Source organism: Aquarana catesbeiana, linkage group LG05 (genome assembly GCF_042186555.1).
Source record: "Aquarana catesbeiana isolate 2022-GZ linkage group LG05, ASM4218655v1, whole genome shotgun sequence".
NCBI lineage: Eukaryota > Metazoa > Chordata > Amphibia > Anura > Ranidae > Aquarana > Aquarana catesbeiana.
The window spans coordinates 164,743,342-164,815,430 of NC_133328.1; the positions used below are offsets into that span (position 1 = coordinate 164,743,342).

The 72,089-nt window shown below is 43.4% G+C and overlaps 1 pseudogene; it reads right to left on the reverse strand.

The window, feature by feature from the left end:
- Positions 1 to 36,984: 36,984 nt before the first annotated feature.
- Positions 36,985 to 37,116, reverse strand: LOC141146468 (U2 spliceosomal RNA; annotated as a pseudogene).
- Positions 37,117 to 72,089: the final 34,973 nt, after the last annotated feature.

The following is a 72,089-nucleotide window of genomic DNA, read 5'->3' on the forward strand; positions in this document are numbered from 1 at the left end:
GGTGAGTGGGAGAAAAACTTCAAAATCTGATCCATGCAATTGTTTTATGGCCAATGCCTCAGTGTGTTGATGCTAGCAGGACAGTAGACAAGCCTAGCAAAAAAACATTTTTGGAAGCAGAGATTTGCAGTGGCAATCTACATTTTTCTCTCAGTATAAGTTTCCTTTAAAACTGAATGCACTATAATCAGAAGAAGAAAAAGAAAGCAATAGCTAAATCCACTCATTTATTTTACTGAATGTTAGCATTACGCAAATATATCTTTAATACTTACCTACTGTATACATACAGTAAAAATCACTCTTGGAGAAATTTTCTTCCACACACAGGTATAGAATTTAGAACAAAATGAACTATAATCTAAGAAAATACTATATTAGGAGAAAAAAGGAAATAATTCTACTGTAAAAATTGAAAATAACTCCAGGGATTGTTTATGCTGTGTGGGTAATGAAGCTGCACAGTGCACTTAGCAAATAACAACAAATGGCAAAAAAATCTGTTTCAGGATGCAAGAAAAGTGCCACCATGCAGTGTGTATGCAGACTTAGTCATTGGTACAGAGAAGTACACCATACATACAAAATAATAGTAGTGCTACAGAACAACATTCATACGTTCAGAATAAGAACAGATACTCAGAATTACACTCAGCATAAAGAAAATGTGAAGCTACGCTTTGTCTTGTTTACATCCAAAGAACAAAAAACAGAGCATAGTATGCAGCGTCATGACAAGTAGTACTATGCGATATCCATTATTAAATGCTTTGGTTATTAGCGAGACGTGCCCAATGTCCAAAAGAAGAAGGTCTCACTTGATGAATTTTATAGTTATTTATTGGAGATAAAAGTAAACAAGTAGAGCCAACAACACGTTTCGGGGGAATAGCCCCCCCCCCCCCCTTCAGGGATAGTATATAGAGAAAAAGATACATAGTAAAAACCCATAGCTAGGCCATAGGATATGTACAAAGTAAAAGAAGAAAAACATTTGTGTAGTTAAATATAATTTCAAGATAAATTAGAATCCACAGTTAGTCTTTAGAATCATATTGTGAATGGTATAGAGAAAGAAAGCATATCCACATTAAATCAAGTGAGACCTTCTTCTTTTTGAACATCGGGCTCTCCTCTCCAACCACCCAAGTGTTCACTGCGGTAACTCTTCTATTGTCGTTATCAGAAAGGTAGCAACCCTATACCCCAACGGGGTCTATCACTTACCACCTACAATTGGGATACAACCCATTGGAAGCAATTCCTTCTATACCTTCCACACAGTAACTTTCCACGAGGCAGCCTCGAGTAACACCAGTCCAGCGCTGTCTTCCACTCAAACATAATTATTAAATGCTGTCCAATTTTCAAAAACCTTAACCGAAACAGCCTTTTTACATATGTGAACCCATCATGACTGTCTTCCCAAATACAAGTCACATGGCAGCTGTGAAAGGAAGCCGGCTGTGTCAAACTTCAGATGAATAAGAGGAATCAAGGAAGATTTGCATATCATGCAGGGTAACAAAAGTAAAAAATCGGGTATCTCTCTAGAGTTGACGGTGGAATTCTTAGAAATATAAAATTCTGATCTGACACGGAAAATTCATTGTCCTAAGAGAATCCACTGTAACAACCTTCAGGCTCAGGATTAGGTTGGGTTTGCTGCTACCATGGGTTTTTTTGGCAAATCCTGTGTTAGGAGTTTGAGGACCTGGCAAAATAATGCAGGAATTAGTAAGCATAACTTTCTGCCTTGTGGATAAGTCAGCCCTTTTACTATAAAGGGATAAGTCATAGCAGCCATATTAACAACACGTTTTAACTGTGATACAGAAAGTGTAGGGAGTGCATACAGAGAAATTACTGGAGAATTTGTAGGCACTGGTAGGTCTTTTAAAGCAGATGTGAACCCTTGGTAGCAAAATGATGTGTATCTTAGAAAATTCAATGGGTGGGGGATTTGTTAAATCATATTACTGCCGATTTCCTGCAGCATTTTTACAGCCTGCCTCTGTCCACACTACAGTCATAACAGGTTGCATGTGTTTTTTTTCCACAAGGCATATTTTCTAATTGTTGTTGATTTTAATATTATTTTTCACAGGCCTTTTTTTATTGAAAGCATGACAAAAGTAGAATATGCCTAGGCAATTATGGATCAGCACAGATCCTTTGTGAGAGCATGTGACAGGGTGATTTACAGGCTGAAGATTGTGGGAAACAGAGGAAGAGCATTGTTGCCCCATAATACACAGTTCCCAAACAAGGACCCTAAAATGATTATCACCAGCTGTTATTTTCATATAAATAGGCTTTCCAATTAATATTATCAAGTTAAAACGTATGAGATTTTAGTGGTTGGGTTTACATCTACGTTAACAAACTGTGCTTGAGTTCTTTCACTTGCAGTTCTGAGGTATACTTCCTATGTGCCCTGCCTACGTGCATAGATCTGTGCACCTAAAAAATACTATTAAGGACCAATAACTGTCCAAAATATACTGATAGATACTTTAGCTAGTTTTTCTATTAATTAGGGTCTTTACTTTTTACATTATAACTTTTAGCTTGAGGTGATCAGCATGCATCAGGCAGTTGTTGCCGACAATCCATTCAGGAGCTGGCTTTTTTTCGCAATACCTTCCTGCATCCTTGCAAAAAAAGAAGGAAAATCACTGTGCACCAAAACCACTCACTCCAGGTGCAATGCAACCCCCTGCCATATCCCAATTTCCCAAAAAGAGATTTGCCTTTTCTTATGGTATATTAAATAAATGTATTGATTTTATCTGAAAAGGACCAAGGGGGTTGAAATATGTCTCCCACCAAACGTGGCCCCTCAAATTCCAACTGAGTCCCTCTTCCCAGCTTTTCCGGGGAGTTTTTCCCAACATAGCAATTATGTAATTTGCACATCCCCATATATTTACCCCAAAATATAATCAAGAAAGTCTGCTGAGTAAAGTGATCTCACATTAGTGCTAGTTTAAAGCAGAGTTACACCCAAAAATGGAACTTCCGCTTTTCGGAATCCCCCCCCCCCCCTCCAGTGTCACATTTGGCACCTTTCAGGGGGGAGGGGAGAGCAGATACCTGTATAATCCAGGTATTTGCTCCTACTTCCGGGCATAGATATCTGCCATATCCGATGCCTCCTCCACCCCCCCCCCAGGTCCCAGAAGACAGCAAGGACCTGTGGGATCACGCAGCGCGACTCGCGAATGCGCAGTAGGGAACCAGGCTGTGAAGCCACAAGGCTTCACTTCCTGATTCCCTTACTGAAGATGGCGGCGCCTCCACTCAAGAGCCGAGGGACAGATCAGCTTTGGGTGCCAACATCGCGGGCGCCCTGGACAGGAAATTGTCCATATTTTAAAAGTCAGCAGCTGCAGTATTTGTAGCTGCTGACTTAAAAAAAAAAAAAAATTGGCAGGACCTCTGCTTTAATGTAACACAGTGGAAAGATAAGGCTCAAGGTAAACATATGCAATTTACTTTAGGAGACTTTAGGAGACCTTTTTTTTCCTATTTTATGCTACATTGTGACATGCACAGCAGAAAAATTGTCTGTATAAATTGTTAACGTAGCATAAGAGCAACTTTATCACAGGTTTGGCAATCCAAAAAAAAAATGACACTGTATATATACTGTATACAATTTTTATTTTAGCTTTTCTTTTTTTTACTTTTTTTAAATACTTTTTTCATGGGGGGGGTGTCTGGATCTGGAGTCACTGCGGACCAGATCCAGATCCCACCATGCAGTGATTTATTGTGATCACAGTAGTGATCTGTTGCCTGCTGCAATCAGCAAGCAATTGATCATCATTACAGCAATCTGTTACAGCAGGGAAAGGGAGAACAATGCTGGTACAGCTCTGCCTGCGCCTTCGTACTCAATGTAAACACCATGTTGAAGTGTTGTGTTTACATCTCCTACAAACTCTTCAATGGAGCACTGTGTATCAAATTCAAACGATCAGCTCCTGACAGCAGTGTCAGCACCACAGCTGCAGGGACCTGAAAAAAACCACAGGGACATGTTGGATTTTAAAACAGTGCTGGGACAGCTCTAAAACCAATTGCTGCTATGCCTGCACCATTTTGGTACAGCATTGGGAACTCAAATGGCTAATAAAAAATGTCTTCATCAATTTAGGCCAATATGTATTCTGCTACATGTTTTTGGTAAAACGGTGGTGATCAGCGACTTATAGGTGGACTGCGACATTGTGGGGGACAAATTGGACACTAAGTGACACTTTTTGGGGACCAGTGACACTAATACAGTGATCAGTGCTAAAAATATGCACTGTCACTGTACTAATGACACTGGCAGGGAAGGGGTTAACATCAGGGGCGACCAAAGGGTTAAATGTGTGCCTAGGGAGTGCTTTCTAACTGTGTGTGGGGGGGGGGTGCTTGTACTAGGGGAAGGCAGAGATCCGTGTTCCTGCTTTGTAGGAACACAGGATCACAACCTTCCCTTCTCACAGCAGCAGGAAATGATAAAAAGTAATAATGTTCTTATTGTGATTTTACTGTCCTAGATCCACTGATATTATATTGTCACTGTCCCTGATGCTATTACAGTGCTTGTTTTGAACTAAGATACTGCTTAATTGATTGAATAAAACTAATTTATCAGATTTACGCTATGAGTGTCAATCTTTCCCATCCATCCATATGTGAAACAGATCTTGGGGTTGATTTACAGAAGACAAATACACTGTGCACTTTGCAAAGTGCAGTTGCCCTCTGCAAGAGTAGTTGCTCCAGAGCTTAGTAAATGAGCAGAAGCTCTACTCACTTCCATCATCCAATCACGTGCAAGTAAAAATGCAGTTTTTTTATTTTCCTTGCTCGTGATTGGGTATTCTTTGCAAAGTGAAGCCTTACCTCATTTACTAAGCTCTTGAGCAACTGCACTCGCAGAGTGCAACTGTACTTTGCAAAGTTCACAATCAATTTGCCTTTAGTAAATCAACGCCCTTATGATCTAACACGCTGCGGAGGATGCTATCCCATTTGACATCAAGACCTGAGGCTACTTTGCATACATGTGTTTTACCCCTGCAGGGGTACTGCTTTCTGGTAAGTGTGGAACTGAGAGGGGAGCACGAGTGGAACTCACTTTTTTGCACAGAAGCTGTGATGAATTTTTGCACAAGTCACTTTGGAAAATCACAATAAGAACATTATTACATAGTTACATAGTAGGTGAGGTTGGAAAAAGACACAAATCCATCAAGTCCAACCTATGTGTTTGATTATATGTCAGTATTACATTGTATATCCCTGTAGATTGCGGTCGTTCAGGTGCTTATCTAAACTATCGATGCCCCCCGCTGAAACCACCACCTGTGGAAGGGAATTCCACATCCTTGCCGCTCTTGCAGTAAAGAACCCTCTACGTAGTTTAGGGTTCAACCTCTTTTCTTCTAATTTTAATGAGTGGCCATGAGTTTTGTTAAACTCCATTCTGCGAAAAAGTTTTATCCCTATTGTGGGGTCACCAGAATGGTATTTATAAATTGAAATCATATCCCCTCTCAAGCGTCTCTTCTCCAGAGAGAATAAGTTCAGTGCTTGCAACCTTTCCTCATAACTAAGATCCTCCAGACCCTTTATTAGCTTTGTTGCCCTTCTTTGTACTCGCTCCATTTCCAGTACATCCTTCCTGAGGACTGGTGCCCAGAACTGGACAACATACTCTTGGTGCGGCCGGAACAGAGTCTTGTAGAGCGGGAGAATTATCGTTTTATCTCTGGAGTTGATCCCCTTTTTAATGCATGCCAATATTCTCTTTGCTTTGTTAGCAGCGGCTTGGCATTGCATGCCATTGCTGAGTCTATCATCTACTAGGACCCCCAGGTCCTTTTTGTAATTTCCTGCTGCGATGATTTGTACTATGATTATTTGCACTAGCACTTTATTTATATTTTTTTTACTTTATTAATTCATTTGTTGGTATCAACTGATGATCATTTTTGTATTTTTTTGCACAAATCAAGCATATTACATTTTATATTAGCACCTTATATGGATCAGATTTGATGAATTTCGTATGAAGGTTCACATTAATGAATAGTCATTAGGATTTTGTTTTGACACTACTGGTGTCACATACACATTTTAGATTATTGGCAGCGCATTTACCCTCCCCCAATTCTACTCTATACTAACGCTTCAGATTGTGGAATTTTTCGGGGGTAGGCAGCAGCCACATTTACATTACCTAAGCGTGGAATCAAACTAAATTATAAAGACTAAATAGGGTATACTTCAGCAAGAAAAAGTTGGTCCCAATATTGTATTCACGATTAACAACGATTAATTTAAATAACTGTTTATCATTATGGGGATGTGGTGGTAAAAGCTTGTATGCCCCCAGCTTTGTGGTACTTCTACATTACACACGTTTTATTTTTTATATAGGCTCTTTGAGGTTCAGTAATATTTCTGGCCAGGGTACATCTCTCTTTGAAAGGCAGAAGACAGAAGAAGTAGGATACACTGCCAACAGATATGTTTAGCAGTATGATACACAGGTGTCACATCAACAGACTGCAAGCAGAAACTTGGAATAATCAATGCATTCAGGAGGATGGAGAGATAATAAATGTAAATGTAAATCATAAATCAGTATAAAAATGTGTTGCAGCATAGTGTCCTTACAAGACATCTGAAACTAGTAGCTTACATAATCTCTAACATAAATCTAAAACAAACTGACAGCTGCACAGCTGAAAAGCCAACAGCATGAATGTAGGGCAAAGGAGAGAGCAAAGTTGAAATGCGCTGCCAATTTAAAATCTGGATGACATTTTAATGGTTCTAATAAGATCTCTTGTGTGTCATTAGAAGGCACTAAACCAAATAAAGGAAACTTTAAACTGCTCCAACAAAACAAACACATTTGCAATTTTCAAGTTAGAGGTATATTGGTAATTTGGATAATAAGGGCCATCCTCTTATTACTCAAATAAGAACATTTCGTATTTGTAAAAGTTTGTACCAGTTGCAATGCACAATCTGTTTATGTCCAGATGTTGTTCATTGACATGGGGAAGGGGCGGGGGGTGCAGATATAGCTGAGTCTATGGAATTATAGAATGCCTTTCTAATGTATGTTGGAGAACATTAGATCATTGCACAGACACACTGTTGTGTCTGCAGGTTCCCAGGTTCCCCTGGGCAAAAACCACTGTAAACACTGACAGGTCAAGTCATGTCATCTCCCCCTGGTGGCTGCAGGGAAATAGAGAGAGTGCTCGACATTGGCTGGTAATGCCTGTGCAGTGATGTCACCTATAGGCTTACTATGGCCCATCCGTTGGTGCTCCCTCCTCTGCCTGTAGCCAGGCTACTGGTGTATCCCTGCATCCTTAAGGAGGAATGGGCTACTGCCAGGCATACTTTCTTTCAATTTATCTATTGGTATATCTGCATCAAGATGGAGGCCCTCATAAATTAGAGGTAAGGGACCACACTGCGCAGTGGAGCCTGGAAGCAGTGCATCTTTCACAAACTGTATATTTGCAAATGTTGTGCGACTAAAATGTATTTTTTCTCAAATGTTAAACAATGTCATTTGTGTTTTATTGCTGGCTAGCTGGTAGATGTGCTGGAAAATTTTTTGTATTGTGTTTGTTCTGTCCAAAGCCCTTCCGATGTACCTTATGTAGCAAAGTCTTTAGCCTTTTCCAGTCTAATGAGGACCTCTAAGGCCAAAGATAGCTGACATCCTTCCATATGTAGTGGGTTGTGAGGCATAGTGGGTGCAAAGATGGTGAAAGTCATTGGGCGCCAGACACTTCTTGGATGTAAAAGAGGTTTTATTTCTTTTAACAGTCCTTTTTTGTATTTTTGGGAGAAGGAGGGTTAAGGCCAGGACACCCTTCCTTGAGTAGTTGTAGATTCAATTGCCAGACTACGAAACTTCAATAGGAGGACAGCCGTCCAGGGAAAGGCCGCGGCAAGGCACCACATCCGCATGTGCAGGAATGCTGTCTCCTATGGCAACAGTCTTTAACAGTTCCTAACTCAAACTTAACAGTTCCTTCAGCTTCACTATAACTGCCTCTTGTAGTTCTTCAACACTGAGCTCCCGGTCTCTCACTAGACCCTCTGATTCACTGACTCTGAATCCCTTGAGCTCCTCCAATCTTTGTGGTAGTATCTCCCTCAAACGCCACCCATGCTTCCGTGCTGGGTCCCTAGCTTGGCACTCCAGATACTTCTCAAGCTTCACCCCTGCTGACCAACTCGGTCCCTGGCTTGACACACAAGGCTGCTCTGCAAGCGTCACCTCCGCTGGTTGGGTGCCTGACTTGATCACTGCCTGAAGTTTCCAGATTCTCCACCGTGCCCGTTCGGTGAGAATACTTGCTTCAGTTACTCACTGTGGTCCCTGGGAAAGGTGGTTGGTCCCTTAGTGGCGACAGCTCCCCTTTTACCGTCGACCACGACAGGTTCTCCGGCTGGCAGAACTGTTACTTTTGGTTGGACTGCAAGCCACAATCCCAACCCTGCACTGCCCTCTTGCTTCTGGTTAGATCCTCACACAGCCTGGCAGCCAGATACCCCTGGGATAGGCCAATCTCAGGCCTAGCAGCCTGGGGCGTATGACACACATCCACCTAGACAGCTGTCCAGGTGGCACAAAACATAGATCACTGGACTCCACCCAAATATATAGGTGCTTCCAGTAGGCCAAGGGATTCAAGAAAACCCCTGCCCACTGGCTGAGATACCCCATATACTCATAATCTGATCTTGGGTTGTCCTTCTCATATCTAGTACCACCAAGTACCCGGCCACCTAGTGGTAGAAAAGAAAAGTGCAACAAGACCAAACTTAGGGAGAAATTAATGGATCTTTATCAATCAACCAGGATAACAACTACTCATGGCAAGTAAATCTGTGAGGAGCTCCCTGCCTAAGCTACAGGGTGCTACATGCTCCCCCTGCCCAAACAACTACGTCTTGGAGTTGCAGAACAAGTAATTTTATAGCCCTAAAGCCTGAGAGCAGATGTCCTGGCAGAAACTGGGATAGGTAGGGAAACAGGGAAAGAATTAACAAATAACAGTGTGTGGGGAAATAAACATGGTATTAGACACATGAGATAATAGATCACATATGTCAAGGAAATATCAAAAATAGTTATCTACAGCTTTAAAAGTAAACAATAGCAATGATATTGCTTCCTGACTATCTATCTAATATATACAGTAATAACACGATATAGAAAGGATTAGGGTTGTCGTCCGGTTAGATTCCTGTATCTCCAAGGAAGACGTGCAGACTCAGCAGACTTTCAACACCTGAAAGAGAGTAAACAGCAATGCAAATGCATCCTATTCTATGGTAACCTGGTGCAGTATATACATATGTGATTAAGCAAGTTTCAATTGTCTTCAGCTGAAGACAGCAAAGCAGTGTAAATACACTCTATAGAACATTGCATTATTTACATTTTTGGAAGCAGATCCCATCCTCCATAGAGAATACCACTTTCTTCTCATTGATCAACAAATTTACATCAGCACTTAATGTGAATAAAGTTCACTCAGGTCAGCACCGCTTACGCCATCTGGTGACCACACTAGAAACAGTCAAGACATATGGTTCAGTCCATTATTCACAGGCAAAGTGAGAATTGACCCTTCTATTATAGCCTAATCTACCTAACTAACACATAGGGGGTTATTTACTAAAGGAAAATCCACTTTGCCCTGCAAGTGCACTTGAAAGTGCACTGAAAGTGCACTTGGAAATAAAGTCGCTGTAGATCCGAGGGGAACATGCAAGAAGGATAAAAAAAACAGCATTTTGGCTTGCACATGTTTGGATGATAAAATTATCAGAGCTTCCACTCATTTCAGATCTACCCCTTAGATTTAGAGTGACTGCACTGCCAAGTGCACTTTCAGTGCACTTTCAAGTGCACTTGCAGTGCAAAGTGGATTTGCCTTTCGTAAATAACCCCCATAGAGTCCAGGGCAGGTTACAGTTCATCGATTTCCTTCTGGATAAACTACATTTCCAAGCAGTTTTCCTTCTTTTCCAGGGACAACTCCAGGCACAAATGCACAAATGCACAGCTGCGTACCACCAAGTACCCAGCCACCTAGTGGTAGAAAAGAAAAGTGCAACCAAACTTAGGGAGAAGTCAATGGATCTCTATCAATCAAGCAGGATAACTACTCCTGGCAAGTAAATTTGTGAGGAGCTCCCTGCCTAAGCTACAGGGTGCTACACTTACTTTAAAAATCTAGCTATAAATTGATTGGAGTGGTTGCCATTTTTGTTTAGCCTGCTGGGTTTAAGTAAGCCTATTGAAATTATCAATGAAAAAGTGAACTGTTCAGAAACCTGCATCGTTTTTTCGTTTTTAGTAACAGAGCAGAGTGGACAAAAAAACACAGATGTCCTAAAGGATAAGTTCACCTTTTTTAAAAAAAATAAATAAATGCACATTTTTTTGCAGGTAAAAAAATGTGCATTTATTTTATTTTTCTACTAAACCTGTAAAGCATTGCACTCGCGATCAGTTGATGGAGGGTGCAATGCAGTACTCCTGCAGACTTCTCAGTGTATCTGTCTGCTCGTACATCGTACAGGCAGACAGATACACACTGATGGGAAGAATGAATGAACTACCAGAGCGCTCAACAGCACCATGGTAGTTCATTGAAACTACAAGCCAACAGCCACAAAGGCTGTTGGGACTTGTAGTTTCCCATTTACAGTGGACTGTGAATGAATGGCATGGCCGGGCAGGCAGAGCCCCACACAGCCACTTTAAAGTGATTGTAAAGGCTCGTTTTTTTCCTATAAAAATAACAAACATGTTATACTTACCTGCTCTGTTGCAGTGGATTTGTGCAGAGCAGCCCGGATCCTCCTCTTCTCAGGTCCCTCTTCTGTGATCCTGGCCCTTCCCTCCTGTGCAGTGACCCCACAGAAAAAAGCTTGCTATGGGGGCACCCGAGATGAGTTACAGCTCCCTGTGTCCATCCAGACACGGAGCCCCGACCCGACCCCGCCCCTCTCTCCCCTGATTATCTAGCTGACTTTGATTGACAGCAGCAGGAGCCAATGGTGCTGCTGCTGTGTCTCAACCAATCAGGAAGGAGAATCTCGGATGGCTGAAACATTCATGGACATCGCTGGACAGAGAGGGGGCTCAGGTAAGTGTTGGGGGGGCTACTGAATGCATAGAATGCATTAAGATAAAAAACCTTCTGCATTTGCAACCTCTTTAATTTCAAACAGTGACAGCGGGCCCCCGGAGAATATGCCCGCCCGCTGTCACTGGGGAGGGGAAGAAGGGAGAATGGCTGCAGCTGCTGGAACATGTTAAATTGTTCCACCCAACTTATCCTTTAACCACGGAAGATTTGGCTGCTCAATAACTAGGCCATTTTTTGCAATACGGCACTGCGTCGCTTTAACTGACAATTGCGCGGTCGTGCGACACTGTACCCAAACAGAATTGACGTCCTTTTTTTCCTACAAATACAGCTTTCTTTTGGTGGTATTTGATCATCTCTGTGGTTTTTATTTTTGCGCTATAAACAAACAAGGAGCGACAATTTTTTAAAATTACACAATAGTTTGTACTTTTTGCTATACTAAATATACCCAATTTTTTTTTTTTAAAAAAAGCTTTTTTTCTCAGTTTAGGCCGATATGTATTGTTCTACATATTTTTGGTAATAAAAATCGCAATAAGCATATATTAATTGGTAGGGTTGTCCTGATACCGATACTAGTATCGGTATCAGCACCGATACCAAGCATTTGCCCGAGTACTTGTACTCGAGCAAATGCTCCCGATACTTCACCCGATACCTGTACAGTCAGCGATGATCGGTGAGTGGGGGAGTTACAAGCCCCCCCCTTTCAGCTGCTTTAGTGAAATGATCTATACAGCGGTGATCGGTGCTTGTAACTCCCCCACACACGATCACCGCTGACTGTCACCGCATCCTCCTCCAGTCCCCCTCCATGCCCCCTCCGTTCTGCTGTCCCCCTCTTTTCTTCCTCCGTGTCCCCCGCCGTTCTGCTGTCCCCCTCCTTTCTTCCTCCATATCCCCCGCCGCTCTGCTGTCCCCCTCTTTTCTTCCTCCATGTCCCCCGCCGGTCTGCTGTCCCCCTTCTTTCTTCCTCCGTGTCCCCCACCGTTCTGCTGCTGTCCGCCACCGTTCTGCTGCTGTCCCCCTCCTTTCTGCTGCTGTCCCCCTCCAGTTTTCCTCCATGTCGCCCTCCCTTCTGCTGTCCCTCTCCATGTCATCCTCCTCCCTTTGATGTATGAACAGAGTCAGTGATCACTGACTCTGTCCATTCACATAACTGAAACATTGTAATCTCCTGTGATTACGATGTCTCAGTTTATGAATGGAGAGGAGCCGCTGTCTTCTCTCCATTCATTTTCAATGCAGCTGAGGCTGCAGAGAAAGGAACTGGGGAATCGCTATCCTCGGTCTCTTTCTCTGTCTCAATGGGGATATTTCAGGGGTCTATTAAGACCCCTGATATCTCACTAAGCCCCCCAACAGGGCTGATTAAAAAAAAAAGTATTGCAATAAATAATAAAAAAAAAAAATTATTGTAAAAAATAATAAAAATTAAAATAAAAAACACACAGACACCATCCACCCCCTCCCTCCCTAAAAAAAAGAAAAAAAAAGAAAGCATTGTAAAAAAACAAAAAAAAAACAAAAAATAGTAAAAAAAAAAACAAAAAAACACTGTCACGTGACATTAAAAAAAAGTATCAGTAATCGGTATCGATGAGTACTTGAAAAAAGTATCGGTACTTGTACTCGGTCTTTAAAAAGTGGTATCGGAACAACCCTATTAATTGGTTTGCGCAAAAGTTATAGCATCTACAAAATAGGGGAAAGATTTATGGCATTTTTATCAGTATTATATTTTTTACTAGTAATGGTGGTGATCAGCAATTTTTATCGGGACTGAGACATTATGGCGGACAGATCAGACACTTTTGACACATTTTTGGGTCCATTGACAATTATACAGCGATCCATGCTATAAAAATGCACTGATTACTGTGTAAATGTCACTGGCAGGGAAGGGGTTAACACTAAGCGGCGATCAAGGGGTTAACTGTGTTCCCTCATGTGTGTTCTAACTGTAGGGGGATGGGACTGACCAGAGGAGATGACAGATCGTTGTTCCTAGCTAGTAGGAACACACGATCTGTCTCTCCTCTCCTCACAGAACAGGGATTTTGTTTACACACACTTGTCCCTGTTCTGGCTCTCGTGCCCACGATCGCGTGTGGCCAGTGCTCATCGGCACCCCCACAGTGCAGCACCTGCGCGCCTGCTATCCCCGCTTAAAATGCTGACGTACAGCTACGACGGTTCACGGGTACGTGCCGACCTGCCACGGTATAATAACGGCGGCTGGTCGGCAAGCGGTTAAAGAAAATGTATAATGGTTTTGTATATGCAGTAAGGTCCATATATACAGTATTTGGACAGAGGCACAATTTGCATACTTTTAGCTCTGTATGCCACCAGAATAAAATTAAAACTAAACAATCCAAATTAATTTGGAAAGTGCAGGCTTTCAGCTTTAATTCAAGGGGTTGAACATAAATATCAAGTACAAATTTTAGGAACTGGAACCATTTTTATACACAGTCCCCCCATTTTCAGGGGCTCAAATGTAATTGGACAAATGAATATAATCATAAGTAAAATGTTAATTTTTAATATTTTGTTGAGAATTCTTTACTGGCAATGACTGCCTGAAGTCTGGAACCCATGGACATTACCAAAGACTGGGTTTCCTCCTCTCTGATGCTTTGCCAGGCTCTAACTGCAGCTGTCTTCAGTTGTTCTTTGTTTGTGAGTCTTTCTGCCTTTAGTTTTGCCTTCAGCAAGTGAAATGCATGCTCAATTGGGTTGAGATCAGGTGATTGACTCGGCCATTGCAGAATATTTCACTTCTTTTCCTTCAAAAGCTCCTGGGTTGCTTTTGCAGTGTGTTTTGGATCGTACATCGTACTGTGAATCACCTTTCAATTAACTTTGCTGCATTTGGCTTAATCTGGGCTGACAGTATATCTCTAAACACTGCAGAATTAATCCGTTCTGTCTTCTGTCACATCATCAATAAACACCAATGACCCAGTGCCACTAGAAGGCATGCATGCCCATGCCATCACACTGTCTCCACAATGTTTGACAGATGATGTTGTGTGCTTTGGATCATGAGCTGTTCCAAGCCTTCTCCACACTTTTTTCTTCCCGTCATTCTGGTACAAGTTAATCTTAGTTTCATCCGTCCAAAGAATGCTTTTCCAGAACTGGTCTGGCTTTTTTAGATGTTTTTTGGCAAAGTCTAATCTGGCTTTTCTATTCTTCAGGTTTATGAATGGTTTGCACTTTGTGGTCAACCCTCTGTATATGCTCTTGTGAATTCTTCTCTTGATTGTAGACTTAACAATTTGACAATAAAACGCCCACCTCCTGGAGAGTATTCTTCACATGTCTGGATGTTGTGAATGGATTTTTCTTTACCATAGAGAGGATCCTGCAATCATCCACCACTGTTGTCTTCCATAGACATCCAGGCCTTTTTATGTTGCTGAGCTCACCAGTGCGTTCTTCTTTACTTCTTCTTCTTTACTCAGACTGTTGTACCAAACTGTTTATTTTGCCTCTCCTAATGTTTCTGCTATCTTTTTGATGGATTTTTTCATTTTTGAAGCCTTATGCCGCGTACACACGAGCAATGTTGAAGGTCATTGGACCGAAACGCGTAGGTCGGCTTTTTACAGACCCTATACACTGCTTTTTATTTCATTTTGTGATCACTTTTTATATGTATTGTGGTTTTTTTATGAATAAAAATACCCAGAGTTACACTATGTGGGAGCATTCCTTCTTTTTTCCACATATACTGGGGAACTGAGGAACCACTTCGTTTTTTTGGAACCCATCTTTGGCTCTGCTTCGGTGGATAAAGAGGGGACGTCCCGGTCTTGCAGAGGCTCTACCCTTGCCTCCAACACTTCACTACTTCGCCCTGGGTAGCACTAAGCTCCATTGATTCTATGCTCATGGCAGTAGAATCCAACATCTCCGGTAAGCGTATTCCATCTATTCGCTTAAGTTGATAATGTTGTGCACTCACTCTGGAAAGCCCATATTGATCTGTAAATCCGCATAACACTGTTTTTTTAAATTGAAATATAGTTTAAAATTTTAAAAAGTAAAAGAATTGTGTCCCCAAACCCTTATAGTTTCTCTTCATTTATGAACATGGGATGGAACTTACAAAACATTATATTTTAAAACACATATACAGTACATAAGGATTGACTGATAGAATATCTACACTAGACGTAAGAAGTTTGGTAATACCAACATAATCACAGTGAAAGTGCCAGTAGAATATTGGGAAGCCAGGGTCAAGGATAACTTTTCGGAGAAATTGAATATGAAAAAGCTTTGAAAAATGATGTAAAATAATGGTTGGTAATAGGAATGCAATGATTGGACAGGAATCAAAATAATTCTGACCCTAAAAAATAGTCACAAAAAGTTTACATGATGGAAATAACAATAATGGACAAACAGATAGCAAAGTAAGGGTAAACCCAATCACTAAAATTTCATATAAACATTTTAAAACAGCTTCAAATGTAATTTTCAATATTTTTGAATCTGCAGGCTGCTTTCATTACCATGTCACCCCGTCACCCTGTCACATGTATTTTATTTTTAAAGTAGCAATTATTTTTAATACACAGTGCTTTAGCAAACTAAATGTCATTCAGAAGGATGGAAAGCAAAATAAGCAGTGCTTATTTTGAAATAAAGAACATATGCAAAGATACAGAGATTACTCTGGAAAAAAGGAATGTAAACCACGTAGCTGATGTGATGATAGATTCAAGACAAGTGAAAAGACTTTAAAAGGATGGAGTGTGAAGCTAATCATTTTATGGATTTTAGGATAAGATATAAACAGAAGATAAGTATAAATAAATAAATGGATATTCTATCACAACCATGTTTCCTAAGAATTTATAAATGTATTTATAATAAATGATATATAGTTTACATTTTTATTTTGTTTACTAATGACGCATTTAAATAAAACACATCATTTACAAATAATCACTAAAGGGAAATGTCTATTCATAATTTCTCATTTCCAGAGCTTGACCTTTTTTTGCATTAGGCACGTCTTGCAGCTTTTTTTTTTTCTTAATGCATAAATATGTTTGTTTGAGGCAGTTTCTGGTCAGTCATGCATTCCACTCACATCACACATCTTTCCCAGCAGCTCATCAGTCTTCTGATCTCCTTCCCCTCAATCCAAATTACTCTGCTGTTGATCTTGAATGTTTCTTTAACCTCTCCCTTGGTGTTCAATTACTTTTTACTTTGCTTTTATTGTGCCACTTAGCTAATCTACATGCAGTGAAACCAGTTTCTATAAATGTGATATAAAAATATTTAACTACGCCGTCCCTTATCAAGTACTTTTGAAAAGGGGCTAAGTATTAAAGCAGCTTTAGGAATTTTAAATGACCTGGCCTATAAGAGAACCCATGCATATGCTTTATACATGGTATTCTTAGTAGATGTCTTAATATATAGGGAAAAAAGTTTGCTAATTTCATTGTCTAGATTTTGTCATCTTTGGATAATATGTACGGTAAAGCTGAACTTAAATATTGGAAAGAATGGTGGTACCAGCCCATCTATTGCACCTTTCTGTTATTGCTCCGGAGGAAGAAGAAAACAGCTGCTGTGTTCTTTAAAGGGGAATTCGGGGAACAATCTATGTAGAGGGTGGTCAATGACCTAATTCATATTTTTATTAATTAATTAATTAATATAATTAATATTATGTCAATGCCGCTAATAATGCCTAAACACACAGCTACAGCAACTGCCATATACCCTTCTGGCTTCTGTTCCCAAGTCCCACCTCAGGCATGCAATAAGATCATTTATTGCACACTATGCTGCTGGGTGTGGGTTGGGGCATTTGTGCTTTGTAGGCGCCAGGTGCTTGCAGACACAGTGACATAGGCTGCTGTGTACTTGCTGGCTTCCTGCATACAGCTCTGCCTGGGTTGCTGGATCTGAGTAAAATGTGTATGCATTTATTTACATTTGTTAAATAAACTGTAACATAACATAGACAGTTATTGCAGCATACTCAGTGCTGCAACCAGTGGCGGCTGGTGCTCAAAATATTTGGGGGGGGGCTCAAACAAACTGAAAAATTCTGAAAAATACTGAAAAAATCCCATCAATTGCAACCTCACTGTGTCATCAAATGCAGCCACTGTGCCATCAATTGCAGCCACTGTGCCCATCAAATGCAGCCACTGTGCCAATTGCAGCACAAATACTATTCAGAACGTGCAGTGCAACTCACGCAGTACGCACCGCGCTGTGAAGCCGCAAGTTGTCACAGCCCGGTGCCCACACTTGCAATGCTAGCGCCGCGGAGAAGAGAAAGAGGGAAGCGAGGCTTCGAGCGGCCGCATCGCTGGACTGCGGGACAGGTGATTGTCTGTTTATTAAAAGTCAGCAGCTACACTTTTTGTAGCTGCTGACTTTTAATAAACATGGAAATGGGTGGAATGACGCTTTAAGAAGAACCTACAGAGCCTTTTTGTTTGTAACCCGGGGACTGCCTGTAATATAAACATTTGTAAGTTTAGCCTATCTAAAGATGCGTGTTTGTGCACAAAAGGGCGTATCCGTACGTCCTTTCTTATTCTCCGCTTAGTGGGTGCATGTCCGCCTGCTGCATGCCTCGGGAGCGTGCCAAAGGGCCCCACGGACTAGACGTTCACCGGCGGCCCGCGATTGCAAGGAGAAGAGGCAGAACGGGGAGATGCCTATGTAAACAAGGCAATTACCTTTTCTGCCTAGCAACATGACAGGGATCTACTGCTCCCAGTGATCGGGAGCAGTGATACAGTAATTTATACAGTAATCAATGGCTATTTTTACCTCTGATCGCTGTATAAATGTCAATGGTCCCAAAATAGTGTTAAAAGTGTCCGATGTGTCCGCCGCAATGTCGCAGTCATGATAAAATCACAGATTGCTGCCATTACTAGTAAAAAAATAATAATACAAATGCCATAAATCTATCTCCTATTTTGTAGATGCTATAACATTTGCGCAAACCAATCAATATACACTTATTGTGATTTTTTTAACCAAAAATATGTAGAATAATACACATCGGCCTAAACTGTGGAAGAAATTAGTTCTTTTTATATATTTTTTGGGGATATTTAATATAGCAAAAAGTAAAAAATATTGCTTTTTTTTCAAAATTGTCGCTCTTTTTCTGTTTATAGCGCAAAAAATAAAAACCGCAGAGGTGATCAAATACCAGCAAAAGAAAGCTCTATTTGTGGGAAAAAAGGACGTCAATTTTGTTTGGGTACAACGTCGCACAACCGCACAATTGTGAGCTAAAGCAACACAGTGCCGAATCGCAAAAAAATGCTCTGGTCAGGAAATGGGTAAATCCTTCCTGGGCTAAAGTGGTTAAAGAATGTTTTACATTAGTTTTATACAGTATACGTCATCTTTTGACTTGCAATTAGATTCATAGGCAATGCTTTCATGCCCTAACTTTTGTAGCATGTTATCATCTTTTGTCAGAAAAAGTAATATTTGAAAATGCTCACATTAAAGGGCAAGCCTACAGAAAACTGAGACTTCATTTTAAGATAGAAGCTGGAAAGTTATGTAGCACCCTCTTAGGTAGGTGCTAAAGAGAGAAGATAGTTTTCAGTTTCCCTGCATACAGGCTATTAGGTGAATTTAGGTGATCTCTGCCTACCAGGGAGCAGTGATCCATTGATAGGGTTGCTCATTGTGCTCAGATGCTGCTCATGTTGTCTGCCTGTTTCACACTGGTCCAATAGGATGAGGCATTTTGGACAGCTGGAGGAAATCTGACAAATGGGAGCATAGGCGTAGGTACAGCACTGGCCATTGGCAGAAGCGGGTGCCTTAAGGCATGCTGGTTGACTGTATATATGCCTGGGGGAACATGTGCTCAGGGTCTTCAGCTGGAGAGCAGAGGGCCTGGAGAGAGGGGCCTGCTGCCCCTCCCCAGAGCAGGCTGCCATGTGGCCCCAGGTGGTCGACCTGAGGGTTGGGATTGAGGAAGCTGCAACCCAGATATACTGTCGAGTTGACTAGGAGGGAGACGCATCTAGTTTCTGGCTACAGTGAGTGCAGACCTGTTCTGTGAAGGCCATGCCTTCAGGCTAGTGAAGTCAGTGGACGGGTGTCAGCTAATGGGAATACCAATGAGTGTCCTGAAGGAAAGTGGTGCATTGAGCCTGCTGCCAGAGCAAGCAAAGGACATATCTTCCCATACAGCTATAGTGTGGTCCAGCAGTGAATCTGCTATCCAGATCAATTTAATGGGTCAAGTAAGAGTTGTCCTCATCTGTGCATAGTTCAAGTTGGAGTATCAAACTAATCCCTTCTCCTATCCAAGTTCTACCAATAAATACCAAAAAAAAAAACAAATACCCTAGACTGATCATTGGATAAGGAGCGGAAGAGTGTGCGGGTGATAGTGTGAAAATACCCAAGTATTTTAGCACTATCAGAGGGAGGCCCAGGAAACACCATACTCAGCAACCCCTACGGAGGGCAGTGCTACAGTTAAACTGCCTAATCATTTTTTAAATAACTCTTGGGGACTGTCCACACGCTGTGGCCATTATGATGAACAGGAAAATGTGGACACACAAAAGTGGGTAGGAATACCCAAAACTCCTAGAAGGACAGGAACACAGTCAGGTACTATGGCAGGGGGGTAGACTCTGGACACAAGGGAAAATCTATACCTTAAAGTGTTACTAAACCCACAACAGTTAAATCTGTCTGTATATGCAGAATAGAATGATTGTTATACTCACGGGGTAATCCTCTGCATTGTGTAAAAAGACTGTTTTATTCTGTATGCACAGATCCTTCCTTCCTGCACTGTCTAGCCGATCTGCACATGCTCAGTTTAGTCTCACATGCTGGAGGGAACATTTCCTTGTTTTCAGAGCTAGCCAGGTCACGTGATATTGGCTTCACACATGTGGGTGTCTATGCAGGCTATAGTGGAACTCTCCTCCTACCTGAACACACAGCTCTGGACAAACTCTGCAGGTTATCATGTGACTGTGGTATACAGATCAGGCAAAAAGTTATATAGTGCCAGTATTTTAATGTAAAAAGAAGATTTATAAGCTGTGGGCACTGTGGGTGGGCGGATTAACTATTTTCATATTACTGGGTTTAGTAACACTTTAAATTCCCTGGACTAACTGTTTACAGCTAGCCAGGCACCTGGTGAACTTGCCAAGTATAGATACTAAGGGGGTTGCCATACTATCCATGCTCAATGGTGATCCCAGTGTAGGAAAAAAACTATTCAGTCTTGAGAATTGTAAGAGGGTACGGGGCCATACAGTGAGATTAGAGGAGAATTGGTTTAACCTTAAGCTGTGTAGGGGGTATTTCACTGTCAGGGCGATAAGGATGTGGAACTCTCTTCCACAATTGGTGGTGTCAGCGGGGAGTATTGATATTTTTAAAAGACTCTTGGACACGCATCTTAGTGAACACAACATACAGGGAAATGATTTTTGACACTGACACACATACACCTACACAGGTTTACTTGGATGGACTATTGTCTTTAATCCACCTTACCTACTTTGTAACTATGGAAATATGGATTGTCCTTTTATCATTCATTTTTATAATGACGAATTCAGCAGGAAAAGACATTTAAAAGTTAAATGTGTGTCGATTGTACATGGTACCACTGTGAATGTCTTACACGAATATATATAAATAAGGGATATAACTATATGTTCTGTATAAACAATACTGTCTATTGATCTTGCTATATGTTATATTTATATACTGTATGTAATTTCCCTTATTTGTTCAATAAAAAAGATTTTATAAGGAAAAAAAAGTTAAATGTGTATAGCTTGCATTAAAAAGGGAATTTACTCCAGAGATAAAACGATAATTCTGCCACTTTATAAAACTCTGGTTCGAACACATCTGGAATATTCTGTGCAGTTTTGGTCACCAATCCTCAGGAAGAATGTGCTGGAACTGGAGAGAGCCCAGAGAAGGGCAACAACATTAATAAGGGGACTGGAGGACCTTAATTACGAGGAGAAGAGACGTTTGAGAGGAGATATGATAGCGATATACAAATATCTCAATTTTGATCCCATCTTAGGTAGGAAACTATTCAGTCTCAGGGAGTGTAAGAAGACATGGGGTCACTCAATGAGAGCAGTTTAACCTTAAGCTGCGTAGCAGGTTTTTCACTGTCAGAGCAGTAAGGATGTGGAACTCTCTTCCACAATTGGTGGTGTCAGAGGAAAGTAATGATTGTTTTAAATTCAAAAATTACCAAGAAAAGATTGAAGTGCAAGAAGGTGCAAACAATCAACAAAAATTGATATTACAAAAATAAAAATTTTATTAAACAGATATATTTAAAAAGAGAACAATTTTACATATAAAAAAGAGCATAATAAAGCTCAGTGGTCACAACACAAAAGAATGGTTGCCTCTACATGTTTAACTACAATCATGGCTTCTTCTGGAGCTTTTGTAGGACCTTAATACATTACCACTAAAACAGAGAACAATGAAATAAATATTAATGAAATAAAACGAAAAATGAAAAATAACAATATAAAAAACAATAATACACATAAAGACCTCGAAGAGGTCCCTATCAGGTTAAAAAAATCATACATTTACATAATTAACATGACATATAAATCATCTGATGGAAGCACTCTTACCCTTTTAAATGATCGCGGTTCCAAAGAATCATCAGGGACCGTCAAGAGCTCCAATGAGGTGTCTGTGTGCCAAAAATAAGGGGAGAACAACAACCCTGCAATCACACCTGCAAAATCATACAGTTAAAATCCATAAATCCTGGCATCATTAAAGTTTGCAACTTTGACCTACTCAGCTAAAACCTACCCTGTTATAGTAAGTTAACAAATTGATGGACTGATACTAAAATCCTCCCAAATACGCCGACTTCATATACTGGCAGCGCATTTCAAAGGGACTAATTCGTCACGGGAATTTCTAATATATAAATCAAGAATTTTTCCCAATACCTATAACAATCAATTTTTCAATTCTTACCTGAGCACTTCCTTCTTTGAGAGTACCAGTGTTCCTTAATTTGGTAACAATATTATAACTTTGAACCAGGGAAGATCAAAATAGTTGGTCTAATCCAAAGGGATTAACCCCTAAAAATGAATAATAGGTAAGTATTAAAATTATGGCTTATGCTGCGTGTACACAGGCAGACTTTTCGACCGGACTGGTCCAACGGACTTTCCGACGGACTTTCGACGGACTTCCGACAGACTTTTGAATGAACGGACTTGCCTACACACAATCACACCAAAGTCCGCTGGATTCGTACGTGATGACGTACGACCGGACTAAAATAAGGAAGTTGATAGCCGGTAGCCAATAGCTGCCCTAGCGTGGGTTTTCATCCGTCGGACTAACATACAGACGAGCGGATTTTCCGACCGGACTCGAGTCTGTTGGACAAATTTGAAACATGTTCCAAATCTAAAGTCCGTCAGATTTTCGACCGAAAAAGTCCACTGCAGGTCCGATGGAGCCCACACACGGTCGGATTTTCCGCCGGATTCGGTCCGTCGGACCAGTCCGGTCAAAAAGTCCGCCCGTGTGTACACGGCATTATCATCCACAAGGAACTGAGGTCTATCTGCCAGAATCAAACAGTTGTTAACTTACTTTTTGGCTTGGTTTCAAAGTCTTGCAGGTAACAAGGGGATCGGCCATAGCAATCTCTCTTAGCTTTTGGGCTTTTAAATAGCAACCTAATCACAGCGGCATCTGATGTCACTGCTGGGATAGAAGCCATCATTGGCTAATCTACAGCTGTTATTTAAGTGAAAACAGGAAGCTGAATTGCCTGTGGCGCCATTCCGCGCATGCGCAAGCCCGCCGCGGCCATTTTAGAAACTCTGTTTTTTTCCCTTAGTAAATCCTTTTTTCTTTCTACCTAAGTGGTGACATTCCACGATTGAGCGAAGCCGCCGTGGCCATTTTGGAACTTCCCCCTACCCTAACTGCGATTACCACAGATGGGCAAATAAACCATGCTTAACTAAGATCATCACAGAGGGAAATATGAGCCGCGCTTGCGCAAGACCGTCGCGGCTATTTGTTTTAAAAGACTCTTGGACGAGCATCTTAGTGAACACAATATACAGGAATATGGGAAATTAAAATGAACATGAACACACATACACCAAGCACACAGGTTGGACTGGATGGACTAGTGTCTTTATTCAACTTTACCAACTATGAAACTATAGTGTAGCTATCTTTTGGTAAGACGATTATAAAGTAGCATTAACCAGATCAATCATTCCTACAAAGCCAAAGCTATGAGTAAATGAAAAGCGGCTTCAGCGTGGCTCATGCCAGGCAATGCCCCTCTGATGCATTTTGCCCAACCCACAGGGCTTAATCTTTAGACTTCTATGAGTAAGCCCTGTGGGCGGGGTGAAACGCATCAGAGGATATGGACTTGGAGGAGTCAGACTGAAGCCCCTCTGTATTTACTCATAGCTTTGGCTGTTTTCGGTGTGCAGCAGTGGCGGTGCGTCCATTAGGGGTGCCCAGGCACCACCCACTCTGTCACGCCACCCCCTCTGTGTAGAATGGATAAATTCATGCATTACATGAATCTGTCCATGGCTGCCATGGCCACCCCCTATTCAGGTGTTCGGCCCCTTTTCAGACGCCGGATGCCTGAATTACAGCGGCGGGGGTGTTTTTTTAATCACCTGATTAGAACCATAGACTCTAAAAAGGCTTCAAAAAAGGTGGATTCGGAGCGCAAAGCATTGCACTCTGAGACCACCCAGGTGTAGAAAAGCGAACCCCTCTCAGCCAATCAGGAGGTGCGGGTTTAATACCCGTCACCTGATTGGCTGAAGGCACAGGCGCTCCGATTGGACGCCTAGCAGAAGAAAGAAAAGACAAATGGAGGACATAGGAGCCGCCGCCTGACCCGCTGCTCATCCCACCATTCCACAGCTCACCAGCATCACCCGCTGCCTGATCCCCCACCAAGATGGAGTAAGTGCTGGGCAGTCAGCGAGCGAATGGGCGGGGGGGCACAGTGGCTGCATTTGACGGGCACAGTGCTGGAATTTGACAGGCACAGTGGCGGCATTTGACGAGCACAGTGGCTGCATTTGCCTGGCACAGTGGCTGCATTTGACGGGCACAAGCGGCTGCATTTGACGGGCACAAGCGGCTGCATTTGATGGGGCACAAGTGGCTGCATATGATGGGCACAGTGGCAGCATTTGATGGGGCACACGTGGCTGAATATGACGGGCACAGTGGCTGCATTTGACGGGCACAGTGGCTGCATTTGGCGGGCACAGTGGCTGCATATAACAGGCACAGTGGCAGCATTTGATGGGCACAGTGGCTGCATTTGATGGGCACAAGTGGCTGCATTTGATGGGGAACAAGTGGCTGCATATGATGGGCAGAGTGGCGGCATTTGAAAGGCACAGTGGCTGCATTTGAGGGGCACAGTGGCTGCATTTGATGGGACACAAGTGGCTGCATTTGATGGGCACAGTGGCTGCGTTTGACGGGCACACTGGCTACATTTTACGGGCACAGTGGCTGCATTTTACGGGCACACTGGCTGCATTTTACGGCACAGTGGCTGCATTTGACGGGCACAGTGGTGGCATTTGATGGGCACAGTGGCTGCATTTGATGGGAAGAGTGGCTGCATTTCATGGGGCACAGTGGCTGCATTTCATGGATCATTTTGGAGAAGGTCATCGCCGTTTTGCAGTGCGAACGATCAGAGGACCAAATCCAAAAATGATGGCCTGATCTAAAACACCGAGAACAAGACCAGGTGGAGTATATAATCAGATCATAAAAAAAGCAATATTTTGATCTAAACTATAGGTATATGTTTAAATTAGCTTTCTGTATATGTTCTTTCTCCAAGTAGCTCTAGAGAATTCTATATAAGCTTTTCTAAAATCTTTGTACGACTTGGGATTCCAAAGATGAAGGTAAATATAAAGCATATATGAACATTCTTATTTGGTCATGTTTTTGGCCATTCCTTTTTTTTTATGGAACTTATTGTTTTTTTTCTTTCAACAGGGAGGCACCAAAAAAGGAGGTCCTTCAAACAATGTTGCATTGTTTGAAGGACCTGGAGCAAATCGAGGAGGCTGCCACTGCTTTGCCACTGCTTTACAGCAAAGAATAAGAGATTTTGTGGACATGCTTGGCAAATTTTAATTTCCTCTTGCCTGGTCTGAAGTTTATTGTAACAGTTGTTGGCTCCTGTTTGCCCTTTTAATAATTACCATGTTTTATGACTTTTAAATGTGAAAGTTTAGGGACTGAACTCAGTGTTTCTACACTCCACTCCTCTAGGTGCACCACCAGGTCCTGTTTTCTATATTTTCCTCAGTCTAAAAATGACTGTGGGAATTACTAACAGTGAAAATGACAACATCACCTTTGCCAAATTCGAGAAATCTCGAAAATATGACCTGAGTTTGCATCTTGAGGATAAGAGTTGGGAAACACTGCCCTAACTAATGTGAATTGTAATGTTTATGTGTTTTTTATAATATAAAACCCCAAATTTTAAGGGCCTGAACATTCTTATTTCCCCCATGATCCCATGCTTAAAATGTGTGTAGTTCCATACATCTATTTTTCAAAAACCCCAAAACACACAGTGTGTCAACATGTGCTATCTCCCATCACAGGGTTTCAATGGACGTGTTTTGGGGGTGCAACCCCTTACCCATAACTAAAGTAGCTCGGAGGAAGGGGTTGCACCCCCGAAATGCGTCCATTGATACCCCCCGTGATGGGAGATAGCACATGTTGACACACTGTGTGTTTTGTGGGTTTAAAAAAATAGATGTTTGAAACTTAAAAAGTTGATGGAAAAAAAGTCCAATCTTGGACGGCATATACGTTTTTTTGACCGTTATTTAAGAGAAAACGTCAACCCCCAAGGCCTATGGGTACAAACTTTCCCCTCGTTTGAAGTAACGGACAATGTGTTTCGTGAAAAATGGGAACAAAATCTGCTAGAATGCTCTGAAACTATGATGGAGATGTTGAGGGATAAACATAAATTGGATCTAATAGATTTGGACAGGGAGATTGAGGCACTACGCACAAGTGGCAACCAGTTGTCGCAATGTCCTGAGTTCCAAAAGAGAGAACAAGATCTAATACAATATCTTGAAAAATATAATAAGAACGTAATCCTCAAAAAAGATAAAAAATTTCATAAGGACAGACTAGCATTCTCAGGAGGTTATGCGTATAAATGGCAAAAAGGAGGGTTCCTGCAATAGGAGAGGGCGAACGTTTAGACATCAGCAGAATCCGAGAGCCACCTACCTACCTAGTATGAATACTGCATTATCTTTTAAGTCCTTTCTGTAATGCCTAATTGTAAACTATCTAGATCTGCTCGTTACATCACTACATATGGCAACTATTGCGATCTATAGACATGCTATATAATCGGTTAAATATTCCCACTGTTACCTTCACACCACTGTCTATCACTATTATTATTATTATTATTTTATTGTTCTTTGAATACTTTAAGAAAATGTTTTATAACTGTTATATGATAGATATTGTTGTATTAGACTTTGTAAATACTCTGCCATTGCTGCCTATGTACAGTGGGGACGGAAAGTATTCAGACCCCCTTAAATTTTTCACTCTTTGTTATAGTGCAGCCATTTGCTAAAATCATTTAAGTTCATTTTTTTTCCTCATTAATGTACACACAGCACCCCATATTGACAGAAAAACACAGAATTGTTGACATTTTTGCAGATTTATTAAAAAAGAAAAACTGAAATATCACATGGTCCTAAGTATTCAGACCCTTTGCTCAGTATTTAGTAGAAGCACCCTTTTGATCTAATACAGCCATGAGTCTTTTTGGGAAAGATGCAACAAGTTTTTCACACCTGGATTTGGGGATCCTCTGCCATTCCTCCTTGCAGATCCTCTCCAGTTCTGTCAGATTGGATGGTAAACGTTGGTGGACAGCCATTTTTAGGTCTCTCCAGAGATGCTCAATTGGGTTTAAGTCAGGGCTCTGGCTGGGCCATTCAAGAACAGTCATGGAGTTGTTGTGAAGCCACTCCTTCGTTATTTTAGCTGTGTTCTTAGGGTCATTGTCTTGTTTGAAGGTAAACCTTCGGCCCAGTCTGAGGTCCTAAGCACTCTGGAGCAGGTTTTCGTCCAGGATATCCCTGTACTTGGCCGCATTCAACTTTCTCTCAATTGCAACCAGTCGTCCTGTCCCTGCAGCTGAAAAACACCCTCACAGCATGATGCTGCCACCACCATGCTTCACTGTTGGGACTGTATTGGACAGGTGATGAGCAGTGCCTGGTTTTCTCCACACATACCGCTAAGAATTAAGGCCAAAAAGTTCTATCTAGGTCTCATCAGACCAGAGAATCTTATTTCTCACCATCTTGGAATCCTTCAGGTGTTTTTTAGCAAACTCCATGCGTGCTTTTTTGCACTGAGGAGAGGCTTCCGTCGGGCCACTCTGCCATAAAGCCCCGACTGGTGGAGGGCTGCAGTGATGGTTGACTTTCTACAACTTTCTCCCATCTCCCGAATGCATCTCTGGAGCTCAGCCACAGTGATCTTTGGGTTCTTCTTTACCTCTCTCACCAAGGCTCTTCTCCCCTGATAGCTCAGTTTGGCCGGACGGCCAGCTCTAGGAAGGGTTCTGGTCATCCCAAACGTCTTCCATTTAAGGATTATGGAGGCCACTGTGCTGTTAGGAACCTTAAGTGCAGCCGAAATTTTTTTGTAACCTTGGCCAGATCTGTGCCTTGCCACAATTCTGTCTCTGAGCTCCTCAGGCAGTTCCTTTGACCTCATGATTCTCTTTTGCTCTGACATGCACTGTGAGCTGTAAGGTCTTATGTAGACAGGTGTGTGGCTTTCCTAATCAAGTCCAATCAGTATAATCAAACACAGCTGGACTCAAATTAAAGTGTAGAACTATCTCAAAGATGATCAGAAGAAATAGACAGCACCTGAGTTAAATATATGAGTGTCACAACAAAGGGTCTGAATACTTAGGTCCATGTGATATTTCAGTTTTTCTTTTTTAATAAATCTGCAAAAATGTCAACAATTGTGTTTTTCTGTCAATATGGTGTGCTGTGTGTACATTAATGAGGAAAAAAATAACTTAAATGATTTTAGCAAATGACTACAATATAATAAAGAGTGAAAAATTTAAGGGGGTCTGAATACTTTCCATCCCCACTGTATATGCCGTGTTGATGGGAGTTTTAGCTCTATTCCTGTGTTAGTCATACTGTTGGATGTTCAGACATCCCCTGGTAAGGAGGAGGCTTGGTCTCTTCGAATACTGGCTGCCTTTTCCCTTTTGGCAGCTGGATGGCGCTAACGGGGTAGTCCCCCTATTTCCGCTGCTTTGCGGCGATCGGGAGGCTGTCGCACATGCGCTATTCAGGGAAGGTCTGCACCGGAACTGATGTCAGCGAGCTGACGCTGCTCGTTTCACTTCCGGTTGGAACCATGCATAAATAGGAAGCCGGAACCACCCAGCTGCTGTAACTCACATCATGGCAGCCGTGGAGGATGCATCAACGGGACTAGTGGAGGACTTAATACTTATCTTCAACTGGAACATTCGGGAAAGATATACTTACCATTACCTCCTTGGCTGTCCCTCTTGTCTTCCTCTTGTAGAAATATACACATTTTTTAAAATTATTTTTCACTTCGTGCTAAGTATTCGGCTATCATTATGATCTTTTAAAAGACTAATATGAGGACCTGTGACTTATTACATTATATTACATATGGCCCTTCCCAGTTAATGCTTGCCTTTGCCCATGTATGGTCAATACTCTTATTATTAGATGGACCTAATCAGTCTTCAAAATTAAAATTAAGGTTTAAGTAGGCTTGGTTATTAGGACCCTATAATACTAAATTACTATCACATGTCAGAGTGAGTTTTATCTCTCTCCTGATTATCATATTTATTTTCCTTTTCTAGTCCTCCTCTATTACACGTGAAGTTTAACAATGTGTGAGCTCGCTTGTGGAATGTCCAAACTACCGAATATATTCATCGCTGCACCTGTAATATTTATATTCAACAATTTATATGTTTCAACTTGGGATGCCATTGCATCTTAAATATATATATATGTGCTACTATTTTCTAGATCTTTCTTACTTGCATACATGGTTCAACATCCACAAGACCATCTAGGTGACTCTGACATCGCCTTTTTTGTCACGGAATGGTGTCCGCCCTCCTCGATACTGTGATAGGATTGATGTCAGACTATTTGGGTGAGCACTATATATTTTGTTATACTGCTTGTAAAATAATTGTTTGTTGGTACTAATGTCAAATATTTTTGTAACCTGAATTATATAGATGCATGGGAAACAGCCCTGAAGAAGCAGTAACACTAACTGTGAAACGTGTCGGCTGCTTTACATACCCAAGCATCTGCTCAATCTTCTCAATATGAGTACTAATTTCGGTCACTTGTGCCATGACTAAATATTGTTTTAACTTGTATATTTTTTGTAATAAATGAATTTTTATAATGCCTTTTTTGGTTGTGCTTGCCTCATGACAGATATATGCATCCTTAAAAGTCCCAATTACTTTTCAATACCAGTGTATTTCGTAAGTTGTAGTTACAGTGACAATGTGCTCTTAAATGTGGACAACTCCTGCAATTTTTAGGCCTCAAAAAAATTTAAGTAGTTGTAAAGTCATAATGTTTTTGAACTTCATGAATTAGATCCATTAAGAACAAAAACATTGTGTGTGTGTGTGTGTGTGTGTGTGTGTGTGTGTGTGTGTGTGTATGAAATAGGAGTTTATGATCTACAAAAAAATTATAAATTATCAGCTACAATTTGCTGCCAAGCCACTGCCCCTCTAGCCACAAAATATTCCAGGTATTTCTGCTATAAATCTCAGGTAATTTGTGAGGGCAATGCAGCACGGGCATTTTTAATAGCCGTCAGCACGCCCACAGACGGATGATCTGCAGCCTCTTCAGCTGGGCCTGCCACTGCAGGGTCCATGTCACTTGGCAGTGAGGCTAGGTAGCTGGTAGCATTCCTCCTTAAAAAATTATGGAGAATACAGCAGCACAGGGCCACATGGTTTATCTTGTAGAGTAAACAAAAATAGAAATCTCTCCTGCCCTCAGGTGTCTAGTTCCTCAATGTGTGGTATGACCGAATACATTCAGTGGTATCTGCCGTCTTGCAGCCCTCCTCAGAATAATGGGTATTCACAGACTAAAGAAAAAAGAAAGAAAGGAGGGCGCACCGACCTAGTGCATTACCACTGGTAACATTTTATTAAAGTGTAAGACGCAGGTCTGAACATCGACAAACCCGGACCGGACATCAAGTGGATAAAGCGATTGCTAACGCGTTTCGGGGGAGAACCCCCTTCCTCAGAGCCTAAGCGGGTAATGGCTGCTCACATGTATGGTCTCCTCTATATATGTGTGCACCCATACATCCTGATCACCACCAGCACTAGCCCACACAAGGCACGCCCACCTACACAGAAATCACACCCACCTATATGGTGGGGCCCTCCCTAGCTGCACCCGGTTGCCATACTAGCACCATAGTGATTTATGCCAGTGACCCCACACATACATGGCTAAACAATAATAGGATTAAAAGGATTGATAGATAGTCATGTCTCAATGAACTAGTGAAGACTGCATGGGGAGGCTGATTGGCCTGACATACGGAGGTGGTCAGGCATAAAATCTACCTGTATCACCTCCACATCTACCACATATTGTGGGGGTATTATGGGGGTAGCGGGGTAACACATACCAGACCAGATGTAGTGGCGCCTTCAGCCACTATCTATCGCCAGTGGAATGCACGCCGCTTTAAAAACCAGGAAGTGTGGGTGTGTTTGCGCTCCACCGGCGAGTTCCGGGTGGCCCAGATGTCACTTCCGCTTGCACATGCGCAGAAGACGCGGCCAGGAAGTGCGGGTGTGTATGCGTTCCACCAGCTACTTCCGACCGCTGAAACAGTGAGTGTGTGGATGCGTGCACATCCAGAATAGATGAGCACGCCCAGACTAGATGTTTCTCACAAATCACCCCCCCTAGAGGCCCAATTAAAAAATGGGATAGAGATGGGACTGAATAGAAGCTAGAATGGGGGAAAGAAGGGGGAGGACCGAAGCGGAATGCGCTGATGCTGCGAGGTGGCCAAGGCACACAGAACCACACAAGAAACAGAGAAGACCAGCCTCATCAATATTGGCCATTAGGGAGTCCCCAAATACAGAATACATATGTATAAAGAACTTGTGAAATATGTAATCATACATGTAAGTTAGACTACATAAATAGACTATTAACCTTTAAACGATCCCCAAAGGGAGAATGCATATACATATATATATTTTCCTATAAATATTCTCTAGAAGACATATACATATAAAACCAAATGTACATACATACATACATACATAACTCCACAGACACATATATACACATGAAGTCACATACATATGAAAGTGTAAGACTAAATATATTAAACCATTACAAAATTAAAAGATAAAAACATTTAAAAAATTATTATTATTATTAAAAAAGTGAACACAACACATGTGCACGTATACACGCGCATATCAAACTTTGTGTACGTGTTCATATGAAAACATCTAGAAAATTAGGACAAAAAAGACCAGAGATCGACCACTAGACAATGGGAAGTCGAAGTGCGACACCCCACCTAGTAGCGATTTCTGGAGTGTCCTCCAATCTAAAACAGATTAATTGAATAGAATATTCATAAAACAATAAAGAACCATAAAATTAAGCACCTAAATGGGTGCTACAGGAACATCTGGGGACTCTCTAACGCCATATACCCGCTGATATCAGGTAAATTGCAAAGAGTGAAAGGTAAGCTTGATGGAATTGTATATATACCGTTGCAAATAAACATGAACAAATCCCACATTCTAAACAGTCTAAACTAAAAATGGTCAAAGGCTATCAATTAAAAACATGAACTAACTATATACTAAAAGGAGGATCTCAACAAACCAAGCGAGTACCCTCCCAATCCAACATATCAGTGCTCAATACTTCCCATGACCATGAAGTGATATATGTGGTAAAATTGCCACCATATGAGGAGGCCCAACCATCATGGACGGCCGGAGAGACATTGATATTAATATTAATCATGGTGGACCTAAATATATCTCCCAGGGAAGAAGTAACAGGCCCTACAGAAGCTGCACATGTCAAAGGACACTACGCAGTTCGATTTCTTCGTTCAGGCCTTTCAGGGTCAAAGTCCCCAAGGTGAAAATCCAGTAGGCCTCTCTGGTGCACAGTAGCTGGTGCTTTTTACCACTATCTAAATGGTTGGGCATAGCTTCTATACCAAACACCCTAAGACCATCTACACTACTATCATGAACTTCCAGAAAATGTCTTGGTACTGAATATTTATCCTTCTCTGTCAGGATGCTACTTCTGTGTTCATTCATTCTGGTTCTCATTGGTCTTGAAGTCCGGCCAATGTACAGGAGGCCACATGGGCAAAGGAGACCATAAACCACATGTGGGGTGCCGCAGTTAATGAATTGTTTGATCTTATGAATCTTGCCATCGACTCCTACTACGTCTTTCTTTCTATGGCACATGTAGGTGCAATTCCCACAGTTGGAGCTCCCACATCTATAACTGCCTTTTTGGTCGAAGAGTGTTGTCCAAGGGCTATTAAGTCCTCTATTTTTGGTCTTTTTCACCCTACTTGGGGCAATTATGCTCCTCAGATCCTTGGGTCTCCTGAAAACCAGATTGGGGTATGAAGGAAGGCTTGTCTTCAAGATTGGGTCTGATTCTAAGATCTTCCAATTCTTTTTGAAGATTTTTTTGTATTAGGGGAGCCTTGTTATTGAACCTGGTACAGAACCTTACTTGTAGTTGTTCCTCTGAATGGGGTTCTAACCTTCTCTCTCCCTCGCCACCAACATTATCTTACAACTTGAGATATTTCTGGAAGGCTTCCTCAATATTTTCATCCTTGTATCCCTTCTCTTTGAACTTACTCTTTAGGACAAGACTTTGTTCCTCATAATCATGTTTCAAGGTGCATGTCCGCCTAAGTCTGCAGAACTGGCCAAATGGGACATTGCGAATCCATCTAGGGTGATGGTGACTACGGGCATGGAGGTAAGAATTACCAGCACTTGGCTTAAAATGGGTTTTAGAATATATACCTCCAAGCTCGTCTACTCGCAACTCCAGATCCAAAAAGATCAGAGATATATCATTCACCACATGCGTGAATGAAATACCAAAGGGATTCTCAGCACAATGTGCTAGAAACCCATTTAGCTCTTCATCTGTGCCACTCCAGATTATAAAAACATCAAAGATGTATCGTGCGTACAGTACCAGGTTCCTTCCAAATGGGTTATTAGCCCAGATGTAATTGAGCTCCCAGTATCCCATAAATAAATTTGCATAATTGGGATCGAACCTGGCCCCCATGGCTGTACCCTTCACCTGCCTGTAGAAGCCATCCATAAACATAAAATAGTTATGAGTCAAAGTAAATTCAATACACTCATAGAGGAATTGTGCTTGTACAGGGTTGAAAAGGTGTGCTTCTGCCAGATAGTACTCGATGGCTCTTAGGCCAAATTCATGCTGGATGGATGTGTACAAAGATGCTACATCCAAAGACAGCCATCTATATCCTTTCTCCCATGTATAGGTGCTAAGTATCTCCAGGGCATGGCTTGAGTCCTTAATAAATGATGGCAAATTTGTTACCAACCCCTGGAGAAAATGGTTGATATAGCTACCAAGGTTGCTGTTCAGGCTGTCCATTCCCGCAATAATTTGTCTACCTGGGGGCTTCTCCATATCCTTATGTATTTTGGGGATATGGTAGAAGTAGGGGACCACCGGATGTTTGGAATAAAGGAATAGGTGCTTGCTCTTGGTTATAACCTGATTGACTAGTGCTCTATCAAGAAACTTTTAAGCTCAGTATTGTAGATAGCCGTAGGGTCCCAGGTGAGCCTTTCGTATGTATTAGAGTCGCCGATCAATCTGAATGCTTCCTCCAAATATTGGTCTCTATCTTGTATGACCAAGCCTCCGCCCTTGTCAGCTTTTCTAATTATAATATCAGAGTTTTTTATAGAAATCTAACTGCATAGTGTCCTTTGACATGTGCAGTTTCTGTAGGGTCTGTTACTTCTTCCCTGGGAGATATATTTAGGTCCACCATGATTAATATTAATATCAATGTCTCTCCAGCCATCCATGATGGCTGGGCCTCCTCATATGGTGGCAATTTTACCACATATATCACTTCATGGTCATGGGACGTATTGAGCACTGATATGTTGGATTGGGAGGGTACTCGCTTGGTTTGTTGAGATCCTCCTTTTAGTATATAGTTAGTTCATGTTTTTAATTGATAGCCTTTGAGCATTTTTAGTTTAGACTGTTTAGAATGTGGGATTTGTTCATGTTTATTTTCAACAGTATATATACAATTCCATCTAGCTTACCTTTCACACTTTGCGATTTACCAGATATCAGCGGTTATATGGCGTTAGAGAGTCCCCAGATGTTCCTGTAGCACCCATTTAGGTGCTTAATTTTATGGTTCTTTATTGTTTTATGAATATTCTATTCAATTAATCTGTTTTAGATTGGAGGACACTCCAGAGGTCGCTACTAGGTGGGGTGTCGCACTTCGACTTCCCATTGTCTAGTGGTTGATCTCTGGTCTTTTTTGTCCTAATTTTCTAGATGTTTTCATATGAACACATACACAAAGTTTGATATGCGCGTGTATACGTGCACATGTGTTGTGTTCACTTTTTTAATAATAATAATAATAATATTTTTTTAAATGTTTTTATCTTTTAATTTTGTAATGGTTTAATATATTTAGGCTTCCACTTTCATATGTATGTATGTGACTTCATGTGTATATATGTGTCTGTGGAGTTATGTATGTATGTACATTTGGTTTTATATGTATATGTCTTCTAGAGAATATATATAGGAAAATATATATATGTATATGCATTCTCCCTATGGGGACCGTTTAAAGGTCAATAGTCTATTTATGTAGTCTAACTTACATGTATGATTACATATTTCACAAGTTCTTTATACATATATATTCTGCATTTGGGGACTCCCTAATGGCCAATATTGATGAGACTGGTCTCCTCTGTTTCTTGTGTGGTTCTGTGTGCCTTGGCCACCTCGCAGCATCAGCGCATTCCGCTTCAGTCCTCCCTCTTCTTTCCCCCATTCTAACTTCTATTCAGTCCCATCTCTATCCCATTTTTTAATTGGGCCTCTAGGGGGGGTGATTTGTGAGAAACATCTAGTGTGGGCGTGCTCATCTATTCTGGATGCACACGCATCCATACACTCACTGTTTCAGTGAGTACTGGCCTTACAGAGGTCGGAAGTAGCGGGTGGAACGCATACACACCCGTACTTCCGGGCCGCGTCTTCTGCGCACGTGCAAGCGGAAGTGACGTCTGGGCCAGCTGGAACTCGGCGGTGAAGCGCAAACACACCCGCACTTCCTGGTTTTCGAAGCGGCGTGCGTTCCACCGACGATAGATAGTGGCTGAAGGAGCCACTACATCTGGTCTGGTATATGTTACCCCGCTACCCCCATAATACCCCCACAATATATATTTTTTTTTATCGAAAAGCCAGTGGCGTGCAAAACACACCTGCCAAAAAAAAGTGCCCACACATAAAGAGTAAAACACAAAAACGTGCAACGGGTGTACAGAGTCCTCCACTAGGGAAGGACCTTACCCTGATCCCCCGGGGCGTTAGGCTCCAGACAGGGACTGAGGTACTCAGACAAAGGGTCAATCTGGCCGAAACCAGGCGGACCCCCACAACTGGAAGGACTGCCGAGGCAGACCAACCCAAGTACAGTGGGGCTCTCCCGAAGAGAGACCCCTCCAAGGACAGGGCGAACCAAGCCAAAAGACCTATGTCTACCCCCTCCCAAGACTTTCAGAGTAGGCCCGAGGACCCACACCCTACTCGCCACACAGTGACAAAACGTGTATACATGACAACCAAAAAAAGACAAAAAGGTGACAAACAGGGGTAAAGCAAAGAGTGGGGAAGATAATGAGAGGGGAGAGTGAAAGTGGCCATTGTGCAATACAATGGCCGGCCCTCCGGCCAGGCATAAAAATTTCCCCTGGTCCTGGCCAAAAGGCCCGGCCCAAGAGGCAGGTGCGAAAAACGTGTGTTGTGGTGAAGTGGCCATGGTGCCATAAAATCAAGTGCTTTTACACCGTGACTATACGGCACCCCTGAACTGCCACTTCAGGGGCACATTCACCACTGGCTTTTCGAAGCATCCCTGACCCCCCCCAACCCAGACCACAGCAGACCCCACCACAGACAGGAAGGATATGGAGATCAGGAAGCCGGAAAAGAGCCCTTTACCATCAGGCTCTGCCGTCGCTCCCATCACTCCCTCCTAATTACATTTGGGAAGTACTAACCACTCCCCCCACCCATTCAAGAGGGGAGTAAGTGTTCTCTCCCGAATAACTGTCCGGAGCTAGATCCGCCCCAATCCAGGCCAGAAGGCCAGGGTCCCGACCCTCCGGTTCAGACCCCGTGGTTCTCCATCCTCATCAGAAGGCTTCCCTTTCGGCTACGAACCGCTCCAGGTCACCTTCACTCCAGCAGGCTTTGCATAGCAACCACAATCCCGTCTCTATTTCACCATAGATCAGGGACGGAAGCAAGCGCCACCTCCTGGAAACTGATAAGAACAGATACTACACTTGATCTTAGCCAAAAGGCCGAGGAGCGCAAACACACCCACACTTCCTGGTTTTCGAAGCGGCGTGCATTCCACCGGCGATAGATAGTGGCTGAAGGCGCCACTACATCTGGTCTGGTATGTGTTACCCCGCTACCCCCATAAAACCCCCACAATATATGGTAGATGTGGAGGTGATACAGGTAGATTTTATGCCTGACCACCTCCATATGTCAGGCCAATCAGCCTCCCCATGCAGTCTTCACTAGCTCATTGAGGCATGACCATCTATCAATCCTATTAATCCTATTATTGTTTAGCCATGTATGTGTGGGGTCACTGGCATAAATCACTATGGTGCTAGTATGGCGACTGGGTGCAGCTAGGGAGGGCCCCATCATATAGGTGGGTGTGATTTCTGTGTAGGTGGGCGTGCCTTGTGTGGGCTGGTGCTGGGGATGATCAGGATGTACGGGTGCATGCATATATAGAGGAGACCATACATGTGAGCAGCCATTACCCGCTTAGGCTCTGAGGAAGGGGGTTCTCCCCCGAAACGCGTTAGCCATTGCTTTATCCACTTACTTTCTGGTCCGGGTTTGTCAATGTTCAGACCTGCGTACCTGCAGCATTGTCAATGCCTGTCATTCATGCTCGTTTGTGAGTATATATTTTGCTGTTTTACACTTTAATAAAATGTTACCAGTGGTAATGCACTAGGTTGGTGCGCCCTCCTTTCTTTCTTTTATCTTGTAGTTTGCCAGGTTGATTGGAGTTAAAAACAGTCTGGAACGACTCGATAGGATGCCAAAGGCATTTTCAACCACCCTTCTGACACGAGAGAGACTGTAATTGAAGATTTTCTGCTCTGGGGTGAGGTTCTTCATAGGAAACAGAATTATCAGATGTTCCCCCAGAGCAAAGGCCTCATCTGCCACAAAAACAAAATTAAGGCCCTCAACATTCTCCTCAGCCGAAGCCTGAAGCCGCTTGTAGAACTCTGTCTACATAATCACTCCTCCGTCAGAGTTGTGGCCGTTCTTCCCAACATCCAAATACAAGATCTCGTAGTTGGTAGACACTACAGCTAGCATGACTATGCTGCAAAAGCCCTTTTAATTGAAATAATACGAGCCAGATTTGGGTGGTGGTACAATCCAGACATGCTTGCCATCAATAGCACCACCACAATTGGGAAAATCCCACTGATGATGGAATTGGGCTGCAACATCCTGCCATTGCTCTGGGTTAGAAGAAAACTGTGGATTAAAAAAAGAAAAAAGAAATTACTACTTCTGCACATAACATTGCAAGCACATTTGACACAAACATGCTTAGCCAACATAAGGATACACTTAAATGAGTATTTAAAGACAAAAGTGGAAGGTCAACTTATCTGATTCCTCCCCCCTCTGGTGGCCCATTAGACAAATTTGGGGGGGGGGGGTAATGGGTAGATGTTTTGGACAGGTAACCCTCTCCACTTCCATGAGAGCTGTTTGCATAAATAATCAGTGATACTTTGACCAGCCCCTCCTTACTTACACTATTGGCAGCCCAGTGGACAGTTAAGAAGTGTCATAATCTAAAAAGCTGTATACACACTGTCCAAATTGCAGCACATTTTGACATTATGATTTAACCAATCAATATAATAGGAGACAAAACTTAATAAGTTTCAATTTGTAGGTAATCAGGCAGGTCCTTGCACTACATGGTTTGGTGAATTTATACAGAAATTTAAACACAAACGAGGGATAGTGTGTATGGGTTTTGCAAAGTCAGCAGATAGAGTATTTGGATCTATTGACTTAGGATTTTTGGGGGGGAGGGAGGGTTCAGAATGAGTTTGGGCCTAAAAAAATGGCCTCTTGCACTCTGCCTGAATTTGAGGACAACAATAACATTTGGACACATTTTAGGGGTTGTTTAGGGTAAACCCCAAAATTGAGCTGACAAAAAACATTGTTAAGATACTAGGCTAGGTGTGTATGGGCCCAGGATAGCATGCTGGGGAGGTTAGTAAAGGAAAATATGCATGTAGGCCAAAAAAGGAGCAGGAAAAGCTTATAGCATGCATGAGGACAAAGAGGACATTTACAGCATATTACAATATTGAGAATTATGTAAACAAATTAATACAATACATTAGCAAACATAGAATGTGATCTTAAAGTCCTTCTGCAGGACTTGAATGATGTCTGAGCAGGTATCTGGAATAATGACTCCCAGAGCCTAGGGGGAGATCCCAGTCCTAAACTTGAGGTCCTGGAGACTTCTCCCCATTGCCAAGTACCGCAAGGTGGCTATGAGCCTTTCCTCTGAAGTGATGGAAAGCATCATACATGTGTCCTGCTTCTTAATATAGGGGACACCAATGCCAAGAGTTGGTGAAAGCAGGGGTCTGTCACCCAGAGATAATTCCGAAAATCATCTGGATTATTCTCCTGGAGCTCCCGCAGCAATGGCAAATTACATAATGGGTCACGAATAAGCAACCAGTTTTTGGTCCAAGAACTCCTCCTCCTGTTCCTAGACTGGACTTGGGTCAAAGCAATAACTCCTAGTCCAATAATCACACGTTCTCTCCTCCGCAACATGGCTGGTTGACGAACGGCCGTTCAGAAACTAACTGAAAAACGCAAATCAACACTCAAACTTCTACTAACACCAAATTAGCAGAAGGAGCCCAAAGGGTGGCGCTTGAGAAATTAACTTCCTCTTTATAGTCTCGTAGTACTTCTAGTACATCACTACGTTCGTGTTTGTTGCACGACAATTGTGTACCATTAGTATGCAAGACAAGATCCTGGCACACACCCTTAAGACAAAAATCTGACGCTCAATTGGCCAACAATCCTACCCTGTGTACTTTGTGGCTTTAGTGACTAAGCATTTTGGTCTGTTAATGGTTAACAGCGATTCTGTATGGTATTAAAGGTTAAAGTTAATTTTATAATTAAAATTGTTTTAAACAAAATAAAGGGGCCACGCCCTAAACTTTTCCGCAATCCTTGTTGTGTGTTTTATTTTATATTTTAGGTATGTTCTTATGGTATGATAAGTGTTAATGGGGTGTACAATCCCTTACAAATACTCCCACTAGGGCAGTGGTTCACAACTCCTGTCCTCAGGACCCACTAACAGGCCAGGTTTGCAAGATAACGTAAAAATTTTACAGGTGATATAATTTGCTGCTCAGTGATTGCAGTATTCTAGTCTGCATCTCCCCAAGGTAATACTTAAAATCTGGCCTGTTAGTGGGCTCTGAGGACAGGAGTTGAGAACCACTGCACTAGGGAGTGAGCACTCCAACTAAAGTGGCCCCAACACTGGTTAACTGTGTTCAGAATCAACTGCCCAGTGGTTTAGAGAGGGACTCCTTTATCTTAGTCAGGCCCCTCGATAGTGCTACCCTCACTTAACGGTTGTGCTTACTTACAGCGCAAGTGCCTCTGTGGGTTCTGTCAATTGTATTATTGTGTGTGGCATAATTGTATTATATTGCTGTAAATCTTTGTTTGCCTGTAGACTACTCTCTTAAACTACTCTCCCACAAATGTTTGCAAAACACCAGGTGTGTTGGTGAGTTCAGGTAGTGGGTCACCGGGTTATCATCCCCCGAAGCAGAATGACACAGTCAAAATAACCAGCAGCTCTTTCAGGGTAGTGCTACAAGTTGTACACTCTTTCTAAATCACTCATATGACTGTGGCAGATAATACTGAAACAAAATACCGGTATGTACTGTGTATGACTGTTTCATATTCCTGAAGTATATCAAAACCCAATCACTAAAATCTCAAACAAACCTAACATGTTAACAAAGTATCAGAAGTAGTTTTTGGTCTTGTTAACCTTGCACCGTTCATGAAAAGAATCTCTGATGATTCTGCAACGAAGGTCCCTGTACAGACAGTACTTATAACTGGGTGACAACTGTCTCCCAATTGTGCTCCTGCATTGACACTCTGTTAAATGCACCCCAGGTAAAGACTACAAGTGGCAGTCATGCAGTTAGGGTTTGTATCTACTGCTGATCACCTACTGAAAAAAGTCTACAGACCTGCAAAGCTTAAATCAGAACTAAAGGGTGTGAAACGTACCCTTCTTCCAATTGTCTCTGTCCCTCGCTGGCACTGGCATTTTCTCCTGTGTGCCGTCTTCACTGGCCGGTGGGGGAAGATGTGACTCCTGCACATGTGGAGGAGCTGGCACATAGAAATCGGGCCAGCACTGTAATCCCCCCCGGCACTCCTGGCCCCTCCTTCGTGCCCCCAGAGCAAGCCGCTTGCAGTGGGGGCACCCAAGCAGGCGCGATCCTGAGACGCTGCTATACGTGTCTTTGGGGCGGTTTGGGAGCGCTGTACTCGCGGCTCGGCCCCGCCCCCTCTCTCTCCTCGTTGGCTCACTGACTGATTGTCTCAGCCCATGAGGAGAGAGAGTCCCACGGAGAGCCGAGGCTTTCCTGCATATCGCTGGATCGAGAGGGAGCTCAGGTAAGTATCAAGAGGGGCTGGGGGGACTGCTGCACGGAGAAGGTTTTATTACCTTTATGCATTCTAAGCAAAAAACCTTGAGCCTTTAGAACCACTTTAAACATGTTTTGTGTGTAAAAGGACTGTGGCATATATGATCTGAGAATGGGGGGGGTTATTTAACTATGCCCTCCCACTGTTAGCACAATTTGACCACACCTACAATTCGGGATAGCACGTGGCTTTATTTATTTAAACCTTTTTTTTTTTTTGGGTAGGAGAGTATAAAAAAACACTATTTAAATCCAGATGTATTAGATCAGCTACATATAAAAAATATCACTTGTTACAATAGTATTATAGGAGCATGAACAAAAACCCTTACAGTTGAACTCCAGGATAAACAAATATTATCTTTATATTAGAGGCATGTGTATTCTTCTATGTATCTTGGTGTACGTTGTGTATTTCTTCCGGATTTGTGCAGGAGCTTTCTGTATAAAAGACTTGGAATTGGTAACGGAAGTGACGTTCCTTCGCCACCATCTTGCTACACCCCGCACTCCTCTACTGTAATGATACACCGAGAAGGGGGGAAACGGACATCTTGTTACACCCACCAGAGTTTTGCATTTCACAGTTATTTTTAAAAGTAAATGCAGCTCATAAGGTGAAATACAGTATTTAGAAATCTGACGGACTGTTTAGATGTTGAATTTTTAAAGCAGCAGCAAACCTTTCGATCTCACAGGTTTGCTAATCTGACAGAACACTGCTGATTTTATAATTCAACATGTATACAGTCCGATGGATTTACAAATACTGTATTTCACCTTATAAATTCAATTTACTGTTAAAAATAACTGTGAAATTCAAAACTCTGGTGGGTGTAACAAGATGTCCGCTTGCCCCCTTCTCGGTGTATCATTACTGTGGAGGAGTGCGGGGTGTAGCAAGATGGCGGTGATGGAACGTCACTTCCGTTACCAATTATGACGGGTCACCTAATCTGACGGAACACAGGAAGTCTATATTGGGTAGAACTGTTCATTCACAACTCTGCTCTCTGCACAGCACAGTTATGATGTCACTGCGACTTTTACAAGGTAATAACTGGGTCTGCAAAGGAATATGGTGCACACGACCTGGATTTCTATCCTTTGTAGCTAATGAGGAATATATTTAAATCTAAGTTTTTGAATTCTGTCTTAAAACTCTGCAAATGGCAAATGCAGGGACCTGCATATTTTTTACAACATATTAACATTCCTCACACCAGAAAAATTCGAATTATTTTTGTAATATGGTTTTACTTGATTAGAACATTGTTTCAGCTTTTGTTACCCCCAACACTACATATTCCTGATATGTGCCTGTTGTACCATGTACTTGTATGAGAAAATATGCTGTATCTGTATTTGTATTGCTTCCTTTATGTGAAATCCCTGGTGATCCCGCCAGTCCCCTTGCTGTCCTATTAAAAACTGACCACACTAAGCAGGAGAACACATCGTGGTCAGTTCTCTTGTTGTGCAGAGAACTCAGCCTGCTCTCCTTCAATGATCAGACTTGTTCTGACATGCCCCCACTGCACAGCCATTCACTGGGAAGCTCAGTGTGCTGCTGCTCCTCCTTCCCCCAGCTCTTATGTAGCTAAGAACAGAGGGAATGTGATCACTTATAAAAAAGGGAGAAAAGGTATTTATGGGTTTTTTTTTATATCTATACACAAATGTTTTGCCTTTCATTTTTATTTTAAACGAAATGGGTTGTTTTGCAAGGTGATCCTTTACAATCACTTTTATAGCAGTTCCCCTTTATAATTATAAGTTTAACTGTATTTAGCACTCCCAAAATGCCCTGCCCATTGAAATGAATGGGCAGTGCTTCCAAAGCGATTCAGAAGTGACGCAACACGGGTGCTTTTAACCCCACTTTGGCGAGTGGCACTTTAGTGCTAACGTGGCCGTGGCCCCAGTGTGAAAGGGGTCTAAGATCCCTATTTCACATGAAAACATACACATACTAGAGTCAATTTAAACAGGAGTCAACCTACCAGCATATCTTTGGAATGTGAGAGGAACACAGAGTTCCAGGAGAAAACTCAGGCAATTACAGAGAGAACATGCAAACTCCATGTAGATAGTGTCCTGACCAGGAGTCAAACCAGGGACCCTAGAGCTTCAAGGCAGAAGTGATAACCCAATGGAATCAATAGAAACACAAGAAAAGCATGTCAATGTGCATTGTTGCATGTTTTCAATGAGAGTTGTCACACGCTTTATTTTGAATATCAAAATACATCATAACACAGTATATATATATATATATATATATATATATATATATATATATATATATATATATATACAGACACACATGTTGTAATATGTTGGCCAATTTATAATGTATAATATTGGCCAATGTATAATATTGTATTGGAGTATGGGTTGAGCAGAAATTGCCCAAGCCAACTCAATTTTAAGATAACAGTTGAAGATCCTTTGATGTGCAAGTCTCATGCAAGTCTACCCAGGGGTGTGAGGTATGGGCTGTTAACCTAATTGAACATTTCAAAGGGTACATTGTTTAAAGGACCATAGAAGAAATATTTATTGATGGTAATTAGACCTGAGGGGGTAACAATGGGATCAGGGAGTGTTTTGGGTTGGCCTAGCGGAGGCTCCCTCCTGTGGGGCTAATATATCAGGGGGGCTTGTTGATATGCAGGAATGTAGGTATTCCAAGGGCTCAAAAGGGTGTTCTGTTTATCTAATTAATATATCTAAAGGGGACTTGTTGATGTTGATATGCGGGAGTGCAAATTGGGGTGGTTCACGGCTGTTCAAGTCCTAAATTGGAACGGCCAATCAAATTGCTCAGCCATTCAATATTTAGTGAATATAACACGGCATTCAGTCTATAGGTTTGGTAAGTGAGGCTTGTGTGTGTAAGTTAGGCTTGTCTGTATGGGGGAGAGGCTTGTCTGTGTATGCACACTCAGACCTAAGAACATGGGACTTTGAATTATATCTCCTCTGTCGGATTTCTTTGTCATCTGTGGACTTTGGACTTTGTGCTGTGTTGGAAGTCAATAAAGTGCATCTCTCTGGAAGAATTGGGTTGCTGCGGAAGAGTACTTACATCATCATCATTATAATAATACTTACTTATTAATTATCTATACACCCAATATATATTAATATACCCGATCACTACACTGGTGCCGTGACTCGGATACCAGCGAATACCAAATTGGGGCTAGAGTAATGTTACAGGATTTTTCTGGGTTTCACCCATTTCCTAGGGCAAAGTGGAAGGGCCCTTATGCAATCATAGACAAAATTGGACCCTCTGTTTACTTATTAGACTTGGGAGAGGATAGGTCAAGATGGAGTCATGCATGTCAGATCAAAGCATTTAAAGGAAAAGTGGATTTGATGGAGGAAAGCATTGTCTAACTTTCTTCCTGAGATTGTCTTTCAGGTCCCAGGAGTAATGCGAATACCAGAGGACTACATCAACATGAAGACATTCCCCCTGGACAAATACAAGCCTTCTCTATTAGCATGTGTGTTGATAACAGTGTCAATCACTCTACTACTTTGCATTACAAACATCAGAGTGGAAACGTGTCAAGTTAAAGTGGAGAAATCTGATCGAAGTAAAAGAAGTGTAGTGGATCATACTACAGAACTTACTGTTTTACGGGAATCAGAAGGCATCCAGATACATGGGGATATGGTAAAGGGCATAGCCGGGGGGTGGATAGTCGTTAGATGTGAGATCATGATGCCAAAATCTGATTACTTTGTGGAATCTGCTGTTTGGACTTACCCAGAAGGAAGCGATCGTCACAGGAGTACAGATATAATATTAGTGGAGACAGAGAATGGACCACAAATGCAAATGACTTTGGAAAGGAATTTTACAGTATTTAAGGAGGGTATTATATCCTGTAGTCCTCATGACATGGAGGATGGAGTCTATACAAAAATCTTACATATAATGGTCACAAATTCTAGAGACTGTCCTACAATTTTACAGTGGCCAGAACATGGACTTTTCCTTGAACGGACTCAAAATTTAGTATATAGCGATGTTTCATATTTATCATTACCATTATTGTTGAATTTTACATCATTTAACATTCCAGAGAGTTGCCCAAAATCAATGGGATCATGGTTTAAAACGGTTTTTCAAACACATGTAAACTTATTTTGGGATGCTACACAAGGGCTTAATTTTAAGAAAGTTTCAAAGAGGGATCTGGGTACTGATATCATATCAGGCCTCAGTTTGGGTAGTTCGATTTGGAATAGGGTTGATATAGAGAGTTTAAATATAAGAGAACAGAATTTTGTGGGTGGATTACAGCAGATACTGCTTAAAGGGGGAAGAGTGGATTTAAACACTCTAGCTGAAATGAAAATAGATATTCAGAACATTCACACCATTGCTGCAGATTTGCAGAACATTCAAATGTCGGTGAGTGCACTGAATAAAACTCTTCAAACCAATAATGTATCCAAGTCTATAGTCTGTGGTATTATAGGAAACTTGCTGAGTGAACACCTGAGCCTAGGGCTTCAGGAAATCAAACAAGGAGAATGGCCAAGGATAATGAACTCAACTTTATTATTCAATCTTATCAAAGACAGTGGTGTTACTTGTAGGAACTTTGCCCTTGCTAATGTAAGGAGCCTAGATACTCTTTGTAATAGAGATCGCATCGGAAAGCAGGAAATACCTCTGACTGTCGACATCCCTACATGGTCAACAATACCCTTACCCGTTTACAAGATGATCGTTCTTGGTGAGGTGGAGGTGAGAAATGGCACTAATATACTGAAACAACTGCTACCAGAAATCAAACTCGTCGTCAAGGACAACCAAGTGTGGAAAACCATGGACCCCAACTGCTGTACCAGGCGTGCCCAGACTTGGCTTTGTTCCTGTTCTTTTGAGCGATTGGAGCACATAGAGGGCTGTACTGCTGCACACTCTGGAAACTGCCTGGTTCGATTGCAGAAATTTGAACCAGCCTGGAAGAGAATAATTCATGGAGAAGGCCCAAGGGTCTGTGCATTGGGGGTTCCCTCATTCACTTGGCAGAAACAAGTTCAGTGCCGGACCCCTATCACAGGATGGTGTGTGAATCTCACCGATGGACTGCTAACAATTGGAGAGGAAGACATTCGAGCCAATATCCAGATGAATCAAGTATCTATGGACATTGAGCAAACTGATCTTGGCAATTGGGACTCTATGATTTCTCCTTTATTTAAGAAAATACCACCACTTACAGTTGAATTGGATACATTATTTAAGAGGGATAGTAGGAAAATTATAGAATTACAAGAACTGGTAAAGGAAAACCTCATTAGTTCTAATAAAATTGCTAAAGAATTTCAGGAGCCTTGGTGGAGCATACCCAATAACACTTTTACTCACCCGCTATTGAGAACTCTGTCCATAATTTTTGTGTTTATTCAATTTATATTAATATGTTTTTTGTTTGGTTTATATTGTTGTGGTAGAAGACAACTAAGAACAATCCAGAGGAAGAAGGAAAGCATAGAGATGGCTTCAATCTTAAGAGCCAGGGATGTCTGAGCAGTTTGGTTGTGAATCGATTCTGATTCGAACCGATCCAAGTGGGGGTATATGTTGTAATATGTTGGCCAATTTATAATGTATAATATTGGCCAATGTATAATACTTACTTATTAATTATCTATACACCCAATATATATTAATATACCCGATCACTACAACACATAATGCACATGGATGCACTACATTGTAGCATGCCGCAACACACAGTGTTGTAATGTGATGTGCTGGGTTATAAAAAAAAGGTCATGTGTGATTTTAATAAGTACATTCATTTTCCAACACACATCTATTCTCAACATAATACACACTAGCATGCGTGTGCAAAAAATGTAAATGGGCCCTTACACCATGAACATGAAATGCAGCAAAAAATTATCACTTATCAAGAACTCAATTAAGATTATCCACGCTGGTGAAGAGAATTCCTTTAGCTCTTTTGTATCATTATCTTTCTATTTATTCTGATACAAATGAACATTTATCATACCAGCAGCATAGAAATGGACTGGGTTAGAATACAGGCTGAAATATATTATACAGTAGTTTCAGCAACCTAAGATGCCAGAAAATAAGTGCCCACTTGCAAAGCATCCATGAGCTGTAAGAAATATTGACTTGAGAGTAAAAGAAGAAAAAAAATAAGGTTTAAATAGCCTGCTAACACCAAAAAGCAAAATATTCATAAAAAGCTTCCAGACTCAACTGTGGATTAGCGATTTGGTCATTAAAATATGCACTTTACAATTAACTGCCAGTGACGGGTTCTGAAGATCTTGCCAAGATGGAATAATATTTTTCCGTGATTGGCAGTCCTTTTCAAGACACTTAAGTAGGTGCTGAGAAAGCAGACAGGAAGGAAGAAATAGGTTGATTTAAATCATTTGTGGCGCTGATTAACCTTCACAAAGATTTAGAATTCATTACAGAGCATGCTAAACTGACACGCTACCATCAGTGGGCTGAACAACTGCTCCATCGCCATGGCTACAGTCCTCACACTGGCAGCTTTTTTTTTTTTTTTTTGTAGACAGTGAAAAACAATGTCAGATCAGGAGAAGCAGCTTGATATGAAATATATCCAACCACAGCCTCAAAGGGTTTAGAGTAGTAGGCTTATTTGTGATTGTGGACAAAGGATTTCAAGAAGAAGAAACCAATACAAGGTACTTTAGCACAGGGAACAATCATATATATCTCTATATAACTGAATTATTATGATAAATGATACCAATGAACCTATTATGACATAGGAGGCACTTTTTATTAGGGCATGTAAGAGAGATATATTGAGTAATATATTTGTCTATATCCTCTATTTATATGACTTATGTCTATAATAAAGGTTATGAAAAGTTAGTATAGAATTAATAGATAACGCATAGAATTTGTAGAAATTCTTTTTATTGCATTTGTTATTTTTTTTTAAACGAAAATGTATTGATTCTAAATACAGGTATAACATTAGGGATGAATATAGTGTTGGGGAAGTCATTAGACAGCCAGGTCATTTTATGGGAATACTGTATGAACAGCAATAGATAACAATAGCAAATAGTAATAGCCTAGTCCTAGACACTTGGCTTATGAGACTTCTCCAGACATGAACATTTATTAAATGGGAGAATCTTGCTGACGAAAAAGAAAAGGGGTAGGCAAGTAAAGGAGGAACAGTGTAAGGCAGCTTACAAAAAATTTCAAGGAATAAAGGGGGGGGGGTAGGTGGGTAAAGGGGTGCAGGGGAGGACTGGACTAGGGAAGAGGAGGCATTTCCTCACTGGGCATGTACAAATAATACATCTTGGTGGCCCTGAGTGCACATACTCCCATTCAAGCTTCAGTGAGAATGGTACCCGCAGTCAGTGACAGCTGCTGGGCTCGTATAGTTATTTGCTTCCTGTGACAGTCCCTGGTACTCACAAAGAGTATGCACATCGTTTAAGCTTCCCTTGCTTGGTACCAGAACAATCCAGGATCCTTTACCTCACCCAGTCACTTGGCAGGATACAGAAACACAGGCACAAAGAGATATACACTCTGGAGACCATCCCCCCATCTTTGCATAATGATACTTGCCCTGGTGTATATCAGCAACCTGGAGGGCTCAATTCCAGAGCTCCATCCGAATCTGCTGACTGAGCTCCAGGTGTTGATCCGCAGAGAGAGTACTGGGGAATACTGAAAGAACGATCTACAGCAGCCCCTGGAACTCTGATAACAGGTCCATATCTCTGCTGGGGTGACCAAAGTCTGCTATCCCAATCTTGGATCCCGGTGGTGGTTTGGATGTGTTCACAGCTAGCATGCACTATCCCACCACTTGCCACCAATGTGACAGACCCCGGTACTCACAAAGAGTATGTCCATCGTATAAGCTTCCCTTGCTTGGCACCAGAACATTGCAAGATCTCTTAGCTCACCTGTCGGGACACAGCGTAGGGTGGTGTGAAACATAAAACTGTTTATTGAAACACAGGCACAAAGAGATATACACTCTGGGGACAATCCCCCCTTCTTTGCATAATGACACAGGGCGAGGTAAACTGTACATTCAGTAACATGAGACACAGGTACATTCAAACTTTTCAACAAATAATTCAATCAGCAACTGGCCACGTAGACAGCCAGCATATACTATGATAATCTACCTCTAGCAACTAATATCTGATAGTGAAATAATTAACATGAGCTAATTAACTAGTCACTTAAACCAGCCTAGGTGATCAGACCATTCGGCCCCTACAACCTGGATACAATAATACTGTACAATCATAGGCGTGCGCACGGGTGTGCCGGGTGTGCCTGGGCACACCCTAATGTGTGTCCGGAGATCTGCTGTAAGATGCTGCAAGAGACTGTATAGGGAGCTGCCTGTGAGACAGTTTCCCATTGAGCAGTCAGGGAGGCATGTAAGAGCCGCTTAGTGCTTTAAACTCTAATGTAATGTCACTGCTTGCAGATAGGACCTGTCAAAACTCGGGGCTGATGTCGGGGGTGGGCAGGACCAAACGGCAAGCCTATCAAACACGCTGATGTCGAAGGACTGGGCGGGCTGCTCCATGTATGTGGCTCCGCCCCTTTCTATCAGCTATTAAACAGCCAATGATTGGGCTGCTTTAAAAAGGGGGCAGAGCCACATACACGGAGCAGCCCACCCAGCCCCTATCCATTTGGCTTGAGTTTGATAGGCTAGCTGTTCGGTCCCACCCACCCCCCAACATCAGCTCCGAGATCTGACAGCTCCTCTCTGCAAGCAGTGACATTATATTACAGTTTCACGCACTGAGCCGCTCTTACATGCCTAGCTGACTGCTCAATGAGAAACTTCCCCCCTCCTAGATCAGTGCCAATCGGTGCTGCCTATCAATGCCCTTCAGTGCCACCAATCATTGCCAACCAATGCCACCCATTAGTGCCGCCAATCAGTGCCACCTGTCAGTGCCCATCAGTGCCACCTGTCAGTGCCAATCAGTGCCCACCAGTGCCACCTGTCAGTGCCCATCAGTGCCACATTTCAGTGCCAATCAGTGCCCATCAGTGCCACCTGTCAGTGCCCACCAGTGCCACATGTCAGTGCCCATCAGTGTCCACCAGTGCCACCTGTCAGTGCCAACCATTGCTCATCAGTGCCACCTGTCAGTGCCCACCAGTGCCCATTAGTGCCACCTGTCAGTGCCAACCAATGCCACCTATCAGAGACAATCCCTGCCACCTGTCAGTGCTGCCAGTCAGTGCCAACCAATGCCATCTATCAGTGCCAATCAGTGCCCAACAGTGCTTACAATCAGTGCCACCTATCAGTGCTGCCTATCAGTGCCCATCAGTGCTGTCTATCAGTGCCCATCAGTGCTGCCTATCAGTACCCATCAGTTTTGCCTATCAGTGCCAATGAGTGCCCATCAGTGCTGCCAATGAGTGCCCATCAGTGCTGCCTATCAGTGCCACCTATCAGTGTCAACCAATGCCATAAATCAGTGCCCATCAGTGCTGCCTATCAGTGCCCACCTGTGCTGCCAATCAGTGAAGTCTATTAGTGCCAACCAATGCCACCTATCAGTGCCAATCAGTGCTGTATATCAGTGCCAGTCAGTGCTGCCTATCAGTGCCAATTGGTGCTTCCAATCAGTGCCAATCAGTGCTGCCTATAAGAGTTTCCAATCAGTGCAACCTATCAGTGCCCATCAGTGTTGCCTATCAGTGCCCATCAGTGCTGCATATTGGTGCAGCCCATCAGTGCCCATCAGTGCTGTCTATCAATACCCATCAGTGCCACCTATCAGTACTGCATATCAGTGCCGCCCATCAGTGCCAATCAGTGCTGCCAATTAGTGCCAATCAGTACCACCTATCAGTGCCACCACGCAGTGCCTATCAGTGCTGCCAATCAGTGCTGCCAACCAGTACCGCCTATCACTGCCCATCAGTGCTGCCAATCAGTGCTGCCTATCAGTGCCCATGAGTGCTGCCAATCAGTGTCACCTATCAGTGCCAATCAGTGCTGGCTATCAGTGCTGCCTATCAGTGCTTCCAATCAGTGCCCATCAGTGCACTTAGTGCAGGGATGGGCAGTTGAACTCAGCAGCTAGGCACATTGTCTATGGGAAATAAGACAAAAAAGACCTGCGCTGGCAACTCACCAAGTGAATGATTATAGGAAAAAATCAAAGAGTATATATACCATATAATGTTGCACAAATACACATTTAGTGGGTATTATATGGAAATGTACACAGAAACTGTGCATAAAAACTACCAAACTGTGTGACTGAAAGTAAATCAATAAACGTAAATATTATGGTCTAAATCAATTCGTCCGAAAGCTCATTCTTGGACGCTATGCGACTAGAAAGTCACTAAACTAATAAATAAATAATCCCATATATTTGTGAATAACAATAAAGTGAATCTCTATATAGTGAAAACACCAAAAAGTATATAGATCAAGGATCACACGTAACATAAAGTCTGTTAGATTAAACAGTTCCTTCACAGGAGGACAATCTGCAGACTTCAAGCTTATTCATTCATATGATAGGTTTAGATAGCAGATAAGGCTGATGCCGGTAATGCTTGAGAGGAGACTTTAGGAATCACAAACCTCGCGTTCCACCAAAAAGGAGAAGAGAAGACACATAGCATAAAACCTATGACACCGTGGGATCACCTGCGCATATAAGCGCTACTCACGGAACCGATGTGCAGAGCAGGCATTCAGATATTTAGTCGCTGTTCGCTGCTGGACGGCGTGCGTTCCACCAACTCCAGGAAGTGATGTCACTGGTTCTCGGGTTTACAAGCGTGGGCAGGATGTTGCGTCGACGCGTTTCGCCCCTCCCCCAGGGCGTTATCAAAGTCTTTGATAACGCCCTGGGGGAGGGGCGAAACGCGTCGACGCAACATCCTGCCCACGCTTGTAAACCCGAGAACCAGTGACATCACTTCCTGGAGTTGGTGGAACGCACGCCGTCCAGCCGCGAACACCGACTAAATATCTGAATGCCTGCTCTGCACATCGGTTCCGTGAGTAGCGCTTATGTGCGCAGGTGATCCCACAGTGTCATAGGTTTTATGCTATGTGTCTTCTCTTCTCCTTTTTGGTGGAACGCGAGGTTTGTGATTCCTAAAGTCTCCTCTCAAGCATTACCGGCATCAGCCTTATCTGCTATCTAAACCTATCATATGAATGAATAAGCTTGAAGTCTGCAGATTGTCCTCCTGTGAAGGAACTGTTTAATCTAACAGACTTTATGTTACGTGTGATCCTTGATCTATATACTTTTTGGTGTTTTCACTATATAGAGATTCACTTTATTGTTATTCACAAATATATGGGATTATTTATATATTAGTTTAGTGACTTTCTAGTCGCATAGCGTCCAAGAGTGAGCTTTCGAACGAATTGATTTAGACCATAATATTTACGTTTATTGATTTACTTTCAGTCACACAGTTTGGTAGTTTTTATGCACAGTTTCTGTGTACATTTCCATATAATACCCACTAAATGTGTATTTGTGCAACGTTATATGGTATATATACTCTTTGATTTTTTCCTATAATCATTCACTTGGTAAATTGCCAGCGCAGGTCTTTTTTGTCTTATTTAATATTAAAGTGTTAGCACTTTTTATCTAGCAGCTGCAACACATGAATTAGTTTCCAATATAATTTATTTATTTGCGAGCGCTGTTTTTTCATCTATTTACATTGTCTATGGGGGCTGGCCTGGTGGGACACAACTGAAATCCATCTGTTTAGTAATGCCACATGCCGATCTTTAGTATAATACGTAATCACCACACTACTATTTACAATAAACTACTGGAGGTAAATTAAAAAAGTGTCAGTAAAAGGCCTGCCACTAAGCACTTTATGTGTTCCCACACCACAAAAAAAAGTGCAGCGCTAATTTACTAATCAATAACGTAACAATAATTGTGGAACCCTCTAATGTATGGAAATCTCAATAAACGTCAATATTACCACAATACCGGTGATATGTAACGTCACATATAATACACATCAAACTGAAAAAATAAATAAAAATGAAACTTAGCAGGGATGGTGGAAACCCCTCCTATAGATATTTGCCATACAAATTAACTACAAGTGCAATAATTCCAGTCATATGTGATTTCACATGTAATACACATCAAAATGATAATAAGACATCTTTTTTTTAACTTAGCAGGGGTGGTGGAAACCCCTCTACAGATAATTGCAATACAAATTAACTTCAACTTCAACAACTTTTTAGTTGGGAGGTTCACACCATTATAGCACTTTGGAATTTTTATTTTTTAGATTGTTACACTTAATTTTATATGTTTTAGTTACTATTATAATGTGAATTTTTGCTCTTGAAGTAAATTTTCCACCACTCTTGCTCATCCATGTCTTTATGGACCTTGCTTTGTGCACTGGTACGTAGTCATGTTAGAACAACAAGGGCCACCCCCCAACTGTTCCCACAACGTTGGGAGCATAAAATTGTTCAAAATGTCTTGGTATGCTGATGTCTTAAGAGTTCCCTTCACTGGAACTAAGGGGCCAAGCCCAACCCCTGAAAAACAACCCCACACCATAATCCCCCTCCACCAAATGATTTGGACCAGTGCACAAAGCAAGGTCCATAAAGACATGGATGAGTGAGTTTGGGTTGGAGGAACTTGACTGGCCTTCACATTAAAGCGGAGACTGTGAGCCAGGCCTTCTCATCCAACATCAGTGCCTGGCCTCACAAATGCTCTTCTGGAAGAATGGTCAAACATTCCCATAGACACACTCCTAAACCTTGTGGACAGCCTTCCCAGAAGAGTTGAAGCTGTTATAGCTGTAAAGGGTGGGCCAACTCAATATTGAACACTACAGACTAACACTGCGATGCCATTAAAGTTCATGTGCGTGTAAAGGCAGGCATCCCAATACTTCTGGTAATACAGTGTATATGTGTGTGTATACATATATATATATATATATATATATATATATATATATATATATATATATATATACGCGTGTGTGTGTTTGAGCTTTGGGGAACACCCTAATGCAATAGGCTGCGCACGCCTATGTGTACAATACACATTCTTACAAGTATAAACACATAGATGAGAAGACAGACAGAAACAATAGGGGATCCAATTACCCATGGAATTCCTATCTAAGCAATGCTTTGATTAATCAGGAATCACAGACTGCATGGCAATGGTCTACAACAGCCTATGAGGCAACGCTCATATAATGTCCCAACAGTCTGATGCAGTGGAGCTAATTTATCTTCATATATTTATTGAAGGATATTGTTGATAAAGATTACTGTCCCAAGTGCAGGAGCCTTTGCAACTTTCAACACAAACCATGCATATAAGACCCAAGATAACAGGGTAAAATAAAATGCTGAATCCGGTGTGGTTGTACTGTGAGTCTGGTTAGGGTAGCCCAGACTGGGCTTCTTGGTCACCCTGTGCCCCTAATAGACATAGGGTTACCTACATATAAGAGGGGCCTGGGGAGATGAAAAGGGAGTTTCTCAAACTCTCTAAGGTAAGCTGGGTTCCACAGTGTAAATTTGCTGTCCCCTCAAAATAACTCAACACTCAGCCATTTTTCCAGTGACCAGTATGAGAGAGTGAGAGTGATAACACCAAATTTAACACACCTGCTCCCCATTCACACCTGAGACCTTGTAACACTAATGAGTCACATGACACCGGGGAGGGAAAATGGCTAATTGGGCCCAATTTGGACATTTTCACTTGGGGGGGTATTAACTTTTGTTGCCAGCAGTTTAGACATTAATGGCTGTGTGTTGAGTTATTTTGAGGGGACAGCAAATGTACACTGTTATACAAGCTGTACACTCACTACTTTACATTGTAGCAAAGTGTAGCAAAAATGTGAGTGTTATACTCACTTTTGTGAGATACTATACATATATATATATATATATATATATATATATATATATATATATATATATATATATATATATATATATATATTTGAAAGGGTGTGTTACAATAAACTATGCTGGTAGGTACAACACTTATGTTCATGCTTTATGTGGCATTGTTGTACACTTTGTATAGTGGACTTCCTTCAGCCCACAGGAAACTGTCGCTGTCATGCAAAAAATAATTTGTTGGTTCCTAGGAGGTGTCAACTTTTTTAAAGAGCATCTATATTACCATAAAATAGGTACTACATCCGTGTGTTTAAAAAGTAAAACAGCATTGAGAAGCATTATTATTATTATTGATAATAATAATAATAATAATAATAATGATAATATTATTCATAATAATATACTGCAAAACAGAGGAAGAGTACTAATAACAATGTGTTAATGCAGCATAAAGGAAGATAATTGCATAGGCGAAAACAAGAGCATTGGCCCAAGCCAACCATCCATTACTAACCCCAGATAATAAAAGCCATATATGACAAAACAAACTGGTCTGTGTAGCCACGGAGGGGATCGGAGAAGATCAGATTGGCTCTGGGCTAACCGAAAGGTCCGGTAAGCCTGGAGACGACCGGGAAGCGGGGTTTGGGTACCTCTCCAGCCGCCTCTAAATGTGATCCCGTAGGCCTTAATGAGGCATTTCATTTTAAACCCTTCCTACCAGGGTTTATATCAGGGGGATGCAAACTTCATTTATAATTTATACACTAGGAAATGCATTGATGTATGCATTATCATGTAATTGGTAGTACATAACATATCAATTATATGCTTTTTTATATATATAATTTCTTCAAACTTTTTTCATTTCACTCCAAACTTTCCCTTTGTCATTTATTGTATGGCATGTTTTTGTTGTGTGCATTTTCCCCCTGTTCATTTTGTGATCCCGGTATGCAAACATAACTTTCCTTGAGTTTTATGCACAGCTGACAGTGCTGCAGGTTACCCGCCAGGGGACTCCAAATTGCACTCTCTGTCAAGTTCTTACTTACACCACCTGGCGGGCGGGCTCCCTGTTTGGCAGGCTTTCATTATTGGAAGCTTCGGGTTCTTCAGGTTCCTCTCCGGCCTGCACTATGGGTAGGAACCTCCTTTCGCCCTTATCACACTACCTGTTGGTGCAATTGGGCGTTCTCTCTGCTGGTGGTCATCCCGCCCCATGGTGCAGGGCTATGCCTCGCGTCACTTATACTATACTTTTGACACTATATAGTTCTTGATACTAGATACAACTACTTTGACAGCTGGTGCAGCCCATAGGGCGGTTCTTATGGATGTCTGTTTGACTCATCCAGGGTGTTCACTTGTCCACCTGGTGGGTGGTCTGTGCACTTTAGCTCAATTTTTGGGATCCTCTATTGGTCCATATGTTTGTTCCATTGTTTTTGTGTTGCATACATTGTAAGTATTGTATTATTGTATTGTAATAGTGTAAGTAAACAGCTATGAGTATACTTTGATATACCATGTGAAACTAACTGTTTTCATTATATTATGTATTGTGATTACCAGTGATTATATCTGTATTTCAGAAAGAGAAAAATCACCAAGAATACAATTTTCCCTGAAGAGTGAATATATATTAATAATTCCGAAACATGTTGGGATATATTCAAGAAACCCATATGGACTAACCACATCACAATTCTGTTATTACAGGAGTATACTTGACGATATTGGGTTCGATTATACAATGTATTTCTGAATGGTGTACACTTTTTTTCATTTTCTACTATATACTGTTTTTATGTATTGTATTTGCCTATAGGGTCAAGCTTGCCCTTTCTTTTATGTCTGTATTTAATAAAAATGGCGCTACTGCCTTTTAAAGAAGCTTACCTTTATATTACTTTCTGCCTCAAAAGTCCAAGGGGGTTATAGTATATTTGCACATGATTCATATATTTTTTTATGTCTAATCTGATGTTGACAGCCTTATATACCCCATCCCTAACACGATTCCTACGTATCTGATCCCTTTGTTTCTTTACCAGTCTTATTGTCTGAAATACATGCATATGGCGTTCTGTCAAAAGTCAAAAATCAGAAGCTCTTAATGTTACTCTGCCTTCAAGGTCCCTTGCCCATCTTAGTAGTAATTTCCCTTACCGATGGGCCTCTCAAAATATGCAATGCCAAGGGATGAAAATTCCCTCCAATCTTCAACTCATCTTCCAATACAACGTCCAGCTTTAGTTGGCTACCTTTTCTGCAGATTTGGAAAGGTGGAAAACTCTGGCTGTCTCCTGGTTTGGCAGATGCAATGTCTTCAAGATGAATGTAATGCCGTGCTTCCTGTATTTCTGCAGGCATTACCAGTTAGGATACCTCAGGTGTTTTTTTTGGAAGCTTCGGGCAGCCTTCATTTACTATGTTTGGCAAGGCAAACCTTCCCATCTTCAGCAATTGCTCCTGCGCCGACCCAAGCTAAGTGGAGGGGTCGGCCTTCCAGATCCCGCCTTATATTGTGTGGCGACCCATATGGCCAGGGTGATCGACTGATGCAGACACTCCCCACATAAATCTTTTCCGCACCCACTGATTGGTACCGCCTTATCTGAAATCCGCAAGTACTTGCTGGCCACAATCTCCAGCTTCTCTTCTCCATTGACGCCGATTATCGGTCAACCAGACTTCGCTCCAGGCTGAATTGATAAAGCCTTCCAACCCGACCAAAAATTAGTAAGAGCCTCATCCTTCTTTGAGCCCACTGGGTGGGTTTGTCCATTGGTCTTGTTTGGCCATTTTACCTCGTCTGTTCTGGGCTGCTGGAAGCTCTTGCAACTCTTATATTTTGTTTGGTCCCTTCCAGATCATAACTTTTTTTGCAGAACTTCTACTCCATTTGAGGACCTCTGCCTAGGGGAAGGACCCATACAGAGGGTTCTTTCCTCCTCTAACGGTATCTTGCTGGCAGTTACATGTCAAAAAGACCCTCCCTATTTGGTAAAATGGGAAAAGAGACCTTAATATCACTTTTTCGGAAGTTTAAAAGAATCTGATCCTTTTCTTTGCTTATAAGGGGTTGCTACTGTCCATATTACCGTCAATGTTCCCCGGTCACAGTCCATTGTATTGGAGATGCAACACTTAACATGGTCGCTGCTCCACATCTTCTGGGATTGCTCAAAACTCCAACCCTTTTGGCATCAGGTTCTAGGGATTGTTCAGAAACTTACAGACTTCCCTCTTTTTGACAACCCAGCGGCAGTGCTCCTTAACTATGTCCAGTAAGAGATAACGCAAGTCATTGCTGAAACATCTCCTGAATTCTGCTAGGGCATGCATCCCCAGTATGTAGAAGCAACAGTCCCCGCCCACCGTGTCACATTGGTTTGCCAGGGTTAATGACATCCAACAGATGGAAGGCCTAACGTCTGATATCAGGGACAATACTGAAGACCATAATACACGCTGGATATATTGGCACATGTTTCAATTGTCAGATGAATATTTGAATTATTCTTAGATCGATGCTGTCTACCCTCGGAGTTCACTTACTGGTGCCGTCTACCCCTCCGCACCAATACCCTACCTCCCCACCCCTATTTGTCTTTTTTTTTCTTTCCCTTCTAGACTCTCTTGGGGTCTACTTTTCTACTCCTACATTCTCTGGAAAATCTGGTCAGTACGCTGATTGCAAGGTACTGTTACTATGGATTTAAAGAATATTCTCCCTTAATATAAAGGGGTCAACAACTACCCCTGTCCTATAGCATTTATGTCATGATTGAGTGTACTGCCTTCAAAGTCTTGACATGTTATCACTGTAAACCTTAGATTATTGACCACATTGCAATGTAGTATTTCTAAGGCTGGGATGGCCCTCAGACTGGAGTTATATCACAACAATGTGGTATGCTATTTTTATTGCATTTCGTTTTCTAGTGTAATTTGCATTTTTGTCTATACCTATTTAGTGTGTTTATTCCAATGGATGTTTTCATTATGTGATAACATGTCATACTATTGTGTTCTGTTGCGTACCTTAAAAAAATAAAAATAAAAACCTTCTGCCTTTACAACTCCTTTAGCTGAAAACCAGTGGGAGTAGCATAACATGTCCAGATTTTTATTCTTTATACTAAACATCACAAAAAAAAATTGTAACCCAGATAGTGAGCCTTTAACCACTTAAGGACTGCCCACCACATATATACTGTGGCAGGGCAGCCCTATTGCGTGAAACAACGTACCCGTACAACGTTTCGTGCACGAGTCACTGTGGGCGCCCACCCGCTGTACAGCGGGAGAGCCAATGCGCTGGTCCGGCGGCCGCAATGTCCGCAGGCCACCCTGCCAGTGTAAATAAAGCAGATCCCCATTCTGACAGGAGAGTTTAGTGAGATTGTCTATTCCTAGTGATCAGGAACAGTGATCTCACTGTACTTCCAGTCAGTCCACTCCCCCCACAGTTAGAAACACCTCCCTAGGACACACTTAACCCCTTAATCGGCCCCATAGTGTTAACCCCTTCCCTGCCAGTGTCATTTATACAGTGACAGTGGCTATTTTTAGCTCTGATCACTGTAATAATGTCATTGGTCCCCAAAAAAGTGTCAAAAGTGTCTGATCTGTCCGCCACAATGTCGCAGTCCCGCTACAAATCGCTGTTTTCCACCGTTACTATTAAATATATATATATATATATATATATATATATATATATATATATATATATATATATATATATATATATGCCATAAATCTTTCCCCTATTTTGTAGACACTATAACTTTTGCACAAACCAATCAATATGCGCATATTGCATTTTTTTTTACCAAAAATATGTAGAAGAATACATATTGGTCTAAACTTATGAAGAAATGTGTTTTTTTTACTTTTTTTGGGGGGGATACACGCCCCATGCCTATATAAGTCGTTGCGCATTACAGCAGGAGAGAGCGTCGTGTCAACAACGGAAGAAGAGAAGAGGGAAGAAGACGATGGAGAAGACCAGGCCACCGCTAGCAAGAGAGCGGCAAAAGAGCAGAAGATAGTGAGGGAGCCCGGCAGAAGAACCGGAGAGCAGGAGAAGAACCGGACACCGGGAGAAGTACCAGACACCGGAAGAAGACCCCGTAGCTTCCTAATAAATTACTTTAAAAACCTATCTAGTGTGTTTTTTTATTGACAGGTTTATTGACATTCCCAGGTGAATGGGTAGGGGTACGATGTACCCCATACTCATTCACATAGGGCAGGGGGCCGGGATCTGGGGGCCCCCCTATTAAAGCCCGCAGACCCCGACAACCAACGGCCAGGGTTGTCGGGAAGAGGCCCTTGTCCTCATCAACATGGGGACAAAGTGCTTTGGGGTGGGGAGGGCCGCAGGGTGCCCCCCTTCCCCAAAGCACCCACTCCCCCATATTGAGGGCATGCGGCCTGGTACGGTTTGGGGGGGGCGCTCGTTTGTCCCCACCCCCTTTCCTGACCGGCCAGGCTGCATGCTCCGTTAAGGGTCTGGTATGGATTTGGGGGGGCCCACACTGTTTTTTCGGCGTAGGGGGTTCCCCTTAAAATCCATACCAGACCTAAGGGCCTGGTATGCTCTGCGACGGGGCTCGCAAGGTGTTAATCACGCCGATAAAAGCTGCGAGATTGACTTCCTTTTCTAGTCCCGTTGTACCTCATCACGTTCAAAATGAATGGACTTTAGTCTGTGTGTGGGCAAGTCCGTTCGTTCGGAAGTCCGCCGTAACTCCGTCAAAAGTCCGTCGGGAAGACCGTCGGACCTATTCTGCCGGAAAGTCCGATCGTGTGTGCGCGAGTCTGTTTATTGGAAAGTCCATCGGAAGTCCGCCGATAGTCTGTCGGGAAGACCGTCGGACCTAGTCTGCTGGAAAGTCCGGTCGTGTGTACAGGGCATAAGAGACTCTGAGTTGGAAATAGGCATGCAGAATCACAGGGATGCTCAGAAAACATTGTTCATGTTAGAGATTAGGACTGCACCTAGCATGGAGGCCTGGCCTCAATAAAATCCAGTATAAAATTAACCTATAAAAGCCATAGTTACATTTCTTTGCACTGATAATGTCTATAGGCTCCATTCACACCAATGTATGTTTTTAAGCTTTTTGCCTTTTGCAGAAGTGCAGGACCCGTACGTCGTTTCATGCACAAGTCACTTTGGGCGCTATGGAACATGTTAACGTCAATGCATTTTTGTGCCTCTGCGTTTTCGAAAAGGGTCAGGAACTTTTTTAAAGGCAGAACAGTGCTTTTTGTTGGTTCAATAGATTCAATGGAGAAGCTGCAGCATGTAGTGCATCTTTACTACGTTTTTACTGCGATTTTGCCACAATTTGCTTTTTTAAATCTGCCCAACAACAAATTTTCCCTCAAAAAGCATAAAAATGCAATACGCAAATTGCAGTAAAATTGCAGTAAGGCCTGATTCACAACTATGCAGGTTGCAGTTTGCACAGTTGCGGCTTGTGCTTACTAAACGGCCAGCGGCGATCACCCCATGGGAGACACAGCAGCCAACAGCAATCACCTTAACTAGTGGTGGCATGGAGGCGACACGGCGGCAGGGAGAAGGAAGAGCCGGGCCGCTCCAGCGAGGACACGGCATTCTCCTTTCGGACGATTGGAACCCATAAGTGTGTCCTGAGACATGATTGGCCCGGGAGTCTTATGACTATAGGGGCTTCCTGATTGGCCGGGAGGAGAATGTGGCAGAATAGCGAATATTCATTCGCTAGTGTCACACAACCGGGTGGGATTAGGGCGCACTCTTAGCGCCCCAAGCCCAACCTATTTTGAAGCCTATTAGAGCCTCTGGCTCTAATCAGGTGCTTCAAAAGACACACCCCCCACCTATCCCCGCAATTGTAATTCATGTGCCCGTCATCCTGAAAGGGGCCGGCACATGGATAGGGAGGGCGTCAGCGGTGTTGGGGGGGGCGGCGCCCGTGAACCACTGAGTTTGCGTATTCCAGGTGCATTTTGCGTTTTTCAGTACACATTTTCAATGCGTAGATGTGAACCAGACATGAAAAAACACAGAAAACAAAAAGTACTGCATAAACGCTCAAAAGGAACATGCATAGAGCCTAACTGTATATACACTATATTGTCAAAAGTATTGGGACATCTGCCTTTACACATGATTCAGGGTTCAATATTGAGTTGGCCCATCCTTTGCAGCTATAACAGCTTTAACTCTTCTGGGAAGGCTGTCCACAAGGTTTAGGAGTGTGCCTATGGGAATGTTTGACCATTCTTCCAGAAGTACATTTGTGAGGTCAGTCACTGATGTTGGACAAGAAGGCCTGGCTCGCAGTCTCCGCTCTCAATCATCCCAAAGGTGTTCTATCGGGTTGAGGTCAGGACTCTGTGCAGGCCAGTCAAGTTCCTCCACCCCAAACTCGCTCATCCATGTCTTTATGGACCTTGCTTTGTAAACTGGTCCAAATCATTTGGTGGAGGGGGTTTTTCAGGGGTTGGGCTTGGCCCCTTAGTTCCAGTGAAGGGAACTCTTAAGGCATCAGCATACCAAGACATTTCAGACAATTTCATGCTCCAAACTTTGTGGGAACAGTTTGGAGATGGCCCCTTCCTGTTCCAACATGACTGTGCACCTGACCTCAACCCAATAGAAAACCTTTGGGATGATTTAGAGCGGAGACTGCGAGCCAGGACTTCTCATCTCACATTAGTGCCTGACCTCAAAAATGTGCTTCTGGAGGAATAGTAAGTGAGCAAACTGATACCTCTGTCTTAAGAAAATTTTATTGTGGTTCATAATGGTTTTTTCTTTAAAAGTTCCTTTTAGTCCCTCTCACTATAACCATGCTTACCAATAGTCCTGGATTGGTCAAGATGGTCCAGTTGTTAAGTTGTCCCACAGGGGTACCATGTTGTGTCCCGGGAATGGTCTGCTGAATTTGCATATGAATGAGCTATGGCCTATTTTTATGTAAACCATGCTGTAAATTCATATCATATGCAAATCCTACAGCTCATTTATATACATATACTGTATGTTTGTGTGTGACAGATGTGAGGGATAGTACCTCTTTAGGGAGAAAGCCGTGTTTACCGCTGTCAATGGAGAGGAAACAGTGAAAGAGCTGGTGAAAAAGCGAGAGGTGAGAATCTGTTCACCCATGCCCACAGTCAGATATTTGGTCCAGATTCATAAACCACTCTCCAATTTATCATTCCTCCAATTGCAATATGAATTCTTATTTGCTAAATGCTTTCTTGGCAAGAAATACTCCAATAAGGATTTTGTTCTTAATTAAGATGTAACCAAACTAAAAGTGATCTCAGTGTACACTTTTCTGATTAATTATACCCATGGTACACTCAATAAATGTTTGTTTATGCAAAGCAATTCATTATTTGTTGTTTTTCTATTTTTCTATATCACAATAAAAATGGCAGCAGTTTTGTAAATAAATCCCTGATCTAGATATGTACAAAAACTCTGGCATTTTGGTCCTGAGAGGGTATTGGTAGAAAAGGAAAATTTTTGTTTAAGGAAGGAATTTCTCTGAACCCTGCACTTTGTGCTTTGCTTTGTTTTGACCCATGCACTCTGTGCATTATGCATCCCTGGCTCCCTGCACTATGTATGTTACCCACTCCTGGACCCTACATTCTGTACATTAACCACTCCTGACCCCAGAACTTTGTAGTTACCCACTTCTGAACCTGCATGACCCAATCTATCCACACTGTGGACCTACACAGACACTTGGGAACCGTGGGGAGGCAAAGAGGGGCTAGCCATTTTAGGATGGAAGTGAGAGGTCTATTACTCTAGTTCCCCATGATTAACCTCCGGGGGCAGGGCGAAATGCATTCAGGGCATGGCCTGGTTGGAGCCCCAGCTGAGACTGCCAAATACTCATTTACAGTGGACTTGCAGCGATGTGCGGCTTATGGGATACTTTTCCTGCTACTATTACTCCAATTTCCTACACCAACTTTGGGGCATAATTATCCCACTGAGCATTACTTACCAATTCACTCTGTTCAGAATGCTGCATCTTACATAGTTTTGACCCCTGCGCTGCATTCACTATGTTGTACAATATACTCTTGACCCTGCACTATATACACTATGTTGTAAATTATACTTCTGACCCCTGCGTTGTATACGTTATATTGTGTGTATTATATTCTTGAACTCTGCCCTGTATACGCTATGTTGTACTTTACATTTTTTACCCCTACACTGTATACCCTATCTTGCACATTATATTAACCATTTGCTGACCGCCCTATAGCACTTTTACTGCTACAGGGTGGCAGCTGTGGGCAGAATCGCATATATATATATATATATATATATATATATATATATATATATATATATATATATGTGTGTGTGTGTGTGTGATTTTGCATTTCCGCCTGCAGGGGGTACGTGTGTGGCAACGGCGGACCGCTTCTACTGTAGTAAATCACAGCATAAGCAGATCTGCGGGTCCCGGGGCTCCATGTCCTCCAGCATCCACCGATCTATAGTAAAACACTGAGAACTGAGATATGCAAAGCAGAGACTAGAATCAATATCTTCCCCTAGTAAAAGCAACACACTCTGTACACAAAAAAACATTAGCGAGACACACAGTTAATCCTTTGATCGCCCTTGATGCTTAACCCCTTCCCAGCCAGTGTCATTAGTACATTGGCAATGTATAATTTTAGCACTGATCACTGTATTAGTGTCGCTGGTTCCCGCAAAGAGTCAAAAGTGTCAGTTAGTGTCCGATAGTTCACTGCAATATCGCAGTCCCACTATAAGTTGCTGATTGCCGCCATTACTAGTATAAAAAAATAAATAAATAGAAATTCCATAAATATATCCCGTAGTTTGCAGCCGCTATAACATTTGCGTAAACCAATCAATATATGCTTAATGGGTTTTTTTTTTACCAAAAATATGTGGCAGAATACATATTGGCCTAAATGAAGAAATTAGATTTTTTAAAATGGTTTATTGGATATGTTTTATAGCAGAAAGTAAAAAATATTGTGTTTTTTTTTTTGTTTTTTTTAATAGCGCTAAAAAAAATTACATCAGGGACCCTGATGTAAGGGGGGGGGGGCTCTTTGGGGACCCTGATGTAATGAGGGGGGCTCTGAGGACCCTGATGTAAGGGGGAGGCTCTCTGGGGACCCTGATGTAAGGAGGGTCTTTCTGGGGAACCTGATGTAATGAGGGGGGCTCTGGGGACCCTGATGTAAGGGGGAGGCTCTCTGGGGACCCTGATGTAAGGAGGGTCTTTCTGGGGACCGTGATGTAATGAGGGGGCTCTGGGGACCCTGATGTAAGGAAGGGGCTCTCTGGGGACCCTGATGTAATGAGGGGGCTCTGGGGACCCTGATGTAAGTAGGGAGGCTCTCTGGGGACCCTGATGTAAGGAGGGTCTTTCTGGGGACCCTGATGTAATGAGGGGGGCACTGGGGACCCTGATGTAAGGGTAGGCTCTCTGGGGACTCTAATGTAAGGGGAGGCTCTCTGATGATCCTGATGTAAGGGGAGGCTCTCTGGGACCCTGATGTAAGGGGAGACTCTCTGGGGACCCTGATTTAAAGGGAGGCTCTCTAGAGACCCTGATGTAAGAAAGGGGCTCTCTGTGGACCCTGATGTAATGAGGGAGGCTCTCTGTGGACCCTGATGTAAGGAAGGGGCTCTCTGGGGACCCTGATGTAAGTAGGGAGGCTGTCTGGGGACCCTGATGTAAGGGGGGAGGCTCTTTGGGGACCATGATGTAAGGAAGGGGCTCTTTGGGGACCCTGATATAATGAGGGGGCTCTGGGGACCCTGATGTAATGAGGGGGCTCTGAGGACTCTGATGTAAGGAAGGGGCTCTCTGGGGACCCTGATGTAAGGAAGGGGCTCTCTGTGGACCCTGATGTAATGATGGGGGCTCTGGGGACCCTGATGTAAGGGTAGGCTCTCTGGGGACTCTAATGTAAGGGGAGGCTCTCTGATGATCCTGATGTAAGGGGAGGCTCTCTGGGACCCTGATGTAAGGGGAGACTCTCTGGGGACCCTGATTTAAAGGGAGGCTCTCTAGAGACCCTGATGTAAGAAAGGGGCTCTCTGTGGACCCTGATGTAATGAGGGAGGCTCTCTGTGGACCCTGATGTAAGGAAGGGGCTCTCTGGGGACCCTGATGTAAGGAAGGGGCTCTCTGTGGACCCTGATGTAATGATGGGGGCTCTGGGGACCCTGATGTAAGGGTAGGCTCTCTGGGGACTCTAATGTAAGGGGAGGCTCTCTGATGATCCTGATGTAAGGGGAGGCTCTCTGGGACCCTGATGTAAGGGGAGACTCTCTGGGGACCCTGATTTAAAGGGAGGCTCTCTAGAGACCCTGATGTAAGAAAGGCGCTCTCTGTGGACCCTGATGTGATGAGGGAGGCTCTCTGTGGACCCTGATGTAAGGAAGGGGCTCTCTGGGGACCCTGATGTAAGTAGGGAGGCTGTCTGGGGACCCTGATGTAAGGGGGGAGGCTCTTTGGGGACCATGATGTAAGGAAGGGGCTCTTTGGGGACCCTGATATAATGAGGGGGCTCTGGGGACCCTGATGTAATGAGGGGGCTCTGAGGACTCTGATGTAAGGAAGGGGCTCTCTGGGGACCCTGATGTAAGGAAGGGGCTCTCTGTGGACCCTGATGTAATGAGGGGGGCTCTGGGGACCCTGATGTAAGGAAGGGGCTCTCTGGGGACCCTGATGTAATGAGGGGCTCTGGGGACCCTGATGTAAGGAAGGGGCTCTCTGGGGACCCTGATGTAATGAGGGGCTATGGGGACCCTGATGTAATTAGGGAGGCTCTCTGGGGACCCTGATGTAAGAGGGAGGCTCCTTGGGGACTCTGATGTAAGGAAGTGGCTCTCTGGGGACCCTGATGTAATGAGGGGGGCTCTGAGGACCCTGATGTAAGGGGGAGGCTCTCTGGGGACCCTGATGTAAGGAGGGTCTTTCTGGGGACCCTGATGTAATGAGGGGGGCTGTGGGGACCCTGATGTAAGGAAGGGGCTCTCTGGGGACCCTGATTTAAGGAAGGGGCTCTCTGGGGACCCTGATGTAATGAGGGGGCTCTGGGGACCCTGATGTAAGTAGGGAGGCTCTCTGGGAACCCTGATGTAAGGGGGGCCTCTTTGGATACCCTAATGTAAGAAATGGGCTCTCTGTGGACCCTGGTGTAATAAGGGGGCTCTGGGGACCCTGATGTAAGGGGGAGGCTCTCTGGGGACCCTGATGTAAGGGGGAGGCTCTCTGGGGACCATGATGTAAGGAAGGGGCTCTTTGGGGACCCTGATGTAATGAGGGGGGCTCTGAGGACCCTGATGTAAGGGGGAGGCTCTCTGGGGACCCTGATGTAAGGAGGGTCTTTCTGGGGAACCTGATGTAATGAGGGGGGCTCTGGGGACCCTGATGTAAGGGGGAGGCTCTCTGGGGACCCTGATGTAAGGAGGGTCTTTCTGGGGACCGTGATGTAATGAGGGAGCTCTGGGGACCCTGATGTAAGGAAGGGGCTCTCTGGGGACCGTGATGTAATGAGGGGGCTCTGGGGACCCTGATGTAAGGAATGGGCTCTCTGGGGACCCTGATGTAATGAGGGGGGCTCTGGGGACCCTGATGTAAGGGTAGGCTCTCTGGGGACTCTAATGTAAGGGGAGGCTCTCTGATGACCCTGATGTAAGGGGAGGCTCTCTGGGACCCTGATGTAAGGGGAGACTCTCTGGGGACCCTGATTTAAAGGGAGGCTCTCTAGGGACCCTGATGTAAGAAAGGGGCTCTCTGTGGACCCTGATGTAATGAGGGAGGCTCTCTGTGGACCCTGATGTAAGGAAGGGGCTCTCTGGGGACCCTGATGTAAGTAGGGAGGCTGTCTGGGGACCCTGATGTAAGGGGGAGGCTCTTTGGGGACCATGATGTAAGGAAGGGGCTTTTTGGGGACCCTGATATAATGAGGGGGCTCTGGGGACCCTGATGTAATGAGGGGGTTCTGAGGACTCTGATGTAAGGAAGGGGCTCTCTGGGGACCCTGATGTAAGGAAGGGGCTCTCTGGGGACCCTGATGTAATGAGGGGCTCTGGGGACCCTGATGTAAGGAAGGGGCTCTCTGGGGACCCTGATGTAATGAGGGGCTATGGGGACCCTGATGTAATTAGGGAGGCTCTCTGGGGACCCTGATGTAAGGGGGAGGCTCCTTGGGGACTCTGATGTAAGGAAGTGGCTCTCTGGGGACCCTGATGTAATGAGGGGGGCTCTGAGGACCCTGATGTAAGGGGGAGGCTCTCTGGGGACCCTGATGTAAGGAGGGTCTTTCTGGGGACCCTGATGTAATGAGGGGGGCTGTGGGAACCCTGATGTAAGGAAGGGGCTCTCTGGGGACCCTGATTTAAGGAAGGGGCTCTCTGGGGACCCTGATGTAATGAGGGGGCTCTGGGGACCCTGATGTAAGTAGGGAGGCTCTCTGGGAACCCTGATGTAAGGGGGGCCTCTTTGGATACCCTAATGTAAGAAATGGGCTCTCTGGGGACCCTGGTGTAATAAGGGGGCTCTGGGGACCCTGATGTAAGGGGGAGGCTCTCTGGGGACCCTGATGTAAGGGGGAGGCTCTCTGGGGACCATGATGTAAGGAAGGGGCTCTTTGGGGACCCTGATGTAATGAGGGGGGCTCTGGGGACCCTGATGTAAGAAAGGGGCTCTCTGGGAACCCTGAAGTAATTAGGGAGGCTCTCTGGGTCCCCCTGATGTAAGGGAGGGAGGCACCTTGGGGACCCTTATGTAAGTAAGGGGCTCTCTGGGGACCCTGATGTAATGAGGGGGGCTCTGAGTACCCTGATGTAAGGGGGAGGCTCTCTGGGGACCCTGATGTAAGGAAAGTCTTTCTGGGGACCCTGATGTAAGGAGAGTCTTTCTGGGGACCCTGATGTAAAGAGGGGGGCTCTGGGGAACCTGATGTAAGGAAGGGGCTCTCTGGGGACACTGATTTAAGGAAGGGGCTCTCTGGGGACCGTGATGTAATGAGGGGGCTCTGGGGACCCTGACATAAGTAGGGAAGCTCTCTGGGGACCCTGATGTAAGGGGAGGCTCTCTGGGGACCCTGATGTAATGAGGGGGCTCTGGGGACCCTGATGTAAGTAGGGAGGCTCTCTGGAGACCCTAATGTAAGGGGAGGCTCTCTGGGGACCCTGATATAAGTGGAGACTCTCTGGGGACCCTGTTTTAAAGGGAGGCTCTCTGGGGACCCTGATGTAAGTAGCTAGGCTCTCTGGGGACCTAGATGTAAGTGGGGGATCTCTGGGGACCCATCAGCGGCCATATCATGTGTCAGAAGAAAGGTCAGTGTCAAACAATGGCATAACTACCAGGGTCGCAGCAGTCACACTTGCGACTGGGCCCTGGCATTCGGCCACTGTGGGGGGGGCCCCAAGCATCTCCCCCTGCACCTCTGGCTGTCAGTTTCGTATGTAGTGGGGGGGAGTTGGCGATCGGCAGCTCTATGGTGCCGCCTGCAGGCGGCAGGATCTCCCTGGGGCTAGTAGTACTCTTCCCGAGTGTATACAGTGGCGAGGGGAGCGGCCTCTGAAGCGGGTATGTATCACCAAGAGTGTACAAGCAGAATGACTCACTTGTACACTGAAGAGTGAAACTGATACATGCCCACATACCCGGGTCAGAGGCCCCTCCCCTCTCCACTGTATACACCCGGGAAGAGATAGACTAGCCCCAGGAAGATCCTGCCGCCTGCGGGCACCATAGAGCTGCCAATCGCCCCCTCCCACCTCCCCCCGGGGGGGTAAAGAGATGTGCTGGGGGTTGGAGGTGCACAGCAGAGACAAGCTAGGTACACGGGGAACCTATGGAAGGGGGTGGGGGAGGCTGTCTGGGGACCATGAAGTAAGGAAAGTCTCTCTGGGTAATTAGGGAGGCTCTCTGGGGACCCTGATGTAAGGGAGGGAGGCTCCTTGGGGACCCTTATGTAAGTAAGGGGCTCTCTGGGGACCCTGATGTAATGAGGGGGGCTCTGAGTACCCTGATGTAAGGGGGAGGCTCTCTGGGGACCCTGATGTAAGGAGAGTCTCTCTGGGGACCCTGATGTAATGAGTGACTCTCTGGGGACCCTGATGAAAGGAAGGGACCCTCTAGGGACCCTGATGTAATGAGGGAGGCTCTGGGGACCCTGATGTAATGAGATGGCTCAGATGACCCTGATGTAAGGAAGTGGCTCTCTGCGGACCCTCATGTAAGGAAGGGGCTCTCTGTGGACCCTGATGTAATGAGGTGGGCTCTGAGGACCCTGATGTAAGGAAGGAGCTCTCTGGGGACCTTGATGTAATGAGGGGCTCTGGGGACCCTGATGTAAGTAGGGAGGCTCTGTGGGGACCCTGATGTAAAGGGGGAAGGCTCCTTGGGGACCCTGATGTAAGGAAGGGGCTCTCTGGGGACCCTGATGTAATGGGGGGCTCTGGGGACCCTGATGTAAGGAAGGGGCTCTCTGGGGACCCTGATGTAATGAGGGGGCTCTGGGGACCCTGATGTAAGTAGGGAGGCTCTCTGGGGACCATGATGTAAGGGGGGCCTTATTGGATACCCCGATGTAAGGAATGGGCTCTCTGGGGACCCTGATGTAATGAGCGGGCACTGGGGACCCTGATGTAAGGGGGAGGCTCTCTGGGGACCCTGATGTAAGAGGGAGGCTCCCTGGGGACCATGATGTAAGGAAGGGGCTCTTTGGGGACCCTGATGTAATGAGGGGGGCTCTGGGGACCCTGATGTAATGAGGGGGCTCTGGGGACCCTGATGTAAGTAGGGAGGCTCTCTGGAGACCCTAATGTAAGGGGAGGCTCTCTGGGGACCCTGATGTAAGGGGAGACTCTCTGGGGACCCTGATGTAAGGGGAGACTCTCTGGGGACCCTGATTTAAAGGGAGGCTCTCTGAGGACCCTGATGTAAGTAGCTAGGCTCTCTGGGGACCCTGATGTAAGTGGGGGATCTCTGGGAACCCATCAGCGGCTAAATAAGGTGTCAGAAGAAAGGTCAGTGTCAAACAATGGCATAACTACCAGGGTCGCAGCAGTCACACTTGCGACTGGGCCCTGGCATTCTGCCACTGTGGGGGGGGGGCAAGCATCTCCCCCTGCACCTCTGGCTGTCAGTTTAGTATGTAGTGGGGGCGATCGGCAGCTCTATGGTACCTGCAGGCGGCAGGATCTCCCTGGGGCTAGTAGTTCTCTTCCCGAGTGTATACAGTGGCGAGGGGAGCGGCCTCTGACCCGGGTATGTATTACCAAGAGTGTACAAGCAGAACGACTCACTTGTACACTGAAGAGTGAAACTGATACCTGCCCACATACACGGGCCCCTCTCCACTGTATACACCTGGGAAGAGATCTACTAGCCCCAGGGAGATCCCGCCGCCTGCAGGCACCATAGAGCTGCCAATCGCCCCCTCCCACCTCCCCCCAGTTGGGGGGTA